Genomic DNA, 72,089 nt, shown 5'->3' with positions numbered 1-72,089 from the left:
AACCTCAAAATGGCGCCCGCATGCTTTGATTTTTCAATGTGCGGGCCTCAGTGGAAAAAGTCTGGACACCCGTGGTATAGACTATTAGACTAAAATAACTTCAAAGTTACATCTTAAAATACTTTAAGGCTCTGGTAAATTGACACAAATGCTAGACTTTGTGGTGTGGTAATAATTAATATACACTTACATTCTTAAGAGGACAACTGCATGTAACAAAAACAAAACTTCAATGGACGCTCCACCAGATTGTCCAGCCTTGATTGTGCGTTTATGAAGACATAAGCGGTCCAGACATTTTCAATAAAGCAAAATAAGGTTGGGACGTGAAGCGAGGAACTGCAAACACTTCAAGGGGTTCCTTCCGGTCTCTTTACTCTTAGAAAGAAGGATTTTTGGGAGGCAATGAAAATCATCTTCCTCCAGGACTTCCAAGTAGAAACCTGTAAGGAAGACAAATTGTTGAGAAGAATACAGAACTGTAATTAGTAGCTCGCAAGAGTAAAACAATTATATTCAAGGGAAGGTTAACTGAGGAATTTTGGAAATATTTACAACTTACACTCTTTACAGGGTGTTTTTCTATAAACTAAAGGACAAACAAGATGACTGATAAATAGATTTAACTGCAATGTGGAATTTGGGTGTGCATGTTCTAATAATTTAGAGATAGGGTGAGAAGCTCTGCCATCCGGAAGGAGCTCAAAGTAAAGCTGCTGCTCCTCCACATGGAGAGGAGCCAGATGAGGTGGTTCGGGCATCTGGTCAGGATGCCACCCGAACGCCTCCCTAGGGAGGTGTTTAGGGCACGTCCGACCGGTAGGAGGCCACGGGGAAGACCCAGGACACGTTGGGAAGACTATGTCTCCCGGCTGGCCTGGGAACGCCTCGGGATCCCCCGGGAAGAGCTGGACGAAGTGGCTGGGGAGAGGGAAGTCTGGGCTTCCCTGCTTAGGCTGCTACCCCCGCGACCCGACCTCGGATGAACGGAAGAAGATGGATGGATGGATGGTAATTCAAATGACTGCCTTGTTTATTCATTATCGTTTACTTTTACAATGTTTCAACAATGTTTCTTCACCATAGTGAGCAACTATAACGCTTGCTGACTGCCTTTGTTGTGGGCCAACAATGGTCAATAAAGAGAGAAGGGGAGTGTTGTTGCAGCTGGAACTAATCAATGTCGTACATCGGTTTCTTTTATCGCAAATGTTGCCCAGAAATCAGAGGAGACAAAGGTGGGTGGTACACCGTCTGAACAATTGGTATACTCACCAAAAAATATTGTAAAAAACTGACCAATTAAAGTCTTTATGGTCTCCACAGCTCCAGGTTGGATTCTTTTGGGAGATGTACATACCCATACCAGGGAGACTTTAGCTTTAGTGCTGGCCTCGTTAGGGATGGGTACATTTCACATTTGAATCTACACAGAGCCAGGAACTGCGAATTGATCAACGGTACCAATGTGCGGTACTTCTGGGTGTGTTCATGTGGTAAAACATGTTAATTGTGTAAAAATAAATATATATAATATTAATAAATAAATAAAAGTTAATTCAACATTAAACACTGAGCTGTGTGGTCTATTTGTAAGCTTGTTTGCTTACACTTCTCTGTCTCATTTGCAAGTACTGTCATCCCTTTTAAAGCACATTTTACCAAAGTTTCTGCCCTAAATTAAGCCTTTTCAAGCATACAAATGGGTAAACAAAATAAAAATATCAATACTACACCACTCGAGGAGACCAAACCAATCAGATCGCGCTGTTCAGTATCGGGGCCACTGATTGGCTCAGCCTCAGAGAGCACTACTATATTGGATTAAAACAGTGTATAGGTGACTAAGTTGTTTTGTTTGTTGTTATTTTGCATTAGTGTCAAAATGATTCCACGATCATGACATTTGAAGTAAAAAGTATCAGTCTGGTTATAGACCATCAGTATCGCCCACCATTCACACTTAGCGGCAAGCTTTGCTGTGTGTGGTGCACTTGAACCCTAAAGTCTGCTTCTTTGGACTAAAGTGTGGGTGCTCTTTCCAGTTTGGACCAATTCAGTTCCATGAATACTTGAATCATTGGGTTGTGTAACCCTGTGTGACACTGTGACGGTTGTAATTGATCATTTGACAAGTGACAGTACAATCTTACCACTCTCCTCGCGCCCGGACCGCCTCTATTCTCACCAGCCTCTTCTTGTCATCCAGAGGTTTGGCTAACGCCCGCAGCACTCGGACCCGAAATGGCAGCACCTACACGTTAAAACCCACCGTTAGAATTTGATGTGCTTGCGGTATCCAAAAAGAATAGTTCTAGTTTGGAGCTTAAAATGGTTTAGGGGCAATGTTCCCTCTAAAGTGCGCACTTCTCACACGTCCTATGTGCACAGCAAATCTATGCTGTGCACAAAATCAAATCCAATCTGAACTCTGAACAAAAAAACAACTATTAGTTCTGTAGGATTTTGCGGTGCAACTATGTGAGTGACAGGTGACAGCAAGCGTCCCGAACAGATAAAATAATGTTCATCAACACTGTTTAATTATTGTAACGCCTGTCAAGACTATTTTAGGTAAGACAGGAATTCCATCAATCACTGAGTAAAACTGTTTATTGTCGGCTGTAACCACACCAAAAACATTAGTAAAAAACTTCTATCCAGCAAAACTGGTTATATTCTGCCGTACAAACCGGGCATCTGTCATATCAACAGCAGCCGCTCTCTCTTTCTCACCTGCACCAACACAGGCACACACTCATGGCACTTAGCCAGTGATGTGTTTATGGCCACACAAAAAGTCAGACAAATCCAACACCACACAAAGTGTAAATGCCAGGTTGTAACACTTGACTCCTCAATCAGATGTGTGCTTATTCTACTGTCATTTATTAAGAATGTTAATGTATGGATGTTTAACATGAAATTATGTTAATAGATTACAGAAGTGCTCATAAAAAGATTTTACAGACAGAAAGTTACAAAAATGTACACTTTAGCCCATGCTTACATTGTGCAACATGAGAATGTTCTAAGCGGAACTAAATGTGATCTCTAAAATGGGTACAAATTATTTCCAAAGTAGGACCCCTACCTAGGCATAAAATACTGGTACATAGCTCATAAAAAACATTTTCTTTGTTATTTTCACTGTAATTGGGCCAAATCACTTATATGAGATAATCTCATGAAAATTACTACTGTCATTTGATTATTATAATAAACCATTTAACTTGTTATTAAGTCATGTTCGGGACAGGTGTGATGCTGGTATGGCCACAGTGTGCACCTGTAATGTTGCTCACATGTGCTCCACTTAATGCTTAGGGAGTTTGTTTGCTCACACACATAAAAAAATTTGATTGTTGTTGTTACATTGTTTAGAGTACATTTTAACTCCTTTGTCACAAAACCTTTACAGCCATTCCCCTAAATTACACTGAGAAAGACATGAACGTTGTAAAGTAGGCGCTAAATTCTCATACTGTCAAAAGCTGGGCACACTTACTTCCTGTTCAGGGAAGTAGGACAGGGCGTGGATGCAGCGCAGTGTTGTGATCCTCACGTTCTGCAAGAGAACAACTCTGACTCTGAGATCTGCTTCATATTACATGTGTAAACATGTCCAGTTAAAAACTTTTTTTTTTAAATGACAGGATTGACACAGAGAGTTGTTTCTGTATAGTTTTGAAACTTGTGTGATGAGATCGATATTTTGTTTTAGTTCTGTTTTTGTTATTGTGTTCTTCACATTGTTATACTGATATTATTGCTATATTAATATTTTATTTACAAAGTCAGCATATACATTATTTTACACAGGAAAGCCAAAACAGAAAACTATTATTTAAAAAAAAAAGCATATTGCTAAAAAGCCCTTGTTGGTTCTCCGCTCAACTTTTATTGATGTCGCTTTATTATTATAATAAAATTAATTGTTCATTATTATCATGAATATTAAAGAAATTGAATAAAAGCCAAAAGTAGTTTTTGCTTTTGTCTTGCATGTATTGAAAAATTGACAATAAAGAATCTTTGAAGTCTTGGAAAACTTGTATGCACTATCCCTTCCATCCATTTTGTACCACTTGTCCCTTTTGGGGTTAAGGGGAATATAGTAAATATATACTATAGTATATAGTAAAATATATAATAAATGTTGTAAACACTTGTTTATTACTGTTATAAATCAAATATTGTTATAGGTAGAGCATTAAAAACCTGTTTATGACCATCTAAATACTGTTTTTAACATTATTAGAGCCCTCTAGACATGAAACAACATCCTTTAATCCCCTTTACACTCTTAATCTCAAATGACGCTGATTGTGAACAGCGTCATCTGACTGGTTTGGTATCATCTACTGTAGTATTGATATCTTTATTTAGCCATTTTATGCTTGAAAATGCTCAATATAGGCCAAAAATGCACAGAATTTGCTGAAAAAAAGAAAATACATTTTCAAAAAACCTCATAACGTGATGTGGCGAGGGACTACTGTAACTGTTTGATATTGTTACAGTGTCTTATATTGTTGTATTCATATTAGGGCTATCAAATGATTTTAAATTAGTTTTTTAAATAAATCAATTCTAATTTAACTGTCTGAAATAATTTTCACTGTAATGTACAAACACAGATCAAATGTCAGGACACGATTCTATATATTTAATATACTAAATGTTTATAAACAGCTCCAAATAAAATTGAAATTCAAATCAAGCTAATTCATAATACACACCATAAAATATAAAAATTTTGAACGTAAAGTCTTGTCTTCTGCTGTTGTATATTATTTCCTACAAGTGGTCAAACCAATTAGTTACCACCCTAATTTACATACAAGTACATTGTTCACTAATGTGTTGTGTTTGCCTGAAATCAAGGTAAAAATTTTTTAAAAAAGAACAACAATCCCATGTATTTACTTGGTATCGAAATCAATATCAAAATTTGCAGTATCGCCCACCCCAAGTAAAAATGTTTGACTAACCATAGCAGGGCTAGACGTAAGGGCCAGCAGCCTGTTGAACAACGCTTCTAGTTGTTGGATGAGCGCTGGGGGTGGGTCGGCGAGGACCGGCTCCAGACAGGACAGTGTGGACAGCTGGACACCCTGGTCAGGAAATGTTAAGGCCTGCAGCAGCAAGGACAGGAGCTGGACCCAAATAAAATATGTTATAATCAGTTTGACTCAGGAAGGATCTAAACATTGATGCTTTGTCTTGACTGACCGCAGGTAGTTCCGTGACTTGAACCTGTTTAGGTAGTTTGTTGACGATGTTAGACAGGGCCTTCAAGTAGTTGGGCTTTTTTTCTGAGGAAGAACAAATATATTAGAGAAAGGCTTACCTTATCAAAAGATGATAGTTAAGGTTTTGATTAACTTTTTTTTCACATTTTAAATTAGTAGGTAATCTTCTGAATAGCAGCCATATTGGATACAGATCACAACAGTTTAAACAACAGCAAACCAGACAAACATTCCTTGAAATATGATAAATAATACAATACAATTCAAAGTAAGAAGCTTAATTTTTACTGTTATTTGCAGATCAGCGTCATTGACTTTTAATGTTATATGACTGACTTAAACAATAATATCAATTAAACACCAAAATATAAACTCTATTGGAATGGAGACTTTTCAGCACAGGATAAATTACTGATCCAACACAAAGAAAAACACAGGGGCAAAATGACAACGGCAAGCGCAAAAATGTTGGATGCAAAAGACATTAACAAACTCCATCTTTACATGAACGAAAATCAATAAAAGTGTACATATTTTTATGCCTAGACTGGAATCTTTTATATCAGTGTTGCCTAAGCAGCAATGACACTTTCCCATCGCCTCCCTCCTCCCTGAGTGGTTTGCTCACACAGCTGTGCAGGGTGCACAGTGCAATGTCAAGTTAGCCAGAACAAAACAGAACAATTATAAAATGTTAAAAATACTTTCAATTACATAAAAGTACCGGTAAATGCCCTATTGATGCACCTTGTAAGAAACATACATTTAAATTAGGGTTTTATGGGGTTTCTACCACAGCTGTGAGGAATGTCTTTTGATTTTAATTCCTGGTTTTAAAGCATCATGACCCACCTTATTTCACCTCTAATTGGACCTAACCATAGCCAATCGTAACTCTTCAGACATAAACCAACCAATCATCGTGGACTTTCTCATACGTAAACCAAACAATCATCATGGATTTGCAGTCTGCGAGTGAAGTTTGTCTTTGCAATGCCAACAAATTACCTCAGTTTTATCTAAAGTTCCATCGGAGTGTTTTGAAGTGAAATTGGCCGCCTCTCATCACTTCCAACGCCCATTGTGCAATAGGCTCTCGTAGAGCCCATGGAGTATTAGGGGCATGTACAAGGTTCACTAGGACTGCCAGTAAGTGGAGTTGGGATAAAATAGGGATGTTGGAACTTTGGGACCGGCTTTTGAAGTTGTGTGCAGTCATAACAAATAGTGTGATTAATTGTTCATTTATGATAACGCGATAACTTTTTTTTATTAATCACATTCGTTAACACGTTAACGTTGACAGCCCTCGTATAAATCAAATATAAAGAGTGTACCTTCAGGAGCTGCGTTAAAACCCTGGACCAATTTGGATGAGTTCTCACTAAAGAAGCGCTGGCGATACATGATCCGCACATCCGCATGGCAACTGCGAGTAAGAACATCTGTCGAGTCGCTCATCAACAGCAAGAACCCGTCTGCCGCCACATGGCCCAAATTGGCATCATCAAGCAGCAAGAAGAGCTGCATAAAAAAACAAAAAACAGGCTTTGACTCCCAAAAGTGTTAATTGCTTTTTTTGCTGCTTTAAAGCATATTTACCTTGTCAGTCAGTGCTGAGAATGTGGGGTGGTAGCGGAGAAGAAGAGCTTTGCCAACCTTGAGACACACAGCTTTACTAAGATGTTGAGTTGGTAATCAATGATGGATTGAATATTGACGAAATAAAAAAGGAGTAACGTACCCACACCATGAGTGTGAACGCCTGTGTGCGCACACGTGATGCTTCAGAGTTCAACTCGCTGAAGACCCTGGCTGTTGTCTTGTGAAGCAGGCTGTCAAGAGAGTCGCCTAAAAAAGGACAACACGCTTTGTAAACTTTTTGTCTTCAGTGTCTTTAGCTTACAAACAGTGACTAACCCAAAGGGATCTTGTTGACCAGGCCAGCAAAGCATTTGGCAGCGGAGGTATAAGACAGGGCGTGGCTGCAGGTACAACTCATCTCCTCCAGTTCTGATAGTAGACGCTCAATCTGGGGCACTGCCACCTAAAAACAAAAAAATATTTTTCAAAAAACATCTATGCAAATTGACGATTGGGGCAGAATGAGTTGAAATGACAAGACATTACAACAAGTAGCCACTGGTACGAGCACTTGCATTGATAGAACTAATCCCCAAAAAGGGTCATCTGAGACTCACAGTGTGAGGTAATGAACACACGCAGCCCATCAGCAGACAAACCATCTGAGACTGTCTCCATGAGTCGTCCTGGTGCTGCTGGGAAGATCACACAAACAGTTACACAAAAAACATACAATGATACCAGGGATGGGTGATAAACATGTATATTCCAAAATATATTCCAGTTCCTGAAATTACAATATAAAGCATCATATATTATTTTGCATGTATAATATAATAAAACCATTTCAAAACAGGTTACAAAGGCTCTTGATTTAGCTGCTGATGTAAGCGGTTGTATTATTTTGTCAAAACTATTATTAATCTGCTTGCTAATATACTGTCAATAGCAGGCTGCTTTTCGTTGTAACATGGTTCTATCCATACTTCTGTTAAAATATAACAAGCACTTATTCTTCTGTCGTTTGGATACTTTACATTAGTTTTGGACAATAATATCGATCCAATACCAAGCAGTTACAGGGACAGTATCGGTCATACAAATTGTGATACTGACATTTTTTGAATGAATAATTTTGATCCCAATTATAATCAGACAAAAACACAGGATGGTGCTGTCACAATAACAATTAAATATTTAAAGGATTCCTACTATTAACAAAAACGGCAAAAGATTTTGTGATAATACAAAATATCGAAATGTAATATCAACCATATACTGATACTACACTTGGTATTGATACTGTCGATATTTGTATCGATTCGCCCAATTCGGTATACATTCAGAAGCTCCAACTTAGCAGTTAGCATACCTTGTGTGTAGTGTAGCATGTTACGCTATTCCTCTTCGTCCAGTTCTTAGTTTATTTGCCGCCCTGGAGGCTAGGATTACTGACTTAATAGTAGCTTTGCACTGTGGAGGGACGTTGGCCGAGAATGTTACATTCCATTGGGGACGCATTCGTTCGCTTGTCGCTTTCACATTTGGTGGACGGAGAATGTGTCAAAAACTAGCATTATCACGATACAACATCAGTATTAAGAGCTCTATCGTATCATTCATAATGTATACCGTCCATATTGCGGAACACTAAATGACACTGTACAGTTCTTCCAAAGTTAGTTAGACATTTAAATACTTTTTGCCATGGAGAAGAGCATCACGAGCCGTGCCCCAAAATGTCCACAAAATCAACAGAAAATAGACGGCTGGATAAATAAAGGCATGTACGTACATTTGCAAGCAGCTTGATGTGTGAAGGGAAGGAGTTGTCAGGCAAAAAGGAGACGTCACCATCCAGGAAGAGAGAGACAAACCTTGTCGCCGTCTGGCCCGCCAGTCTAAAAATAACAGGAAATCACACTAAATGCATGACAGGAAACCAACATCTGACAGTTTACACATCCTTCCAGTTTCACAAAACTATATGACAAACACAATAAGTAACAATTATTGATAAAGCATATTGCAAATGTATACTCACAGGCCATAACATTAGGTACACCAATAAGATGTAATAAGAGACCAAAAAATGTTGATGTAAACCACAATGTACCCCACTGAGCATCCTCAACTTGTTTATGACATTCTATATACAGCATGTACTGTTAAAAAAATCAACAACAATAAAATCAGGGTTTAATAATAAGGTCAGCTCAGATGAACTGTCTTTTGAATTGCAGCAAATGTTGTCAAGTTTGAAAAATAAATAGAGATATATCTTATGTTTACATCTCAAACAACGTGTGCTCATAATCTCCCTGCACTTCATCACAGTGTTTACCTGTATTTGTTGTGGCCCGTCACAAATACATTTGGACCGCCACAAAAACATATGGCGATCTCGCTCAGACACACATTGCCTGTGAATGTAGCTTATTGTTACAACTCCGTACAGTAGATGGCATTGTAACTCTGCTTCTTAACACATCTCATACATGCCTACATACTCAACAGGGCCAAAAAGTTACTTTGGTTGTTTTCCATGCAAAGTATGTTATGTACAAAAACACAAACATTCATTGTAATAAATGGAGGTTCCTTCATTTAGTTGAGACACCATTAGTCATTTCATGGTGAAGAACCCTGGTCTGCCAGAGAATAAGAAGATATAGCAGGAGCGATATATTTTGCAAGTATCCAGACCGTTCTGTATTGTCTCTTCCAAAACAGCGACTTTTGACAAATCTAGCGACTTCTTCTAAACCAGGGGTCCCCAAACTTTTTGACTCGGGGGCCGCATGGGGTTAAAACAATTTGGCCGGGGGCCGGGCTGTGTGTGTGTTTGTATATATATATATATATATATATATATATATATATATATATATATATATATATATATATATATACGTATATATAGCGCACTTTCCGCGCGCGTGTGATGATGTCACGTTATCGATGAGAAAATGCATTTTTAGACAATATGATTTGCCTGAGCGGCTAGGAGACAACGTGAGTAGCAAGCGGTGCAAAGTGGATAAGAAAAGACAGAAATGTTTCTTTTTTTTCTTCTTTTTTAATACTTGGCACTTCCCGCGCGCCTGATTTTGGACGCTGGCGGGCCGAATCCGGCCCGTGGGCCGTAGTTTGGGGACCCCTGTTCTAAACTGTTGAAGACTAACATGAAAGCCTGTATTGATATTTTCGGCAAGCACAAAAATAAGCTATAGAAAACAAGTTTTTTGTTCACTTTCTGTCTCTCCATAAAAACTATATGCACACGCGTCATGGCCTTTAATGAGGTGGCGACTTGTCCAGGGTATACCCCGCCTTACACCCGACTGCAATTGGGATAGGCTTCAGCACCCCCCGCGACCCCGATAGGGACAAGCGGTAGAAGATGGATGGATGTGTCATGGCCAATTTTGCAAATTAAACCACTGTCTTGTGGGAAACAAATATCCACCTATGGGGAAACAATTAGATAAAGCCGAACAAACGTTTTTGATCCAACATTTCATAGGAAGATGCGGGTGTACCTAATGAGGTATCCAGTGAGTACATTTTTGCTTGCATAAAGGTGTTTGTACTAACGTAGGTTGCAGCCTCGAGCAGGCTGTACTAATGACAGAAACCATGGTGGACAGAACCGCCTCGTCCACCAGAGGACTGTGGTGACTTGATGATATTTTGTCTAAAAACACACAATGTAAACATTCAACAGTAATCATCTCACTAAATAACTATAGCATTTTCAGGAAAGGATTATGGGCTCTCTCACCCTGCAGTGCTGCCTGGAGTGCAAGTGACAACAGTTGTGGGATGATGACGTCGTGGAAGCAACGCCCGGAGTCCTCTGTGTCTTCAACCTGCTCAGCTATTCTCTGGAGGCTGCGGCACGTCAACACCGCCTCTTCCGTCGAGAAACTGACTTTGCCTGCAACAGGAGAATTAAGGAGGGGTTAAGCGAGTTTGGTTGCATAGCTAAAACAAAAGCTATAAAAGTTAGGTCCAAACATAAAGCCTTCCCGCTGATATCAACAAAAAGCATGGCTGATCATTTCAACATGGGTTTACACTAAACGTTTTCCACCAACAGTCACATACATGGGTAAATGTATACATGTTTGCAGGTCTGCGTTCAACCCTTGTGCAACTTTAAGTTTGACTATACACCCCTACTCTTAGGATATAAAAGGGAACCGCTCATAAAAGTCAGCAATACATTTATATAGAGTATTTTTCCTATTTTCAAAGGTTGAAATCTTTCAACAACTTCAGATCTACCTATTGTCAAAAATGACATCTGTTTTTTTAATAATGGCAAAATGCACAATATGCATTATTTAAAAAAAAAAAAGTTGCAGAGTGGAATAATTGAGCTTGGGTAATTGCAGGCTTGAACAGGTCAATAATTCATAACAACATTGATTTTGATACAGTAAACAAGTAGACAAAACATTATTTTTACAGTGCTTACTGAGCGAGAATGAGAGAAAGCAGGCAGGACTTGGTTGAGTTTATTGAGCTCAAACAAGTCATATACAGTGGGGCAAAAAAGTATTTAGTCAGCCACCCATTGACAATCAATGGGTGGCTGACTAAATACTTTTTTGCCCCACTGTATATATATATATATATATATATATACACACACACACACACAATATATCTGTCATGTTATATATAATTGCTCAAGATTATTTCTATTGCATTTTAGCGGTTTATGGCAGTTTAAATAATTTACTCTCATCAAAGCTGAGAATTAAGCACTTTGTTTTGGCCGTCATCTGGTGGTAAGGTAACCTGACTCTCGCCAGATCCTTGTAGTTCGCTCAGCTCCACACAAGGATCTGGGCTCAAGGACAATGCAACCTCCTTCAAAATAGCAAAAATTAATGAACCAATCAGGATCGCCGAGCGGAATTTCATAGATGTGACGTAGCGCCGAAGCGACTGTTTGATTCAAACAACAATGGCGGCACGCAGCGAGCAGTCGTGTGCTGACATTGATTCTGCTATTACAACTGTTTTGTCGAATCTATCAAATATTATTTCTTTAAAAGATGAACAGAGAACGGTTTTGAGGGCATTTATTAACTTTTCGCTCTGTTGTTATCCAATATGTCAGCTGTTCTGTTTTGGATTTCCCAGCGTCGCTCTCATAAGCGTCACGGGTTGATTTCGATGTGAGTGGTTGAAGTAGTACATCATTCAAGATAACGGACAAGTGGTTTATCCAATCACATACAATGATTTTTTTACAAGGCCACGCCTTCTGAAATACATCTCCTATTGAGAAGTCCCAGATCCTTGTGTGCAGCTCAGCGAACTACAAGGATCTGGCGACAGTCAGGTTAGTGGTAGGGGGCGCAAATACACAAAAACAATATTTTCTTGTTATTCAATCAGCAGGAATGAGATTCATTCGGTTTTCATGAAAAAAGCATAATAGTATACCAACAATTACAGTCTGTTAAAAAGGAAAATATAGCAAAATATATGACAGTTTTACCAGAATGTGTTGAACGGAGGACATCCAAAAGGACAGGCGTGCTCTCCTTAGCAACACTAGATCTGGTGGACACTGCCGCGAGCATGGACAAACAGCGTTGACGCACTGCAGGATGTAGATGTTGCACAGAATCTCCAACCTGCTCCATTGGCTCTGAAAATAGAAGAGGAAAGATACAGCATGGATAATACATACAGAATGTCAGATTGGGAAAATATCTTACTTGTCTTACCAGAAAACACAATTTGTTTTAGATTTGGGATCATATTGGTGATGAAAACTGTTGGGTGAACTTCTGCCAAGCTCCCAGCACAATCCACCACAGCAAGACTGGTTGGGAAAACAGAGCAAACAACAGTAAAAAAAAGATACTGAAGTAGGAAGAATAAACAGAAAAGGGAGGGGAAAAAGCAAGCCGACCTGACTTTGTCATCCTCGTCTGACAGCAACAGCCGAGTCAGATGGTCGACGGCCTGCTCAATTTGAGAGTTTGACAACAAGCCTTGAAAAGCAAAATGTAATTAATGAGAAAGCGCACCAAAACTACTACATTTAAGAGTTTAGTTTACGGCATCTGACCTTTTTGTCGTGCTAGTGAGGTGAGCACGGACGTGGCTGTGACCTGCAGACTGCTGTTAGTCTCTGACAGCGCTGAGAAGGTCACGCAGCACAAGGACGAACAGACGCCGGATAGCACTCGCTCCTCTAATAAGAGTGGAATGACAAAGACAACTGTATTTTAAAACATTGGTCCCCAATCTTTCTGAGCAGTTAAGCAGATTTTATGGTTGCTAATGCTATTGTTATGTATTAATGGGTAAAACAAAGAAAAATACAACATAAAATGAAAACCTCAAAACAAACATCGGTACAATAATAGTATGGCTTGATGTGTGTGGCAAAAGTCTTCCATTTTATTTTAATCTGGAAAAAAGTTTTACATGTTAGCATGACAGTGACGACACGAGCACGAGTGACGTATACACCATTTGACAGAGTAAGAGTCAAACAAACATATTTATATTTTAATATATTTAAGTATGACTATGTCTCTTCAGAGTTTTAGAGCTACAACGATTAATCGATTAAATGGATCAGAAAAAAGCTTTTAACTTTTAACATATATGCATTTTCAATGGTGATGTGTGTTTATTAGAAAAAACATTGAAGGTTATGGCAAGCAGGAAACATTTTTATTTCGACAATTATTCCTAAATACTCATTGAAGCTATAGTGATTTTTTTTATCCAATAACTCCATTAATCAAAAAAACAAATCGATAAAATACTTGATTACTAATATAATCGATAGCTGCAGCCTGAGACAGTTTTCCCCATCCCGGTTTGGCCCTGCCTATGTACCAGTACCAGGTTGTTTCCCTACGGTGGGGGCCTGGTGCTTTAGGACAGTGTTTCGGTACTTTTGAGTCAAGGCACATATTTTATATAAGCAAATATTCACCAAACAAAAAATGTTGCATGAAGGGCAACGGGTGGCACACAGGTTCCTGCCTTCTAGTCGCTATTACAGCTAGATGAACAAATATACATTATTTTCAGTAAATAATAATATAAACATTTATAATAATTATTGACGTGTAGCGGCACAGTGGTTGGGAATCAGTGTTTTAGAAAGTTTGCCAGTTTGAAAGATTGTCACTCACCGTTTTCTGATGACTCGCTGATTTTTACAGACTGAACAAAGCGCTGCATCACCTCCAGTAATGTGCGTCTATGGGAACACTGCCCAGCGAAAACGTCATGATAATGAGACATACATCGGTAACTGTGCTATCCTCCGCCGTGTTGCAAGGTTTTACCTCGGTTCTGTTGTTGTACTGACTGACGAGCGCTGGCATGACGGCAGTGGTGATGATGTGACTCGCCCTGTTGGAGGCGCTGCAAGCGGCCTGGAGCAGCTTGGCGCTGGGCCACACAAGTTTCAGGTCAGGCTCACAGAGATGATGATTGCAGTCTAGAATCATGTCACAAGCTCATTAGAAAAACAAAAATATATCCTCTCTGTAATTCTCATGCAGGTATATAAAGGTAAATAATTTATTAGAAACACCATTTGGTGCATGAAAAACTGAAATTGTTACACATATTGTGTTGGATGTGTGTAGATTGTGCTTATGTACCAAATGATAATGTACGATACAGATAAGCACCTTTATGGTGGTACCTTAACTTAAGAGTGTCCCAATATAAGACTTTTTTTTTTTTATAGATATGAGTGGTCTCTCAGCTAATTGTTCTGCAAGCCAAAATTTAAGTTACAAGCACCCACGCTATTAGTTGGCGTAGCAAATTTCACAGTGAAACAACTAAGATCCACCCAAAACTGGTCTTACTTGCTAGCATTAGCTTATAGCTAGAAATGGACATGACTTCGTTTTTCCAAACATGGGAAGGAATAAAGTAAGTGTGAAAGACAGTGCTGAGAAGAAGCACTTGATGATATTTATTGAATTAAAGAAAGAAATCATCAAAAATATGACTGAGCGTGTCGCCAACTTGACAAAGCAATTCGAGCGCATCACTGCTAATCTGCTCGATACAATCAGTCTAACACTAGCCAAGCACGTGAAAATAATATCCAAACGGCGTAAATGTATCCATGAAAAAATGGAGAAGCTGCTGATGGTGTGTTTTACAGAGAAGCAGCTTAAAGAATAATGTGTAGAAATCCACTCTCCAAGGTACATGATTATTACATTACTTCATAAAACTACAGTAGTTGTTAGTAATACATTCTATTGTATTGTTTTTATTCAAATATTATCTGGAAGTTTGTTTTTCTTTTTAAAAGGCATGTTACATGCTAAAATTGTGCTGTTTTGGGAAGGTAAGCACCAATTAAATGTATTTAAATTTATTTAAATGGGCAATGTTGATTCGAGATACAAGTGTGACAAGTTAAGAGCTATGTCACAAAACCAATTAAGCTCGTAACTCAAGGTACAGTATACTACTTTGTTTAAAAAGCAAAGGATGCACCTTTGAGGACAACATCAAGGAAGGTGCTGAGGGCGTCTTCTGAGTCTGAGTTGAGAACCGAGCGAGACAGACAAGAAGTGATGGTGGTAAGAGCAGAGAGGCCTGCCAACTCAATCTTCTCACTCGACGTCTGAAACACCTGCCGGGAAAATAAGAGAGAGGAAACATGTTGCATTTGTACCATAAATGGTAACTTGAAATATGTTATCGCAAACGTACCTCTCTGCGCAGTGATGTCCACAGTCCATCGAGGAATTTTTCCAAGTCCTTGTGTTCATACCGTGACACACAAACAGCCTAAATGACATTTAGGGATAAGAGTATGATCACTAATCCTCTGAACGGTTCTCATGATTATGCTCTTGGGAGCATGTCTGATTTCTCACCAGGGTTTGAAGAGAGTCCAGCTTTGCACTCAGAACATCGGAGTCAAGTTTCTCAATAATGAGGGGTAACAAAAACTGGAAATATAAAGACAGAAAGAAAAAAATTCTGCAGTGAGATAAAGCAAAGTAGACGTTTAAGCCCGACATACAAGCCACACCACACCTCAGCAAATTTAGGAGTCCCAGTGAGGACATCCCTCAGTGCCTGGATCAATTCCTCTCTGGTGATACCATGTGGATCATTCGGTGGCTGAGGTAAGTGAAAAGAGACAGATCAGCTGATATTGCTGGGCATCGATAAAATCCTACTGATGATATACATCCCTAGTCGATACTACAGTGATTAGGTCGATATTTTTACTGTTACACATTCGTTTTTGTCATTGTTTACAAACTGAGGGGAAAAAAGACAACAGTAGTTTCTCCTTTTGTTTAGTGATTTTACACTACTGACTTTATTATGAATTTTGTAATAAAATGGAATAAGTAAAACATATAAATATTATTTGATATTGTTAAATATCAAATAATATATGTTTTTGTCGGATTACAGTGATCAAAAATGTTACCATTCAACGATCAGGATCAGCATTGTCATTGCCAATACTGACCCTTTAACTACCGTACTTTGTTGTTAATTTGTAGTATCACCCAAAAAGAATCCAAACAATAGAGAAGATTAAGTGCATATTATATTTAAACATAAGTGTATTTAGAAACATGTTACAACAGAGAGTAACCAGATATTACCAGTAAATAAGCAAGTACTTTAGTAATAGTTTTGAGAAAATAACAACTGGAAATGATGCAATATGTTAATGCATACATCAGCAGCCATATTAGGAGCCTTTTTAGATGGTTCTGTTATCATTTCTATGCCAAATAACATATTGTCATTTATAGGAGGCTGCAATGTATAGTGCATCCGGAAAGTATACACAGCACTTCACTTTTTCCACATTTTGCTATGTTAGAGCATTATTTCAAAATGGAATTAATTCATTTTTATCCTCAAAATTCTACAGGCAATACCCTATAATGGCAATATGAAACGTTTTTGTTTTTTTTAAATGCACATTTATTTTTTAAAAATACTAAAAAAATCACATTTATTCACAGCCTTTTCTCAATATTTTGTTGATGCACCTTTACAGCCTCTAGTCTTTTTGAATACGAAGTCACAAGCTTGGCACACCTATCTTTGGGCAGTTTTGCCCATTCCTCTTTGCAGTACCTCTTACGCTCCATCAGGTTGGAAGGGAAATGTTGGTTTTTCACCCCGGATGTCTCTGTATTTTGCTGCATTCATCTTAGACTAGTCAGGGAGGTGACCAGGAACCCGATGGTCAAACTGTCAGAGCTACAGAATTCCTCTGTGGAGAGAGGAGAACCTTCCAGAAGGACAACCATCTCTGCAGCAAACCACCAATCAGGCCTGTATGGTACAGTGGCCAGATAGAAGCCATTTTTTCGTAAAAACTTACACAAAATGCACCTGAAAGAGTCTCAGACCATTAAAAACAAAATTCTCTGGTTAGATGAGACAAAAGATTGAACTCTTTGGCGTGAATGCCAGCCATCATGTTTGAAAGCAATCAGGCACCGCTCATTACCAGGCCAATACCATCTGTACAGTGAAGCATGGTGGTGGCAACACAATGCTGTGGGGATGTTTTTCAGCGGCAGGAACTGGGAGACCAGACAGGATAGAGGGAAAGATGAATGCAGAAATGTACAGAGACATCCTAGATAAAAACTAAAGCTTCTCATCCAACCTGATGGAGCTTGAGAAGTGCTGCAAAGAAGACTGGGCAAAGTGGAATGGGCAAACTGCCCAAAGATAGGTGTGCCAAGTTTGCGGCATTGTATTAAAAAAGACTTGAGGCTGTAATTGCTGCCAAAGATGCATCAAGCTAAGAGTCAAGCATATGTTGTGAATACTTTGTATGTTTTATTTGCAAAAATTTAATTTAAAACACTTATCACGTTGTCATTATGGGGTATTGTCTGTAGTATTTTGAGAACCAAATGGAATTTACTTCATTTTAGAAGAAGGCTGTAACAAAAAAATTTGGAAAAAGGGAAGCGCTGTGAATACTTTTGGGATGCAATGTATATTGCAATATATACTTTAGGCCATAGGCCTACTGAATATTTAGTAGAAAGAGTGACCTTCACTCTAATATATGTTTTTCCTAGTACCCCAAGCATCTATTTAAGTTACCAATATTACACTGAAGGTGGCTATTACACTCCATGGTGATACTACAAAATGTCTAACTCTAAGAGTGACTGACAAAAGTTTGCAGCCAAGTGTGTTAATACAAATGGTTATGTTTGTTTGTCCTGTGCTTGATTCCGATTATAATCATCATCAACAAATGAAAGACAAAAATCATTTAAATTATAAGTAGAAAGTACCGATATCTTTGATAAAGGCCCTGTATGCACTTGGGGTGAGGTCAATATAAAATGTTGTAGTGTCGCCCATCGTGAGTGCTTGCATTTTACCAAAGCAGCTGAACTTACCGGGCTGAAGTCAATTGGGAAATAGCAGGACGTCACCTCAAACATCTCTTCTGTGAATTTACCTGCAGCATCAAAGGAAATGAACATGAAACTACATACTGTATCTGCCTCTAAATGTCAGCACTTTGACTGAGCGTGAATACTGAGAGAATGTTTAGCATCACTCACCTAGATCGTAACCTCTTTGAATTATGTTCTTGGCAATCTGAAAGGCTAAGAGGAGGTTGCGAGGATCCCTTTCTCCGTCCATTGACTGGACAAAACCAAACACAAAATCTGCTCCTAAACTCTTCAGTTCTGTGGACACAAAAGATGTGATTAATTTCCCACAAACTGAATTTATTTATATTTTTAGCAAAACAAACCACACAAAAACACTTACCAGCTTCTCTGGTCTCCATGATATTGGTGAGCATGTTATAGACACACGCTCTATCAGCCAGAAGCAACGACTGCGGGGAAATACACAAAAAAAACATGAACTGGCCTGGTAGTATTAGTTCCTTTTAATACTCAAACCCATTTGTTTCATGGATTACTAGTACATCCCCTATAATAGTGTATTTTGGATGAATAGTAACATTGTATCCATTTCTTGGGTGTGATGTTCATACAAGAAAAAATTACATTATTTTCAAATCTAGTCAAAAATATAATAAATGTTTTATTAATATTGTATATATGGTGTACAAATCAATACAATTGTAAAAGTATATTTTTACTGTTATATTTTTTTTCTTCAAAAGTATCTAAATAATTAGTGTTTTAGAAGCATTTTGTGAAATCTGAGCTGTTTAAAATACTGAATATAAAAATATTAAACCCAGCAGACAGTATCTTAGTTTGGAATATTTTAGTTAGGTTACACAGTAAGTCACAAAAGCTGGCCAATCAAGTCCTTACTTATGCTTAATTTTCACCTGAGGAAAAACCTAAGAAAGATCATAGATGTTTTATTGTAACGCACCAGTTATGTCACTGATATTTATAATCTGATGTTAAAATACATACATTGGCACAGATTGTCTTTGAAAAAGAGGTGTCCTCATATATTCAGGGTTTTCTTAAACTCAGGTAGAGATATATACTTCATATCATGGTTATTGGGACCAAAATTATCACGGTTATCATTATTATGACGGTATTGTTGAATGTGCTCAAGTACTTATACACACAACGAAATATTTTCTATTCATGTAAGCATTTAAGCTAGCTAGCGATTAGCTCGGTAGCTGCTTCTCTAGGACACAAGCAGTGTCACTGTGAGTCCACGATTTTACATTAATCAAAATTTCAAACATTAATACTAACCATCGGGAATTTTATTGCGGTTTATCATGATACCAGTAATCGTTACATCTCTCAAGTCAATACTGTATATACAGTATATATGTCTAATATAAATATAACCTGTAATTATGCTAACTAAATGAATAAGTACAATTTACAAAAACTAAATAAAAGCGGTCTAATGTAAATATTGCCTGTAATTATACAAAGCAAATGAATATCATGTGTCGTCGAAGACCCATATTGCGAGAAAAACCTTATGTTAAAGTTAAAGTACCAATGATTGTCACACACACACTAGGTGTGGTGAAATTTGTCCTCTGCATTTGACCCATCCCCTTGTTCACCACCTGGGAGGTGAGGGGAGCAGTGGGCAGCAGCAGTGCCGCGCCCGGGAATCATTTTTGGTGATTTAACCCCCAATTTCAACCCTTGATGCTGAGTGCCAAGCAGGGAGGTAATGGGTCCCATTTTTATAGTCTTTGGTATGACTCGGCCGGGGTTTGAACCCACAACCTACCGATCTCAGGGCGGACACTCTAACCACTAGGCCACTGAGTAGGTTATGATAGTAGATATCATTCTCTTATAAAACTTTACAAACTTGCTGAGTACATCCATCCATCCATTTTCTACCGCTTATTCCCTTAGGGGTCGCGGGGGGCGCTGGAGCCTATCTCAGCTACAATCGGGCGGAAGGCGGGGTACACCCTGGACAAGTCGCCACCTCATCGCAGGGCCAACACAGATAGACAGACAACATTCACACTCACATTCACACACTAGGGCCAATTTAGTGTTGCCAATCAACCTATCCCCAGGTGCATATCTTTGGAGGTGGGAGGAAGCCGGAGTACCCGGAGGGAACCCACGCAGTCACGGGGAGGACATGCAAACTCCACACAGAAAGATCCCGAGCCCGGGATTGAACTCACGACCTTCGTATTGTGAGGCAGACGCACTAACCCCTCTTCCACCGTGCACGCTGAGTACAATTTACAAAAAAACAAATAAAAATCACCTGAACATGAACATCCTGAAACAAAGATTTCAGTATGGAAACGGCCGAGCCAGGAGGCAAAGTTGAGCACTTTGTCTGAAAAAAGGACAGAGGACAAAAATATGTGAATAAAAGTAATCAAAATGCTAAATATAAACACCAAATATTTGAGGTACTCTTATATACCCATATTTGATTAATTATTATTGTTTTTATAATCTTATAGACAGATGCAGGGGAATAAAAGGAATGTGACTTCTGACGGACATCCTGACCCTTACCAGTGTTTTTAGTCCCTGTAAGACAGGCGGCGTGATGACGTAATGGTCTTTTAACCGGTTCTCATAGAATGCTATGAGCACTTCCACTGAGGAGCACAAAGACAAAGTGATACCATTATCTTAAACAAAAATAGAATGGAACCGTTTCATTTTCAATACAACCACACTGTAGCCCGCAGGCATCCGATTCAAATTATACAATGTATTTGTATACTTTACAGTATGTACCTTACAAGTTGGTCCATTAAACAATTAGGTTCTAGTGTATTGAGAAAGTGACAATATTTTTTAACCAAACGTAGGGTGTCCAAGCTTTTTCTACTGAGGGCCACATATAAATTCAGTGGTACCTCAACTTATGAGCTTAATTAGTTCTGTGACGTAGCTCTTTAGTCAAAACACTTGAATATCAAATCAACATCTCCCATCGAAATGAACTGAAACCAACCAAGGTGCTTAAACCCTCAAAGGTGAACTGTACTTTTTTGGAATTTTGCCTATCGTTCACAATCATTATAAGAGACAAAAAGACAGATGCTATTTTCTTCTTTTTTTTGCATTATAACATGTAAAATAGGTTTGTTCTTGGTGGATAGCAATGCAGCCAATGGGAGCAATCAATTCTACCTCTAAATCACTTTAAAAATGCATTAAAAAACCATCACCAATACTTCATTTACGTTCCGTAACCTGTATAATAACAAAATTGTAGCGACATTGATAAGAACAAACACATCAGCGTGCTTCGGTATTAGCCGTAAAAGCTAACTACGGAAAGAGATAAGCTAGCTTCTACGACAACACGAAACGCGTTTTGAGTTTGTAATGCACAACACAATGCGATAAGACACCAATCTGTACTGACTGAAAAACATGCCCAAACATATTACAGTATATTTTAAGTATTAGCCCACATTTCATCTTTTGTTTGTACAGAGCTAGTCAGACAGTGTATGTACTGTAGTTGTAATAACACGCATGACGTGCTGAGTGTATCATGATCAATATAAAGTGTGAGTCACTCAATGGACAGTTGTGCGTTTGGTCCAACTGGCTAGGGACTTTTATTGTAATTTATTTGGGGTAAGCAAATGAGCTTCAAATTCTGCATTTGCAGCTTTGAGTCGCTTTCACCTCATTCTATTGGCTATCGTCTGCTCCAACGTTTCACCCTCTTGTTCGTGCTCGCTTCTACAAGCAGCAGTTCATTCAGCTTCAAAAAGATGAAGTTGAGAATCCTCATTTGTCCAAAAATAGTCGTCCTCATTGTTTGTTACCAAGTCTGCCATGATTAGGACACACACAAGCGTTTTGTATCCAGAAGTACGACCACACAATTGTTGCTGGAAGTCAGACGTGCGGTGCTATGGAAACGGAAATCAATGCGCGGAAGAATAAAATCATCAAAATATGGTAAATATTGAACATATTACATATTGTTATGAACTTGTCTGTTATTACATTATATATAGACTTTCAGTGTGTATACAAAATGTTAATGGCGGGTCTTGAAGTTGTCTGAGAGGGCTTTGAAGACTACAACGGTGATTCCCATTAGCTGCATCTTCCAAGCGTTTTTTTAATCATCTTTAAAATCCTAATTTAAAAAAAAAAGATGTGTGTTCTTGTCTCTTCTAATTATTGTGAACGATAGGCAAAATTTAAAAAAAAAGTGCAGTTCCCCTTTAAAACATCACAATTTTAACATGTAACATGCCTTTTAATTTAAAAATCCCTAGCTGCCGTTACACTCATTCTGCTTCAGTATGGTACATATTGGTAGTGATACGCTCCAACTGCTCCACAAAGTAATTTATACACTATGTCATGTTTTTGATGATTTTTTTCTTTAATTCAGTATAAATCATCCACTTCTTCTTAGTGTTGTCCTTTTCTTTCTTCCCGTGCTTGAAAAAACAAAGTTATGTCCATCTTTAGCTATAGGTTAATGCTAGTGAGTAAGACCGGATGTTTTGGTGAGATCTTACGGGGATCACTGTGAGTAGGGCTGGGTATCACGGCCAATTCTCCAAATAAATTTGTTTTCGATTCATAAGATTCTAAATCGATTAATCACAATTTGATTCGATCTACACGTAAATATTGAAAATGCTGAAATAAGACGTAAATATGGAAAATGTCCAAATCAGTTAAAGAAAAAAAAAATGACATTTTTGTTTTCTTACATCATAATAACTTTAAATTAAATTGCAACATTCCAACACTGCAAACTTCACTAGGGTATTGTTTCTTCAAATGCAAAATAACAGTAAATATGTAAGCTATTCGTCTTGGACTCTTATTTTGTTAGCGCAGTTTGACAGGATGTAACACCTAGCAATTTTATTGTGAAGGCCAGAAGTGTATGCTTGGGTTTTTTGGCGCACTTGACACTTCATGTCGGTGTGGGAGATGAAGATGTAAACAAAAGTACCGCTGCTGTCCTTTCTTCAGCGGTGATCTTACACGACTCTCAATCCTAAATTGAATCAATAAAAACTACAATTTCAGTCAAATGTTTACATTTCATGGTCATAACAGTGTGGTTCACTTAGAGGCTGTAAATATTTGCCAACAAAAGTTGCAATGGCTTCTATTACTGTTTGCATCTTCATGGTTCACGGAGAATTGGGTGACAATATAACGTTAGTAAGTCCCTCACTTTCTACAGTTTTACCCCAGACGGCTTGTTGGCAGCTAATGTTAGCATATTCAGCATGACCCTGCGGCTCCACACACAAGGCTAACCTGGGATGTTGGGGGTGAATAATCAATATTATGCCATGTGAATTGATTTTGCTAAAAAATAAAAGATATGGATCCACAATCGATCAAATCGATTATTTTAGCCAGCCCTAACTGTGACATTCACTTTCAACTAATGCCGGGGATATTTGCATGCAATTCAACAATTAGTCCAGACAACTCTTATCTTAAACAGTCTTTACTTGGGGCACTCTTAAGTTGAGGTACCACTGTATATCAAAATTGAAGTGTGTGGGGGGCTAGTATGACATTATTCACAATTTCATTCTGTAAACACACTTTGGTCATTCCTGTTCTAACATTCAGAACAGAATATCTCCTGATATTACCTTCTTTTTCTGTGAGGTCGCCATAGCAGTCCTGTAAAACCTCCGAGAGCAGTTGGACACCTCTGGCTCGAGTGTGAGACTGAGAGCTGGTCAGACTCAGTCTAAGGCAAGGAATGTGCAATGAATAAATTAAAAGTCCACAAAAAAAGCAGCAGTATTTAGTAGGACTGCACGATTAATTGACATCAAATCGACATCAAGGTTTTTATTAGTGGAATAAATAACCGCAAGAGGCTGAGTTTTTTTGTTAGTTTTTTTCCTCTCTGCCGTCACCGCCATTTGAGTTAGACATGTTGGTCGAACAGAAATGTTGAGCCTCGCGTTTGTTCGTCTCTCGCTTCAAACAGGGAGGAAGACGTCTCACTCTGTGCATCGCTCTCAGCACCTTAAGACGTTTTTTTTAATAGTATAACTAAATGAACACAGTGAGCCCTCTTTTCAGTCATTCACAATCTTTGTCTCGGTGGGCGGAGTGCGGGCGCCAGATTTACACACAAAGGAAGCATAGACAGACAGCCTTGCGACTCGCTAGTGAGAAGTTCTGCAAAGTAACAGAAATTAGGAGGAAAGAAAATGATTACGGTACTAAGCCAAATGTCCCGATGTGGTAATAGTTCAGCTTCAAATTGGATGGGCAATACGACCCCACCAACACGGACGAACAAGTAAGAATGCCGTGATTGCAATAAACAAAAAGACAACATCCGACCTCGTTTTTTAACTGGGGGGAAAATATGCACATTAAGATACTAAATATTTATTTAAGTTAATTTTATGCTTACAAAAATGACAGCCCATTTTATACTTTTGTTTGATTATTCATTTAGGATAAAGTTATTCACTTTCTATGAATGTCTCCCGGCTGGCCTGGGAGCGCTTCAGAATCCCCCGGCAGGAGCTGGACGAAGCGGCTAGGGAGAGGGAAGTCTTGGCTTCCCTGCTTACGCTGCTGCCCCCGCGACCCGACCTCGGATAAGCGGAATAAGATGGATGGATGCATATTGTTCTAATGTTTGGCACTTTGAGACAAAAATTACTTTGATTCACAGTCTGAAAGTAACATGTCTTCCTTCACTCGTTATTTTCAGCTTTATGATTAAAATATAAAAATTGCAAATCGAATCGCAACTTTGGAGAGAAAAATCGCAAATGGGTTCTTTCTCAAAATCGTGCAGCCCGAGTATTTGGCAAATTCAAATAAAGTGGCTTGATGTTCACATGACATCTCATAAACGTATTCCAACTACAGTACAATAATTCAAACGCAGAATAATGTGTATAAAAGGCCACTAACTATTGTTTTTATTGTTTATCAGCTCACCCCAAAGCTTCCACAAGCTGCAAAACGGTAAAGTCTCCATTTTTCACCCCTGACAAAAAAAACACACACACAAGAAAACAGGACAATTGGTACAAAAACGTGACAGAACGTACAATATTTACAAATGATCACTGATGGTTACAAAAAGATTGGGTAGAGGTCTGCAGCGCTACAGTTCAGAGTTCATGTGTACATGCTGCTAGCAGGAAACATGCGGTTAAAATAATTTAGCCACGCTACGTAATAACTATATGGTAAAAACATTACTCCATGACAGTAGAAATACACGACTGAGGTATAATGATGTTATATGTGAGTGTGTTTATGTGTAAGGGTAACTAAAGAGTGGTGAGAACATGCTAGCACACAGGATGTTGTAGCGCTAACTAAGTTAGCTAGTTCAACAGCCTGTGGTATGTTTGCTGGCACTTAAAGACACAGTAACCATGAATTATTATAGAAAAGTGTTAAGTCATCAAGACAAAAATGTGTTCACCTGCGGCTGTGTCTTTGGCTTTGCTGTCCTGCAGTCCTGAGACAAATTCCTCCACCAGAGACTTCAGCAGTGCACTTCCATCAGCCATCGTGCCAGTCCCGCAATGACTGCAGCACAACTGCGCATGCGCAGAAAGTTGCATGGCGAGACTACATGTAACATATAAACGAATACATTTATGGTTCCGGTTTTTTAATTTATTTCGAGTTACAATATAATACGTCACATTTTCCCAGTTTCTCATTACAACATGTCCTAAAAGGAGTAGGAAGAAGCAGAGTTCATTTAATTATACCCCTTTTCATTTCAAAACACATTTGCCCACTTGCTGATCTAAATTTATAACACAAATTAAATAAATAAATAATCAATAGAATTCTCATGAATACGGAGTTGTTTATAAGTTGTGATTAATACAATGAGATAAATCAAATTATGAATTTTTTGGGTAAGGTTCAAGATGTTTATCGGGAGTCTTTTTCATTATACTTTGTAAACATTTTCCTAAACACTTTCTTAAACTGCATCATTTTAGAATTTAATTTAATTTCTTAATTTAATCTCACAAACTCATATACTAAAAGTTTTAAGTATTGTACGTGCATACAAAATGTTTTAAGTGAATTTTTTACCTAAGGTTATATGTTTCTTCTTTTGTTGGGAATAGTTGTTGAACTTATGGGGTAGCAGGTTCTAATTCGCTTTGTCATAATTTTGGCTTCTTGTAAATTCACAAATTAATTTCATTTAAATATTTTTGATTCAATACATAAAGGGTTTGAATGTTATCTATAACCAACATTATGAATATTTACTGACTTTTTTTGTAACACGAATTAAGTTTACTTTTGTAATTATTCCCCCATATTTGTACAAAATTATTTAGATATGTTAACACTAGCGAGCAATAGAGAATATGGAATGATTATTGGTCCAGAACATATTTTGCATTGTTCATTATTGAAGTGTTTCTCGCTACCTTATATTGTATATTTTTACATTAGATTTCCAGTTTATGTTTTAATCTATTATTCCACCTACAAATGTGATTTTTTTTCCCTTGTAAATGTCTACTCCACCTTTCTGTATTTGTGTTTGATATTCTCTACTACTGTTACTGAATAACATTATTTTAGTTTTACTGAGATTATAAGATAGTCTGTTTTTGTCAAACCATCTCTTTAATTTGTTAATTTATTTTGTAAATATTTGTATTAGCTTCTATGTGTTCTCTCCTGAAGAAAACATAGTTGCGTGTCTGCTAATAAGAGTAACTTTAAGTCCTTTGTAACTTTGTAACTTTACAGATGTCGTTTATTTAAAAATTGAACAATTTTGGTCACAGGATTGATCTCTGGGGTACGTTGCAGGATATGTTTAGCGTTGTACACGTGTGTTTGCCAAGCTTTGCGTATTGCTCCCTGCTGGTTAAGTAGCTTCTTATCCAGTTCACAACCAACTCTCTGATGCCATACCATTCTATTTTTTTCATTAAGATATTATGATTAATTGTGTCAAATGCTTTAATTAAATCCATAAACACTGCAGCCGAACACTGCTTACCATCTATTTTGTTGGTAAACTCTTCTGTTATTTCGGTTAATGCCATTGATGTTAATGTTGGCTCTCTATCGTATTGGTTGTCCATGAGTGTTCCACTTTTATTCATGAATATGTTCAATCTGTTGTTGAATATTGTTATATATTTTTAAATGTGAAAGTAGGGAAACAGCTCTAGTGTTTTTAAATTGGTGCTTTTCTCCAGTTTATAAATCGGTACAACTTTCCTCACTTTCATTTTGTTTGGGAATTTGCTTGTTTGAAACCTTATACAGTAAATCTTTTGAAATCTGCTTGATAACCTTTTTTTTACCATTCCCATATTAATTCAGTTGAGGTCTTGGATTTACATAAGTCCTTAATTAACATGGTATCTGGAATCTATTCTTCCAAAATTTGGGCAATTATTTACAAAGTACAGTAGCTATTGAAGCGTATTGTTATTTTTTACGTTTCCTTCTGAGAAATGTTGAGGGTAATCCTTCTTAGCACCATTAACAAAACCCAAAACTAGTGAAGTTGGCACGTTGTGTAAATCGTAAATAAAAACAGATTACAACGATTTGCAAATCCTTTTTAACCTATATTCAATTGAATACACAGCAAAGACAAGATACTTAACGTTTGAACTGGTAAAAAAAAATGTTTGCAAATATTAGCTCATTTGTACATCAAGCGAGAATGGGAAAGAATTCCACCTGAAAAGTTTAAAAAATTGGTCTCCTCAGTTCCCAAACTTTTACTGAGTGTTGTTAAAATGAAAGGCCATGTAACACAGTGGTAAAAATGCCCCTGTGCCAACTTTTTTGCAATGTGTTGCTGCCATTAAATTCCAAGTTAATGATTATTTGCAAAAAAAAATTAAGTTTCTCAGTTCTAACATTAAATATATTGTTTTTGCAGTGTATTCAATTTAATATAAGTTGTAAAGGCTTTGCAAATCATTGTATTCTGTTTTTATTTACGATTTACACAACATACCAACTTCACTGGTTTTAGGTTTTGTACAATGACGCTATTTAGGATGCCCCATGTTGCTCTCTTGTTGTTTTTGTTCCTTGTTCCTGTCCAATCATACATAATTTCACTGTACACAATGTCCCAACTTTGTTCTCTCAGCTCATTCTTCAAAGCATTCATACTTTTCTCCGTCAGAAATGTATTTTTGTCTTCCACGTATCTCCTCTGTAATTTTCGTCACAGATTGCGAAAACTGGTGGATGATCACTGATGATCGGTGATTAACACCATTTGTAGTATTGTTGTCAAAATCAGTAATAAATATAATATCAATGAGCGTGGCACAGTGGCATGTAATTCTGCCTGGTCTTGTAATTATACCAAAAGGGACAAGCGGTAGAAAATGGATGGATGGATGGAACTCATTCTATACTTTGTATCTATGAAGTCATCAATGGTCTTCATTTTGTTTATTGGGGTTGAAAAGGTCAATTTCGAGGTCTCCACGTAGGACTTTTTTTAAATTCAGTAAAATATATGTATATATTTTTTAGTGTGTGTATGCGTGAAATAAATTTTAAATAATCAACTCATGACATTATTAGACAATTGCCTATGCATTTGATAATTTTTTAACATACCAAATTAATTTGCTTTGAAATTATAAGTCAGGGTGACTAGCAGATATTAAAACAAAACAAAAAACGTTTGTAATAATGTTAATATAATGTTTTTGGTATGATTAGATCATTTAAAAGACATACAGTTGCATGCAGTGCATGCACATTTTCTGTCAATATTGAAATAAAACGATTGTTTTAGAACAGTGTTTTTCAACCACTGTGCCTCAGTGGTTGAAAGAAGGATAAAAACAACTGAAATATTCTTGATTGCTAAAACAAAGTAGATGCGGGAAATATCGCTCAAAGGGAAACTGCTACAGGAAAATACCAACAAAAGAGGAAAAGCCACCAAAATAGGAGCGCAAAACAAGAACTAAAACACTACCCACAGGAAAACAGCAAAAAACTCAAAATAAGTCACGGAGTGATGTGACAGGTCATGACAGTACACCTACTTTGAGACAAGAGCTAGCGATGCATGGTTGGTTATGGTTTAAAGTCATATCAAACAATTGCGACAACAACTTTTTACTGTCAACTGAGTTTTGTTTTTTTAATGATTTCTGTTGGTGGTGTGCCTCTGGATTTTTTCAACGCGAAAAATGTGCCTTGGCTCAAAAAAGGTTGAAAAACACTGGTTTAGAAGATGGAATTTCTTTATTGACGCACATCATTTCTGGGCTTTCGCAGGCCACATAAAATGGTGTGGAAAGCCAGCTTTGGCCCCCGGGCCTTGAGTTTTAGACAGTTACCCTGTCTAAAACTTTTTCTCTTTCTCAAACATTTCAATAATTTACTTGTGTTCTAGATATACAGTTGACCAGTGGCCAGTAGCCCTAAGTTTTTGCTTTTTTTCACACCATACTTCAATGGTTATACATATCCAAATATTACATAAAACACGTATACATATATAAAACTCTAATTTTATGGCATTTCAACAGGGATTAATCGCCAGACAGGAACAGTGATTGAGTATCTCCTATGTCTGTTCTGAAACGCTGGCATTTTGTGACGCCTTCACGAATAAACGCAATCGACCTGACATCATTAGAAATGTTTCTCCTTCTATTGAAATAGAACATTTACTGTACGGGTTATTGAAAACGAATAACATCCTATGTGTATGGATTACATCGAAATTTAGTTTGGATCCCCATATATTGTCGTCTATTCAAAGTTGGCTTTAATTCCGATTTAAGTGAACTCAACACCTGCTTGTACTCGAATGCGCAGGCGCAAAAAAAAGTTCAGTGGCGTCTATAGAGCTCCTCCGTCAGTAACATTTCACAGACAGAGGGCCGATATGTAAGTGTTTAAATTCGGAATTAACAGGAGAAACCGCTTTGGTGTGTCGTGAGAAAACCCACGTCCGCCTCCAAGCTTGAAAGAAACTCGGGATTGTTTGGACAACACTGGCGCGCCGAAGTTTAGTGTTCCTTGACGCGGAAGCTAACTGGCTAACCTGACTAGCTTGGAAAATTGCTTTGGCGACTTGACATCACAAGCAGGCTAACTTTTACTAAGCAGCCAAAAAGAACCAATGCGGTCAAATATGTCCTGAAACGGAAGAAAACGATTTGCTAGGTGGGCTGTCAAACTCTTTGAAACACAGTTCCTGTGGACCACGAGTTTCGACGCTTGTTTGATCGTGTTTTAACACAACACTTGATCCAGGTAACACGCAGTCGTTCATAACCTGGGGGCTTGCAACATTGGATCCGCCGCCCATTCTCCTCCTTGGGCCAGAGTCTGTGATGGGCGCCCTGCTGAGCTCGTAGGGCGGGTGGAAGCACACTAGATCCCCATTAACCATGGGAGGATGTGTGGGGAGATACTGGCAACGATGGGACGACACACAGAGCAGGGGTTCCTCCAGGAACGGTGGCCGGGGAGGTAAGGAGTGACGCATTAACACACACACTTGATGACAAAATGGTATTTCTTCTTAAACATGATTATTCATCTCATGTGATTGGTTAGCGTCAAGTTACTGAGTCTATTTAGTGTTTGGTGTACGCTAAGGCACCGGTCCCCAACCACCGGTCTGGGGACCGGTACTGGTTCGTGACGCATTTGCTACATGGCCGCAGGGAAACATTAAATAATTTATAAACAACTGTATTTTCTCCGACTTTACTTTCGTCTGTCCCACTAGGCACACCAATAAAACTACTGATGTACAATAAAACTACTGATAGGAAGTTGCTGATAGGAAGTTGCCATTTGTTATAACTGTGACATGATACAATGCACATCAATGAACGTATAAAATCTAAATGTGACCGATTGTAGCCAAAGGCTGATTTCCATCTGCATTTCATTGAAAAGAAACAAGCCCAGGGCTCCCACTAATTCAGTGTTATAGTGAGTTGTATTTTTCATGCACTTATTTTTGCTCTATTTATCTGACACTAGTGGAAAGCCGGTCCCTGAAAACCGGTCCGTGGTGAAAAAAAGGTTGGGGACCACTGCGCTGAGGGATATCCAAACTTTTTTCCACTGCGGGTTCCAATTTGGTACATTTTGTGCATTAAAGATTCAGGTATTTAGGAAGTGCTGGAGCCTACCCCAGCTGACGAGGCAAGGTACACCCTTGACTTGTTCCCAGCCAATCACAGGACAGTGGACACATAGGCATGTATACATACACACCTACATTTAGGGGCGACATGGCGTAGTGGGTAGAGCGGCCGTGCCAGAAACCTGAGTTTTGCAGGTTCGCTCCAAATCGCTGCCGTTGTGTCCTTGGGCAGGACACTTCACCCTTGCCCCCCAGTGCCGCTCACACTGGTGAATGAATGATGAATGATGGTGGTCTGAGGGGCCGTAGGCGCAAACTGGCAGCCACGCTTCCGTCAGTCTACTCCAGGGCTGCTGTGGCTACAAATGTAGCTTACCACCACCAGGTGTGAATGAATGATGGGTTCTCACTTCTCTGTGAAGCGCTTTGAGTGTCTAGAAAAGCGCTGTATAAATCTAACCCATTATTATTATTATTATTACATTCACACCTTTGGACATAGCACAGTGTTATTCAACTGGGGCCAAATCAGACCTGATAAGGACGCCTGAGTTCAGTTCAAAAGATTAGGAGGGACTAACGTCTTTGCAGCAGATTACCTAAAACACTAGGAGTGGTCCACAAACTTGTTTCATCAACTACCACCTCAGAAAACACTTTGCTTTCCAAGTACCACCATAATGACCAACGTTAAGATACAGTAGCATAGTAGGGCTAAGTATTCATCAAAAACAGTCTAACCTAATATTTTTGGCCACTGTAACATAACACACAGTTTGGACAGTAATACTGTGTTTATAGGAAAATAAAACACTGTACTTTAATCAAGTGATTCTTTGGCGTACCATTAGATGGCGCCCACATACCACTAGTTTGAGAATCAGTGCACTGGACCACTGTCACATAGAATATATTTGACAAGTTTTTTTGGATAGGTTGATTGGCAACACTAAATTGGCCCTGTGTGAATGTGAGTGTGAATGTTGTCTGTCTATCTGTGTTGGCCCTACAATGAGGTGGCGACTTGTCCAGGGTGTACCCCGCCTTCCGCCCGAATGCAGCTGAGATAGGCTCCAGCACTCCCCACAAGCCCCAAACGGGACAAGCGGTAGGGTAGAAAATGGATGGATGGAAGGTTTTTTAGCATAACAGTGCTATTTTTGTTTCAGAATTTGTAAGTCAGACAAAGTAATAGACCAAAAACAAATGTCCACTACTACTGGTATTCCAGAATATACGAAATAAGAATAATAGTGAAAGGAGAAGTCCGGCCCTTAGCTTTCTGGTAATGTGGCCCCCAAAACAATTTCGTTGCATATACTTGATTAATAGTCTCTTAACAACCGAACATGGGTTTTTTGGGCGCATGTGGTGAAAAGCCGTAGTACCTAGAGAAAAGTCACCCACATGAAGAACATGCAAACTCCACTCAGACTGAAACATTCTAACCAGTCAACCACCGTGCGTTTATTAATGACAGACTAAATTATTGCCAAAATATGTACCGGGCTATCAAAGAAATGAGTTGCCTGCCAAAAATGGCTGTCTGGCTGTCCTTTTTTTTTTTTTTTATAGGTATTTTCGTAAGTGCTGCACAACTGTGGAACAAATGTGAATCATGATTTCTTACTAATTAGGATCGTGATTCTCTGGCACAGTATACAGGTGCATCTTCTCAATGCATTTGCATGTCTTGTGAAAAAGTCATCGAGTTCACTACAAACCCGGTTTCCATATTAGTTGGGAAATTGTGTTAGATGTAAATATCAATCAATCAATCAATGTTTATTTATATAAACGGAATACAATGATTTGCAAATAATTTTCAACCCATATTCAGTTGAATATGCTACAAAGACAACATACCGTATTTCCTTGAATAGCCGCAGGGGCGTTAATTAATTTAAAACCTCCTGTCACTCCTGCGTTTACCGGAAACCGGCGGGATGGCCGTGCATGCGGTAATTATTTTAAAACCTCTTCTCACTCCGGCGTTTACCAAAAGGAATCCATAAAATTTAGGCGTGCGCTTTGAGTGTGATGTAAGCATACCATCATGAAAAGCACATTTAATTAAATTAATTAATGAATTATTATGGTCTTACCTGTACTTATAAATGGAGTCCATTTGCAGCTCCTTCTGACCAAAAGCATCGATAACTTGTTTATAGAAGTCTTCATTATTTTCTTTTTTCCGTTTTAAAAGTCTCTGTCTCGATGGAGATATTCCTTTAATTATTACCTCCTGCTTCGATTGAAAGTCCAGTTTAGAAAACTGTTTTATTTTAGATACCGGTATGTAATCCTCCATGTTAGAAGGAAGAAAATAAAATCTCTTGCTGCGTGTGTTCACTTCTTCTGCAGTACCGGAAGTCGCAAGAAGGATCACTAGCGTGGCAGCGCCCTCTACCACCAGGAGGCGGGAGTCATTTAATGACTTATACAGTATTTCACACACGCAGCTACGGTATATTAATAAAACATAGATGCTTACTGTTCTCTTTAGCATACTGTACCGGTATTCAATAGCTTGGACCTTAAATCCTACTGAATAGCTCTTTATCTTTTTTCCTTTGTGCGATTGTAAACTACTGAAAGCAGCTTCCTCCATTTTGAAAATGAGGACAGATGCGTCACTCGTGACGTAACGAATTTGACCCGGTGGAAGTTCTAGCCATATGCTAAATATTTTGCGAAACGAGTTTGACTCGGTGAAAATTATAGACATGCGATAATAAAATTAATATTTTGCGAAACGAATTTGATCCGGCTTCAATAATAAACCGGCGATAAGGCCAAGCATGCGTTAATTATTTTGAGAAACGAGTTTGACCCGGCAGTAATTCTAGACGTGCGAATACTATATTCCCTGCGCCAATTCAAGGAAATACGGTATTTGATGTTCAAACTGATAAACTTTTTTTTTTTGCAAATAATCATTCACTTTAGAATTTGATGCCAGCAACACGTGACAAAGAAGTTGGGAAAGGTGGCAATAAATACTGATAAAGTTGAGGAATGCTCATCAAACACTTATTTGGATCATCCCACAGGTGAACAGGCAAATTGGGAACAGGTGGGTGCCATATAAAAGTAGATTCCATGAAATGCTCAGTCATTCACAAACAAGGATGGGGCGAGGGTCACCACTTTGTCAACAAATGCATGAGCAAATTGTTGAACAGTTTAAGAAAAACCTTTCTCAACCAGCTATTGCAAGGAATTTAGGGATTTCACCATCTACGGTCCGTAATATCATCAAAGGATTCAGAGAATCTGGAGAAATCACTGCACGTAAGCAGCTAAGCCCGTGACCTTCGATCCCTCAGGCTGTACTGCATCAACAAGCGACATCAGTGTGTAAAGGATATCACCACAAAGCTCAGGAACACTTCAGAAACCCACTGTCAGTAACTACAGTTGGTCGCTACATCTGTAAGTGCAAGTTAAAACTCTCCTATGCAAGGCGAAAACCGTTTATCAACAACACCCAGAAACACCGTTGGCTTCGCTGGGCCTGAGCTCATCTAAGATGGACTGATACAAAGTGGAAAAGTGTTCTGTGGTCTGACGAGTCCACATTTCAAATTGTTTTTGGAAACTGTGGACGTTGTGTCCTCCGGACCAAAGAGGAAAAGAACTATCCGGATTGTTATAGGCGCAAAGTTGAAAAGCCAGCATCTGTGATGGTATGGGGGTGTATTAGTGCCCAAAACATAGGTAACTTACACATCTGTGAAGGCTCCATTAATGCTGAAAGGTACATACAGGTTTTGGAGCAACATACAGGCATGTGATTTTTCCGTCTAAAGTCGGAATTCCGTCTTTTTTAATCTCGGGGGGAAAAAAAAAATGATCTCCCGTTTTTCCGTTTTTTTTTCCGACCCTAAATCAAGATTCGAGACGTAGTTTATATTACGCCGTAAGTTGATTGGTCGATATGTTCCTTGTGACCAATCAGGACATCTGTTATTAATGATGACGTTAATAACGTCATCATTCATAATGGTTATTAGCGCCATTTTCCATATGTAAATGATGTCGGTTCTCGAGAGAAAGGACGCTTTACGAGTAAAAGAAATTGATAAACATGTCAAAAATAAGTTTCGATGGGACTGGATGGAAAGGGAAATCACTGATACTGTTGGGAAGAAGGAAGTTACGACTTTGTTCTGTGATTTTATTCGGAAAATCGATCGTCCTGGAAAGGTTTTGTGCACGTGGTGTCATGATAATATTGACTATGGATCACGAGGTCTCAAGGCTTTGGAAGTACATGTGAAACGCCAAAAACATATGAAACAACTTGAAGCAAGGAAAACAAACTTTTCACTAGCTGGTACTTTTGGATGTCAACCGGAAGTGAGCAAACCTTACGGACTTCATCTTGTTTACATCTACAACTGCCGTAGACATCGAGAGGAAAGATCCACCCACTTCAGTTGCAGACAGGGTTGTTAATAATGAGGTAAGCTAAAAAATATTTGCTTGCGAAATACGCATGTTTGTTTTAAATATTAACCAAATATTGCTTTGCGAAATATAAATGGGTTTTTCTAAAAATAAAAAGCCACGTGAAAATATATTATGAAATTCAAAGAGTCGCATTATTGATTCTAGTTAACAATTTATTTGAAATACATTTGCATATAATACTATTTTGTAATATTAAGTTCTTATGTAGTCTGTTGAAACTATTGTCAGTGGTGTAACAATCTTGAAGGTAAATATTTTCACACTTGTTTCATGCAATATGTCAGTGTCCTCACATTATTATTATTTCCTATTTTCAAATATGAGTAAACAATACTAAACATGTTTAATTATTTTCATAAATGTATATCCTATTTTGGCGAAAAGAATGAAATGTTTACATTACATTACATGAACTGAAGCAATGTGGTAATACTGTAAATAAACTGTAGATAATAACACTGATCAATGTGACACCTGTGGATGTGAAATGAACACAAGATGTAAATATTAGTGACTAAATACTGTTGGGACTGAACCATATACAGTGATTCATTAGGATAATTGGGTTATGCATGTTCTATTAATGATGTTTTCATGTCTTTAAACACTAAAATATTTTCTTCAAATGGTGCTGTCTTTGTTAATTTTAGCATGTTAAATTGGTGAAAAACCAGGAGCTGGCTGGGGGCCTTCGTCCCCCAGACCTCCGGAAATGTTTTCAGTCTTTTTCATTGTGGTCAAATCACATGCCTGAACATATGTTGCCATCCAAGCAACGTTACCATGGACGCCCCTGCTTATTTCAGCAAGACAATGCCAAGCCACGTTTTACATCAACGTGGCTTCATAGTAAAAGAGTGCGGGTACTAGACTGGCCTGCCTGTAGTCCAGACCTGTCTCCCATTAAAAATGTGTGGTGCATTATGAAGCCTAAAATACCACAACGTAGACCCCCGGACTGTTGAACAACTTAAGCTGTACATCAAGCAAGAATGGGAAAGAATTCCACCCGAGAAGCTTAAAAAATGTGTCTCCTCAGTTCCCAAATGTTTACTGAGTGTTGTTAAAAGGACAGGCCATGTAACACAGTGGCGAACATGCCCTTTCCCAACTACTTTTGGCATGTGTTGCAGCCATGAAATTCTAAGTTAATTATTATTTGCAAAAAAAAAATAAAGTTTATGAGTTTGAACATCAAATATCTTGTCTTTTTAGTGCATTCAATTGAATATGGGTTGAAAAGGATTTTGCAAATCATTGTATTCCGTTTATATTTACATCTAACACAATTTCCCGACTCATATGGAGACGGGGTTTGTAGTTCCAAGTCATAAAAATGAAAGTATCGAGCGCTTCATAAAGCAACAACAGCTGTACGAGGTGCGGTATACCAGGGCAGCTAGACAACTAAAAACTTGACAAACAGGCAGCATTATGCTAAAACATGAATAGGATTAACAAAATAAATAGAAACATTCATTAAAAACAATACAAGCAAAATAAAATATTTAGTCTAATAAAACCAGACACAAATCCAGAAGTAATTTTCTTATGTGAAGACTTCATTTTTGAACTCTAATAAGTAAAATACCCATAGGTATATTGTATAGCTTGAGATTATATCCTACAATTACAAGACCAAGCAGAAGTACACGGCCACTGTGCCATGCTCATTGATATTATATTTACTAATCATTTTGATGATAATACTGTAAGTGGTTTGCTAATAACCAACATCAGTGATCATCTACCAGTTTTCACAATCTATGGGGGAAACTACAGGAGGAGAGACAAATGACAAAAAGACATTTCGAAGACTGCATTGAGAAAATTATGAATACTTTGAAGAATGATCTGAGAGAACAAAGTTGGAACAATGTGTACAGTGTAAATAATGTGGATAAAGCATGATTTAAAAAAAAAAACACTTTCATGATGCTCTATGACAAACATTGTCCATGGAAACATCTTAGTAAGAAGCAAAATAAGAACAATGGATGACAAGGGATTAAAAATGCTTGTAACAGTAAAATACATTACATAGAACATTTATAACACAAAAATCAATGGACGCAAAAACCATGTAGGAAAGAATATTATATGTACCTATTGGACAGGAACAAAAACAACCTAAGGGCTACGTGGGGCATCCCAAATAACATAATTAAAAAGACGCTGAAAAGGCTTACACTCAATACTTCCCAGATGTAAACGTTAAAAATGTAGTAATTAAGTAGTTGAAAGCTTCAATAACAACTTTGTATATAGTGGACCAAATCTGAAAGAAAATGTTCTAGCTCCTGTGTCAATTGAGGACTTGAATGATAACATACACCGAAATCGATGTTCCTCACAGACTTGACAGAACAAAAGCTCATCACATTTTTAATAAATGTAAATTCAAGACATCAACTGACTGTAATGGAACTGATATGGAACCAATAACAAAGTTCCAAACTAAATTTCAGACAGGTGAATTCCCACACAAAATTAAAATACCAAAAGTTGTATACATTTAAAGGACTAGAGACAAACACCAGTTCACAAAATATAGACCGGTTGCCTTACTTTTACAATTTTCTAAAACCATTGAAAATTATTTACCAACAGATTGGACAAATTCATAAATAAAAATGGAAGGCTCACAGACAACATCGATGGCATTGGTCAAAATAACGGAAAAGATTACTAATGCAATATATGGTAAACAGTGTGCAGCTGCAGTGTTTGTGTACTTAACAAAAGCATTTTGACACAATTAATCATATTAACAATTTAGAATGACATAGCATCAGAGGGAAAAAAACTGGGTAAGAAGTTACTTATCCAGAAAGCAAAACGTGAAGCTAGGCGAACACAGGGATCATTTCTGGGACCAAAGTTGTTTAATCTCTGTACAAACAACATTTGTAAAGCTATAACAGACTGAAAGCTAGTACTATTAGCTGATGACACGACTGTGTTTTGTTCAGGAGAGAACAAGCAAAACCTAATGTAATAATAACAGAATAAATGAACACATTAAATAAATGGTTTGTCAAAAATGTAATCATCTAATAAAAAATAAAAAAAGCCTGAAAAATACTTTTGGTTTGTGGACCCATATCAAAATTCAGTTATTGGTGACATCAGCGAGAATGCCTTTGATACCGTAAGTATTGGGCCGTTTATTATGTCTATTATAACATTCTGGATTGAAGCGCTGCCATGTTTGGGTCTTGTTTGAGGAATTTGGATGGCTGCACCAGCACTTAACAAGAGTAAATATTATATTAGCAACCAGACTAAACAGTGGCACCACAGAAATAGCAGCATTCTGAATGGCTGCACAGTTTCTGCCCCAGACGACAATGCCCCTGAAATTTGGCTCAGTATGAGACAGAGGAGACATTCCTTTTGATTATTTAGTGACTTGGAGGACTTTGAAGACTTGGTGCTGTTTGCTGTTCAACCAAAACACAACAGTGCTTGGTATTTTTAGCCCTTATGTTTTACAAGAAAATCTTCTCAATGACTATTATTTTGTGCATTTAGAACAACAAATCTCTGTTTGATAAACAGGGCTAAACAAACATTTTTAAAACAAATTACAATTCAACATTATAATGGTGTGCGATATTACAATATACAGTATATTGTAGTGCAACATAGAATAGAATAGAATGGACTTTATTGTCATTATATTTGCATATAACGAGATTAAGGACTCCAACTTAAGGTGCGGTAGTGGGAACAAATATGGGGTAAAAATAAATTACACAAGAGGTAATAAATAAAAAACTAACAATTGAAATAAACAGACTACTATCCAATAACAAATAATAAGCAATCCTGTACAATATACAAAACACTATAGAAATACAAAATACTGTACAATATACAGAACAAGACAAGAGTACCGGAGTAATAAATAACAATCAGTGTCGGACGTATTGCACTCGAAGGGTAATATTGCACAGTAGGGTAATAGGGTAGGATATTGTATAGGGGTGAATTATTATTATAAGTTACAGTTCAAGATGGTGACAGCTCTGGGAAAGAAGCTGTCTCTGAGTTAAAGTTAAGTTAAAGTACCAATGATTGTCACACACACACTAGGTGTGGTGAAATTTGTCCTCTGCATTTGACCCATCCCCTTGTTCACCCCCTGGGAGGTGAGGGGAGCAGTGGGCAGCAGCGGTGCCGCGCCCGGGAATCATTTTTGGTGATTTAACCCCCAAGTCCAACCCTTGATGCTGAGTGCCAAGCAGGGAGGTAATGGGTCCCATTTTTATAGTCTTTGGTATGACTCGGCCGGGGTTTGAACTCACAACCTACCGATCTCAGGGCTTTGAGCCTGTTTGTTCTGGCTCTAATGCACCTGTAGCGCCTGCCCGATGTTAGCAGGTCGAACAGGTGGAAGCCAGGGTGTGTGCTGTCCTTGGTGATGCTTTTTGCTCTGTTGAGGCAACGGGAGTTGTGTAAATCCGATGATTTTTTGTGCAGACTTAATGACCCTCTGAATCGCCTGTTTGTCTGCTTTAGTGCAGCTGGCGTACCACCGTTATGCAGTACGTCAGCAGGCTCTCGACAGCCGAGCGATAGAAGGTCACATCAGCTGCCTCTCCAGTCTGTTCTTCCTCAGCACCCTCAGGAAATGGAGTCTCCGCTGGGCCTTCCGGATGACCGCAGTTGTATTTTGGGTCCAGGAGAGGTCAGCAGATATGAGGGTGCCGAGGAACTTGAAGGAGCTGACACTCTCCACCTCCTTGCCGTTGATGTAGAGGGGGGCGGGGTCTGCAGTGTTTTTCCTGAAGTCAAAGATGAGTTCCTTGGTTTTTGTGGTGTTCAGTGCCAGGTTATTCACTGAACACCACGCTGATAGTTTCAGGACCTCATCTCTGTATGCAGATTCCTCCCCCCCTGTAATGGGACCCACCACCGTTGTGTCATCAGCAAATTTGATTATGGTGTTCTCCGGGTGGGCTGGACTACAGTCATGGGTGTAGAGGGAATACAGCAAAGGGCTCAGCACACAGCCCTGTGGAGAGCCAATGCTGAGTGTGCGGAAGGAGGAGAGATGGGGGCTGAGTTTCACTGTCTGATGTCGGTTGGTCAGGAAGTCCTTAATCCAAAGACAGGTGGGTGTGGGGAGGCCTAAGTCCAGCAGTTTGGTGACCAGGATGTCTGGAATGATGGTATTGAAGGCGGAGCTATAGTCGATGAAAAGCATCCTGACATAGCTCCCCCGGTGTTCCAGGTGGCTCAGTGCAGAGTGGAGAGCCATGGTTATGGCGTCGTCAGTGGATCTGTTTGCCCGGTAGGCAAACTGCTGTGGTTTTAGGGTGGAGGGGAGGCAGGCTTGGATGTGGTGTAGGACTAGCCTCTCGAAGCACTTCATGATGATATAAAAATGTCCCGTGCGATATAATTCTCTATTGTTCATGTCGTAATTTCAATGTCTCGGCTGAGGTTCATGTAACTGCAGCAAAGCAGGATTGCGGTAGCGTTTTAAGTCACATGAAAGATCTTTACAGCACTAATACATCCATGTGTTCTTCAGTACACTATGGGTCAACTCCACGCATGCGCTAAGTTAAAGTACCAATGATTGTCACACACACACTAGGTGTGGCGAAATTAGTCTCTGCTTTTGACCCATCACCCTTGATCACCCCCTGGGAGGTGAGGGGAGCACTGGGGAGCAGTGTGCAGCAGCGGTGGCCGCGCCCGGGAATCGACTACGTCACTTCCTATCTACTTATTTCATGGCAGTCTTATGGTAGTTACTTTCATGCACGCTGTCAGCGTTACACATGGTTTTTATTTGTTTTTATCATCTTTATTTCAATCCCAGTATAATATGAAAAATTACATACAAAACAACCATATCAAGGATATAGTCTTTCAAAACAATTTAAAAAATTGATTGTCACTACCTACCCAATCTTTCGGGAAACTGGAAGGCATCTACATATGCTCGGCAGCCTTAAGTTCAACAAATGACAAAGTGATCGATCTTTTAAAACTTTATTTTTATTGAATTTTTGTGTTAAAGGGGAACTGAACTTTTTTAAATTTTTGCCTATCGTTCACAATCATTATGAAAGACATGACGACGGATGTTTTTTTATTTTAATGCATTCTGACTTGTAAATAAAGTCAATGGGAGGTCTTCTATTCTGCCCATGAGATCCAATAAATAACCATTCAAAAACCGCCAACAATACTCCATTTACATTTTGTGATTTGAATATTAACCAAGTATTAGTGATGTTAGTATAAGCGCCAACGCAGATTATTTGTAGCGGCGCTGTGATCACAAGCTTGTGTACTATTTCGACATAATCGACTGGCGATATATTTCCTCGCTTCATTGCTCCCTGGAAGTTTATTGTAGGTCATAAATCATGCTTCTCACCTAGACAGAAGAAGTCTGAGCACTTATTTCGACAAATTGCTACACTTTGATAGCCATTTAGGACCGGAAAATGGCGAGAACGACACTAAAAGACGCTTGGTCCCCCGCGCCCCAACCCATTTATTTGTGAGGATCCATCCATCCATCCATTTTCTACCGCTTGTCCCTTATGGTCATTATTCGTCTAAATAGGAATATACGAACATCTTAGCAGTCGGCATCCTAATGACAGCTGCCATTGCACAGTAATTGATGTTTTATTATGATTGTTGGCTCTCATCATAGTAAAAGACGAAAAGCACAATAGAAGCTAAACCAACAAAGTCTAAAGAGGAATAAATGCTAAAAAGAGGGAAGAGGAACACCTTTGTTTGGCTTTGGTTTGTATTGAAAAAGTCAGACACTGACTTATCAGCGGTAGGCTATTCTGTAAAACATGCCGACAACATGTGTCATCTTTTCTATCACCGCATGAAGGACAGTACAGAGACAGTGTTAAAATGCGACAAAGTACTTGAAACCACAAAATATAGAAAATTAAAAAAAACATAACATGAGCTTGACATAGATGTTGTCCTAAAGCACAGTCTATGATAAGCAGACATTCCTAAATTCATGTGTTGTCCTTAGTATACACGGTTTAAAAGAAAGCCTGGCAATGAAAATACTTTTTTGTTTTTTAATAATCTTGTCCTTTTATGTATAAAATGTGTTATAAATGAAAACAGAAAATATAAGCGACATTGACATTCTTTTCATGTGTGTAAATATAATATTAACAAATATACTGGAGCGTGATATACAAAACCCAAAACCAGGGAAGTTGGCACGTTGTGTAAATTGCAAATAAAAACAAAATACAATGATTTCAACCCATATTCAATTGAATACACTGCAAAGACAAGATACTTAACGTTTGAACTGGTAAACTTTGTTATTTTTAGCAAATATTAGCTCATTTGGAATTTGATGCCTGCAACATGTTTAAAAAAACCTGGCACAAGTGGCAAAAAAGATTGAGAAAGTTGATGAATGCTCATCAAACACTTATTTGGAACATCCCGCAGGTGAACAGGCTAATTGGGAACAGGTGAGTGCCATGATTGGGTATAAAAACAGCTTCCATGAAATGCTCAGTCATTCACAAACAAGGATGGGGCGAGGGTCACCACTTTGTGAACAAATGCGTGAGCAAATTGTCCAACAGTTTAAGAACAACATTTTTACTGCAAGGAATTTAGGGATTTCACCATATATGGTCCGTAATATCATCAAAAGGTTCAGAGAATCTGGATAAATCACTGCATGTTAGCAGCAAAGCTGAAAACCAACATTGAATGCCCGTGACCTTCGATCCCTCAGGCGGTACTGCATCAAAAAGCGACATCAGTGTGTAAAGGATATCACCACATGGGCTCAGGAACACTTCAGACTGTCACTGTCAGTAACTACAGTTTGTCACTACATCTGTAGGTGCAAGTTAAAACTCTACTATGCAAAGCGAAAGCCATTTATCAACAACACCCAGAAACGCGGCCAGCTTCACTGGGCCCCGAGTTCATATCAGATGGACTGATGCAATGTGAAAAAGTGTTCTGTGGTCTGACGAGTCCACATTTCAAATTTGTTTTTGGAAACTGTGGACGTTGTGTCCTACGGACCAAAGAGGAAAAGAACCAGCCAGAATGTTATAGGCGCAAAGTTTAAAAGCCAGCATCTGTGATGGTATGGGGATGTATTAGTGCCCAAGGCATGGGTAACTTACACATCTGTGAAGGCACCATTAATGCTGAAAGGTACATACATGTTTTGGAGCAACATATGTTGCCATCCAAGCAATGTATTTTTCATGGACGCCCCTGCTTATTTCAGCAAGACAATGCCAAGCCACATCCTGCACGTGTTACAACAGCGTGGCTTCGTAGTAAAAGAGTGTGGATACTAGTCTGGCCTGCCTGTAGTCCAGACCTGTCTCCCATTGAAAATGTGTGGTGCATTATGAAGCGTAAAACACGACAACGGAGACCCCGGACTGTTGAACAACTTAAGCTGTACATCGAGCAAGAATGGGAATTAATTCCACCTGAAAAGCTTCAAAAATTGGTATCCTCAGTTCCCAAACGTTTACTGAGTGTTGTTAAAAGGAAAGGAAATGTAACACAGTGGTAAAACTGCCCCTGTGCCAACTTTTTTGCAATGTGTTGCTGCCATTAAATTCTAAGAATCAGAATCAGAAGTACTTTATTAATCCCTGAGGGCAAATTAAGAATTTCAGCACAATCCCATTCAAGAGCAGACAAACATTTCATGGAGACAGAACAGGATCGCTAATGGGTCTTGCCAACTTTCGGCGCCCCTTACAAAAATGGTGAGAAACAGGTAAACGCTAACTTAATGATTATTTGCAAAACAAATTAAGTTTCTCAGTTCGAACATTAAATATTTTGTCTTTGCAGTCTATTCAATTGAATATAGGTTGAAAAGGATTTGCAAATCATCGTATTCTGTTTTTATTTACGGTTTACACAACGTGCCAACTTGACTGGTTTTGGGTTTTGTATATCGTAATCAAGACCTAAAATTACCGACAGTCTGTGTATTGGGATATATATTTTTGTCCATATTGCACAGCAGTACACAAGAATAGAAAAATACAAGAATGAAAACAAAATAATAAATTTATGCGCCATATTCCAATCAATGTATTGCGTACAATTGGTTAAGCAAGATAAAGTAAACAGTGCAAAATAGGTTTAAAAAAAAAAAAAAGCAAAAACTATTTGCTTTCATTTAAATCCTTTCGGCTTTTTGACCCCAAAATTCCTCTTGTGTTCAAAGACTGCTTCCATGAGTTTGTAAACAATATATACAATTTATTTCAACAACACAACAAAAAACGCAAATATTTGTTTACTTAAACATAGACAGAATTGAAAAATATCGATATCATGCTAGTCTCAAACTATTGATTTTTGGCTCAATCTGCCCTCTTGTTAATTAAAACATACTTTTTGTCCTAACTATTTGCACGTGTTTCACTGAAGGCCTGCATCAGACTATATATATTATATATGAAGAATGATCATTGAGTGTTTGCAAGGAAGCTATGTCCACTAATCTTACACCGTGACACTACCCACCTTAAGCTGCCTGCCCCATAAATAATTAGTTTAAAAGAAAGGTGACCTTTTCAATGCAACTTTTTTTCACTCCTCATTTTCCATGGCCTCACCTCTGAGTCACCGGGCACCTGATTATTAGCTCGGCCAGGAGGTATATACAATCGTTCGTTGTCAGTTAGTTGATTAGCATAGCAACATACAGCAACTGAAAAAGTTATGGGTGGATTTTGATGACACTTTCAGGAAATGTAAGAAATGGGATATAGAACAAGTGATTCTATTTTGGGGCTATTTTGGATTATTTCTACTTCAATACCTTATGTTTACTTTAGAAGGCTGAACCACTGCATGTGTGTACGCCTCCACCCACAGAGACAAAGAGAGTGGTTGACTGACAAGAGGGTTTACGCCGTTTAATTAATTCCGCTACAAAACTAAAGCATCCAAATGCTGAGACCGCAAAAAGTGAACCATCTTGCATGCTGTTTGGAAGCAACACATGAATACAACAATTGTGCACTGACTTTTTTACTATTGGGAGATAGTTTAGCGGAGGTCTGTGCTCTCCGAGTGCTTTTTTGGTTTTAGTATATAATTGTAAAATGCTAAGGAGATTGCCATTGGTTGATTGTAAGCAAAAATGTGTGTCTGCGAGCGTGTGCCACATTTCCCCCAACGTTGATAAGTGTTCTTGAGTTAATATTCAAAGATGGGAAACGCAAGTAAAGTTTCATAGATAACACGTGCTTGCACGCATGTTGCACACTCTGAATGATGTCCTGCATTGTTTTGTTTGACTTCTGCCGGGTGTTCTCTCTGCCAACGACAGTTTTGTGTGTCAGAGTTGACAAAGCAAATGCTGGTGTGTACTTAGAGAGAATGACAATATGGCGGCGCATTGCTATGCAGAAGCTTGAAGACGCTCTTGGGAGTGTAGAGCGATTTGGCAAAAAACACCCGTCATTTCTGTCAATTTCATGGCTGGCTCAAAGCGTGAACACTCTGTGATCACATACGACAGACAGACAATTCTGGATGTGGATGGATCGGGTCGTTATAGACTGAAAGATGCATGTACGGTGGACCTCCTCGCTAGCATGGGAATACTTCGCGGGCTACATCGAGCAGCCTTTGTAGCAGCGGAGTCAAGTGCTAGCGGTGACCGCCAATGGAGACGACGTAAGCGGTGTGAGCGGAAGCAGAAGCGGGGATGCCGAGCGGGGCTAACAACAAAGGGAAAAGCTTACCAAAGAAGCGTGGAGTGTCTGGGTAAGAAGCCATTTAAACTAGAACTAGCCGGCGCCAGGCTGGATAATCCCTGCACACATAGCAATTCTCTTAGAATAAAACACAACTCACATAATGTTTTTTCTTTTGTGACCGTGTCAGAGGCAGTCATGCAATCTACTGAGGTGGCTAACTATGATGCGTTCAGTTTATCGCAACATCTAGCAAACAATCGGACAATTTCCGTCGTATCAATTCCTAGATATGGTCGAAACTATTTAAAGTGCACTACGCATAATAAACGCAACATTATTAATATTGCTACTTCGGATAATTTCAACAAACAATCCTCAAAACAGCCCACTACCTATAATATGGGCTTTTTAAACATAAGATCATTATCTTCCAAAACGTTATTAGTTAATGAGGTCATTAGAGACAACAAACTTGACGTCGTTGGTCTCGCCGAGACCTGGCTCAAACCAGACGATTTTTTTGCGCTAAATGAGGCATCTCCTCTTAACTATACCAATGCACATGTTGCCCGACCTCTTAAAAGGGGAGGGGGTGTCGCACTAATATACAATGAAAACTATAATTTTACACCTAACCTAAATAATAAATATAACTCGTTTGAGGTGCTCAGTATGAGGTTTGTCACACCGCTGCCTCTCCACCTGGCTGTTATCTACCGCCCCCCTGGGCCCTATTCGGACTTCATCAGTGAATTCTCAGAGTTTGTTGCTGATCTAGTGACGCACGCTGACAATATAATCATAATGGGGGACTTTAATATCCATATGAATACCCCATCGGACCCTCCATGCGTGGCGCTCCAGACTATAATTGATAGCTGTGGTCTTACACAAATAATAAATGAACCCACGCATCGCAACGGTAATACGATAGATCTAGTGCTTGTCTAAAGTTACGATACTCCCGTACACTAAAGTAATGTCCGATCATTACCTTATAAAATTCGAAGTTCTGACTCATTGTCAACAAACTAATAATAATAATAATAACTACTATAGCAGCCGCAACATTAATGCTGCCACAACGACGACTCTTACTGACCTACTGCCTTCGGTAATGGCACCATTCCCAAATTATGTGGGCTCTATTGATAACCTCACTAACAACTTTAACGACGCCCTGCGCGACACCATTGATAGTGTAGCACCGCTAAAGCTAAAAAGGGCCCCTAAAAGGCGTACCCCATGGTTTACAGAAGAAACTAAAGCCCAGAAATTATCATGTAGAAAGCTGCAACGCAAATGGCGTGCGACTAAACTTGAGGTTTTCCATCAAGCATGGTGTGATCGTTTAATAACTTATAAGCGCATGCTTACCTCAGCTAAAGCTAAATATTACTCAAATCTCATCCACCTCAACAAAAAATGATCCTACATTTTTGTTTAGTACAGTAGCATCGCTAACCCAACAAGGGACTCCTCCCAGTAGCTCCACCCACTCAGCAGATGACTTTATGAATTTCTTTAATAAGAAAATTGAAGTCATTAGAAAAGAGATTAAAGACAATGCATCTCAGCTACAACTGGGTTCTATTAACACAAATACGACTGTATATACGACGGATACCGCCCTCCAAAATAGTTTCTCTCTCTTTGATGAAATAACATTGGAGGAATTGTCAAAATGTGTAAATGGGACAAAACAAACAACATGTTTACTTGACCCAATTCCTGGGAAACTTATCAAGGAGCTTTTTGTATTATTAGGTCCATCAGTGTTAAATATTATAAACTTATCACTTTCCTCTGGCACTGTTCCCCTAGCATTCAAAAAAGCGGTTATTCATCCTCTACTCAAAAGACCTAACCTCGATCCTGATCTCTTGGTAAACTACCGGCCGGTGTCCCACCTTCCGTTTATCTCGAAAATCCTCGAAAAAATTGTCGCACAGCAGCTAAATGAACACTTAGCGTCTAACAATCTCTGTGAACCTTTTCAATCCGGTTTCAGGGCAAATCACTCTACGGAGACAGCCCTCGCAAAAATGACTAATGATCTATTGCTAACGATGGATTCTGATGCTTCATCTATGTTGCTGCTTCTTGATCTTAGCGCCGCTTTCGATACTGTTGATCATAATATTTTATTAGAGCGTATCAAAACGCGTATTGGGATGACAGACTTAGCCTTGTCTTGGTTTAACTCTTATCTTACTGACAGGATGCAGTGTGTCTCCCATAACAATGTGACCTCGGACTATGTTAAGGTAACGTGCGGAGTTCCCCAGGGTTACGCCGGATTGTAGTCAGCTGGAGGCGTGTCTTAATGAAATTAAACAATGGATGTCCGCTAACTTTTTGCAACTCAACGCTAAGAAAACGGAAATGCTGATTATCGGTCCTGCTCAACACCGACATCTATTTAATAATACCACCTTAACATTTGACAAACAAACAATTAAACAAGGCGACTCTGTAAAGAATCTGGGTATTATCTTCGACCCAACTCTCTCGTTTGAGTCACACATTAAGAGTGTTACTAAAACGGCCTTCTTTCATCTCCGTAATATTGCTAAAATTTGTTCCATATTGTCCACAAGCGATGCTGAGATCATTATCCATGCGTTCGTTACATCTCGTCTCGATCACTGTAACGTTTTATTTTCGGGCCTCCCTATGTCTAGCATTAAAAGATTACAGATGGTACAAAATGCGGCTGCTAGACTTTTGACAAAAACAAGAAAGTTTGATCATATTATGCCTATAATGGCTCACCTGCACTGACTTCCTGTGCACCTAAGATGCGACTTTAAGGTTTTACTACTTACGTATAAAATACTACACGGTCAAGCTCCTGCCTATCTTGCCGATTGTATTGTACCATATGTCCCGGCAAGAAATCTGCGTTCAAAGAACTCCGGCTTATTAGTGATTCCCAGAGTCCAAAAAAAGTCTGCGGGCTATAGAGTGTTTTCTATTCGGGCTCCAATACTATGGAATGCCCTCCCGGTAAAAGTTAGAGATGCTACCTCAGTAGAAGCATTTAAGTCTCATCTTAAAACTCATTTGTATACTCTAGCCTTTAAATAGACTCCCTTTTTAGACCAGTTGATCTGCCGTTTCTTTTCTTTTCTTTTCTACTCTGCTCCCAACCCGGGGTGGACCGCTAGCCTGTCCATCGGATGGGGACATCTCTACGCTGCTGACCCGTCTCCGCTCGGGATGGTTCCTGCTGGCCCCACTATGGACTGGACTTTCGCTGATGTGTTGGACTTTCACAATATTATGTCAGACCCACTCAACATCCATTGCTTTCGGTCTCCCCTAGAGAGGGGGGGGGGGGGGGGGTTACCCACATATGCGGTCCTCTCCAAGGTTTCTCATAGTCATTCACATTGACGTCCCACTGGGGTGAGTTTTCCTTGCCCGTATGTGGGCTCTGTACCGAGGATGTCGTTGTGGCTTGTACAGCCCTTTGAGACACTTGTGATTTAGGGCTATATAAATAAACATTGATTGATTGATTGATCTTATTCGTAAATAACCTTCACCCTGTTTACAAGGACGTCACATTATGTTAATTAGGGTCAGGCTTATTTCCTAAAAGTTTGCAACTATTACCTACAGTATATGCTTTCCTCCATGCAAAACACTCAATTCAACAAGTTTGCTTTTCAATGTAATTTTCAACCTGGAGGAGGGGTCCCTACATCAGCAGTCCCTTTTCAAGGTTTCTTCTTTTTCGGCAGTTTTCTCTCGTTGGCCTTTTAATCAATTAGGGTTGACTCATTTTGAGTGCAAATGTAGCATCAAATAGTGCTAAATTTACTTAAAATTATTGTATGAACACATGCAACATATTTTTTAAAATTACCTATAATTCATAATACTTTATATACATATGTATATTTATTATTACACTTTCGTGCAGCTGGGATAGGTTCCAGCACCCCCGCGACCTCGTAAGGGACAGGCGGTAGAAAATGGATGGATGGATGGACTATTAGTACAGTCCAAAATACGGTGAAACCTAAACGTTAGAATTTAATTGGTTCTTGAACATGGTTCGTAAACCGAAAAGTTGGTATAGTGAAGCAGAGGTACCCGTAAGAATAATTGTGTGAATGCTCCAAAGCATTCACACACATGGTTTTTAATAATTGTTTTTTTCCTTGACGAATGACCCCATTTTAGTAAAAAAGTGCACACTTTGAAGGTGTGTGTGTTTATACATATTTATATAATATATTAATATCTATATATTAATATCTATAATATTTAATCATATTTAATAATTATAATTAAATATGATGTATATATATGTGTATGCGTGTGTATATATCAGTGGCGTGCAGTGAGGTTCATGTCAGGTGAGGCACTGACTTCATCACAGTCAGATTTACAAACATATGAACCCTAAAGAGTATCTTATTCACCATTTGATTGGCAGCAGTTAACGGGTTATGTTTAAAAGGTCATACCAGCATTCTTCCCTGCTTGGCACTCAGCATCAAGGGTTGGAATTGGGGGTTAAATCACCAAAAATTATTCCCAGGCACGGCGCCGCTGCTGCCCACTGCTCCCCTCGCCTCCCAGGGGGTGAACAAGGGTTTGGGTCAAATGCAGAGGACAAATTTCACCACACCTACACTGTAAAAAAAAAAGACATTTGAGAAAACGCAAATTTTCAAGGCAACATGATGCAACAAGATTTTTGCGTTTTCTCAACTTTTGACTACTGCTAACCAGACACTGTTTTGGTACACTGTAAAAAATTATTATAGTTTTTAAGTTAGTCAGACTCCGAAATAAGGTTTCACTATGTTTAACTACCAAAACAGTTTCTGGCCAGCAGTAGTCAAAAGTTGAGAAAACGCAAAAATCTTGTTGCATCATGTTGCCTTGAAAATTTGCGTTTTCTCAACTTTTTTTTTTTTACAGTGTAGTGTGTGTGTGACAATCATTGGTACTTTAACTTTACACTTACAAACTGTAGCACACAAAAAAGCACATTTAATTAAAAAAAACGTTATTATGGTCTTACCTTTACTTATAAGTGCGGGAGCAGTGGTGTTCGTGTTGGAAGAGTCGTGAATGAATGAAATATGAAATCCGCGCAGCAGTCTGCAGGTGTACCTAATGTTGTGTCCCTGTTCACGGCTCCTCCGGCGCGCTGCGCGAGCATTGTTGTTTTTGCACTTTTTGGCTTCTTGTTAAGTGACTTTTTTTGGGTGGATTCGGTCTTGCACGTGGAGGGTTTGGGTGTGGGCTTTGGTTGGTGTGGCGCTCCCGTCGGGAGGAGCATTCTGCGGCGGAGGTGCTTGGCACCAGGAGGCGGGGTTATGAGACGAGCCTCCAGTTTTATGATCGCTCAGCACAAGAAATACGTTACACACATACAGTTGTTGACAAAATACACTGTACATTATATACCTCAGCTAACTAAACTATGGAAATGTATAATATAATTCATATAGCAATACAGTCTCACTGCACAGCAGGCCAGCAGTTAGCCGAGTCATTGTGCACAATCCATGTTGAGGCACAAATCAGTGACGTGCCTCAACTGGCTGCTGATCACCGCACCGTCTCTTCTCAGTATTTGAACGGCAAATGTGAAAATAAAAATAAAAATAATCTAAAACTGGTGAAGTTAAATGGAAAATAACTTTAGTATAATCACTGGATACATATAACAATTTAATTAATTTTTTTTCTTTTAACTTTTTTTTTCTTTCCATGATGGCAGGTGAGGCCGTGCCTCCCCTGCCTCTAGTGACTGCACGCCACTGGTATATATGCTGTATGTGTATACGTGTGTATATATGCTGTGTGTACATACATGTGTATATTTGTATTTATACATACAGTATATATGTGTATATATATATGTGTGTGTGTGTATGTATGTATGTATATATATATATATATATATATATATATATATATATATATATATATATATATATATATATATATATATATATACTGTATATACTAGGGGTGTAACGGTACACAAAAATTTCGGTTCGGTACATACCTCGGTTTAGAGGTCACGGTTCGGTTAATTTTCGGTACAGTAAGAAAACAACAAAATATACATTTTTGGGTTATTTATTTACCAAATTTGTAAACAATGGCTTTATCCTTTTAACATTGGGAACACTATAATAATTCTGCCCACATTAATCAACATTAAACTGCCTCAAGTTGAGGCTCAGATTAAATAAAATGACAAAACTTTTCTTCTACATATAAAAAGTGCAACATTAAACAGTTTCAAGTCAATTCATCATGCTTAATTTATTACAGCATTTGGGAAGCCTGTATTTGATTTTTATTATATAAATGTTATATTTTTATCAACATGTGATAGCGGGGACCCTGCCATTCAAAACTAGGCTGCTGCATTACTAACGATTAATGTAACTATAGCTGAAAAAATAGTACAATAGCAATAGGAGAGACTATTCATCCCTGAACACCATGGAGTTCATGTAGGCACACACACACGCACACACCGCAAAATGAGCTAACCTTACGCTAAAAGCTAATTAGCCTTCACCTCAAGCCAGGACTGCGAGCGAGCTGAGCTGCAGTTTAAGTTTCTAGAAGGTCGACGGGCTCATAGTGATGTTACTAGTAGTTGACTGGGAGGTGGTTATTATCATTTGGGGACGGCGTGGCGAAGTTGGTAGAGTGGCCGTGTCAGCAATCGGAGGGTTGCTGGTTACTGGGGTTCAATCCCCACCTTCTACCATCCTAGTCATGTCCGTTGTGTCCTTGGGCAAGACACTTCACCCTTGCTCCTGATGGCTGCTGGTTAGCGCCTTGCATGGCAGCTCCCGCCATCAGTGTGTGAATGTGTGTGTGAATGGGTGAATGTGGAAATACTGTCAAAGCGCTTTGAGTACCTTGAAGGTAGAAAAGCGCTATACAAGTATAACCCATTTATCATTATCATTATCATATTTGGGAAGAGTCCGCTGCCTTATGCTCACCTGCTAAACATCTATCTGCTCGACGCTGAAGCACTGACGACATGCGCTCTGAATACGCACTGCTGATTGGCTGTTAGCGCTCCGAATACGCACTGCTGATTGGCTGTTACCGCTCTGTTGTAACCAATCAGATGGTTGTGTGGGTGGGACAATGCTGGGTGCTGAGACAGAGGCAGAAGGAGCAAAGCAGCTTGTTATGCTTGTTTAGCTTAGAAACTCGTTCGGTTCACCTGCGAACCGAACCGAAACCCCCAGTACCGAAACGGTTCAATACAAATACATGTACCGTTACACCCCTAATATATACACATGTACTAGGGGTGTAACGGTACACAAAAATTTCGGTTCGGTACATACCTCGGTTTAGAGGTCACGGTTCGGTTCATTTTCGGTACAGTAAGAAAACAACAATATATACATTTTTTGGTTATTTATTTACCAAATTTGTAAACAATGGCATAACATACATATACACACAGGGTCCATTGCCAGGGTTAATGTGGTCAACATATATAAAATAAAAACTAAATAAGATAAGGCTCAGAATGGTTTCTTAACATAACTTTTCTACATATAAAGTGCTTTTTTTGATTGATTGATTGGGACTTTTATTAGTAGATTGCACAGTACAGTACATATTCCGTACAATTGACCACTAAATGGTAACACCCCAATAAGTTTTTCAACTTGTTTAAGTCGGGGTCCACGTTAATTAACATTAAACTGCTTCAAGTTGTTGCTCAGATTAAATAAAATGACAAAACTTTTCTTCTACATATAAAAAGTGCAACGTTAAACCGCTAACTTGGCAGTAAGAGGTGGGAGCTGTTTGCTCGTTTTTATCTTTGTTGAAGCGATGTTCACTTGGGGGTGGTGCCGCTTCAAATGGGTTAGCATGTTTGACGTGTTGGCAGAAGCATGCCTTACCACTGCTGAACAATGTCGGCAAACCTCCGTCCTCCATTGTTGTATCACACCGCGCAGCCGAAGTGTTCCCAAACGGGAGATCTTAACGAGGCAGGAGGGTCTTCCAGCTCTGGCTTTTATATGTTGTTGTAGCCCAGTCGCTGCTAGCATGCCGTGTGTTGGGCCTCAGTGTGCATTGGTTACACAACGTGCGCTACGCTACTTAATATGTCCATGTGGAAACTCGTTCGGTACACCTTCGAACCGAACCGGAACCCCCGTACCGAAATGGTTCGATACAAATACACGTACCGTTACACCCCTAACATGTACATACAGTTAGGTCCATAAATATTTGGATATTGACACAATTTTTAGTATTCCAGCTCTGTACAACACCACAATTGATTTGAAATGAAACAATCCAATATGTGCAGACTTTGAGCTTTAATTTGAGGGTATTTACATCCAAATCAGGTGAACAGTGTAGGAATTACAACACATTTTATATGTGCTTTCCACTTTTTAAGGGACCAAATCCTTTGCAGTCAATGACAGCCTGAAGTGTGGAACCCATAGACATCACCAGACGCTGGGTTTGGTCCCTGGTTATGCTCTGCTGGGCCTCTGCTGCAGCTGTCTTCACTTCCTGCTTGTTCTTTGGGCATTTTCCCTTCAGTTTTGTTTTCAGCAAGTGAAATGCATGCTCAATCGGCTTCAGGTCAGGTGATTGACTTGGCCATTGCAGAACATTCCACTTCTTGCCTTAAAAAACTCTTTGGTTGCTTTCGCAGTATGCTTCGGGTCATTGTCCATCTGCATTGTGAAGCGCCGTCCAATGAGTTTTGAAGCATTTGGCTGAATATGAGCAGATAATATTGCCCGAAACACTTCAGAATTCATTCTGCTGCTTTTGTCAGCTGCCACATCATCAATTAATATAAGAGATCCAGTTCCACTGGCAGCCACGCATGCCACTACCACCACCATGCTTCACTGATGAGCTAGTATGCTTTGGATCTTGAGCAGTTCATTGCCTTTTCCATACTCTTCTCTAAGGCTGCAGCTAACGATTATTTTTCTATCGATTAATCTATAGATTATTTTTTCGATTAATCGGTTAATCTATAGATTATTTTTTCGATTAATCTATAGATTATTTTTTCCTTTTGCCGATTATTTTTTTATTCAAAATGAAGATGAAAAAATAAATGTAGGCCCGTTTTTTCAAAAGGCATGGCTTTTATTTACAAAAAAAAAGAAGTATGGCCACTCAGTCAACATTGACAACAACATGACTAAATATTCTGTAACAATGTAAACATTTAAAACTTTTAACATTTAACAAAATTAAAAGTAGCTTATTTGCTTTTTAATGTGCAAATATAAAAGTCAACATCCAGTGCAAATCTTAATATTCTGCAATAGTATAAGCATTTCAAAAGTAAAAGTATTGCTTATTTTGCTTTAAAATGTGCAAAAATAAAGATAAACATCCAATACAAAAAAGTGCAAAACGAAATATTCTGTAACAACAGTGTAAACATTTCAACAAAAGTGAAAGTATTGCTTATTTGCTAAAATGTGCAAAAATAAAGATACACATCCAATACAAAAAAGTGCCAATCTAAATATTCTGGAGCACTGTAAACATTAAATATTGCTTTTAAAATGTGCAAAATAAACATCCAGTCCAACACAGTACACAATAACCAATTCTACTCATTCCAGTGAGTGTCTAACAGTTGTAATGAAGAAATGTTAGCATGTCTACATGCTTTGGTTCTTTTCTTGTTTACAATATTCCCAGCAGCTGAAAATAGGCGCTCAGAAGGGGTCGATGTGGCTGGAACTGAGAGCTAATTAGCCTTCACCTCAAGCCAGGATTGCGAGCGAGCTGAGCTGCAGTTTAAGTTTCTAGAAGGTCAACGGGCTCATAGTGATGTTACTAGTAGTTGACTGGGAGGTGTTTATTATCATTTGGGGAGAGTCTGCTGCCTGATGCTCACCTGCTAAACACCTATCTGCTCCACGCTGAAGCGCTGACTACATGCGCTCTGAATACGCACTGCTGATTGGCTGATGATGCTTCGTGTGTACCAATCAGATGGTTGTGTGGGTGGGACAATGCTGCGTGTGTACCAATCAGATGGTTGTGTGGGTGGGACAATGCTGCGTGTGTACCAATCAGATGGTTGTGTGGGTGGGACAATGCTGCGTGCTGAGACAGAGGCAGACGGAGCAAAGCAGCTTGTTAAGACTTTAGCTTAGAAACTCGTTCGGTACACCCCCGTACCGAACCGAAAGCCCCGTACCGAAACGGTTCAATACAAAACACGTACCGTTACACCCCTAGCAGATACAAATGACACATTCATGTTTTTGTGTAATGATGACAACGTATGCTCGCGCGGACGATTGACTAGTTGATGGTTTTCTTTTCAAATGTTCGTTCATAGCCGTTGTGCTGCTATGATAGGCCATTTCCGCTCGACACAGTGTGCATACAACAACATTATTAGGCCGTTTATTAAAATACTCCCACACTTTTGGCATGCTTTTCCCCCCTCGCTCGCACCGCTCGCATCGTCTTCTTTGATCGTCTGCTTTGCGCTTCGCCATGACGGTAGTGTGACGTCATTATGCGACGCGTCGACGCACAAAAACGGCGTCGACGTATTTACGTAACCGATGACGTCGACTACGTCGACGCGTCGTTTCAGCCTTACTCTTCTCTTTCCACCATTTTGCTACAAGTTGATCTTTGTCTCATCTGTCCATAAGATGTTGTTCCAGAACTGCACAAGCTCTTTTACATGTTTCTTGGAAAACTCTAATCTGGCCTTCCTGTTTTTGAGGCTCACCAATGGTTTACACCTGGTGATGAAACCTCTGTATTTCCTCTGGTGAAGTATTCTCTTAATTTATGACTTTGACACAGATACACCTACCTCCTGGAGAGTTTTCTTCATCTGGCTAACTGTTGTGTAAGGGCTTTTTCTTGACAAGAGAGAGGATTTGTCTGTCATCCACCACACTTGTTTTTCCTGGTCTTCCAGGTCTTTTGGTGTTGCTAAGCTCAGCAGTGCATTATCTCTTTTTAAGAATGTACCAAACAGTTGATTTGGCCACATCTCATGTTATTGCTATCTCTCTGATGGCTTTGTTTAGATTTTCAGCCTAATGATGGCTTGCTTCACTGATAGTGACAGCTCTTTGGACTTCATATTGAGAGATGACCTCCCCAGATTCCAAATGAATATACCACACTTGAAATTACATCCAGGCTTTTTATCTGCTCTTTGTAAATGAAATAAATGAAAAAAACAAGGGAATAACACACACCTGGCCATGGAACAGCTGAGGAGCCAATTGTCCAATTACTTTTGGTCCCTTAAAAGGTGGAAAGCACATATAAAATGTGTTGTAATTCCTACACCGTTCACCTGATTTGGATGTAAATACCCTCAAATTAAAGCTCAAAGTCTACACTTAAAGCACATATTGTTTCATTTCAAATCCATTGTGGTGTTGTACAGAGCTGGAATACTGAAAATTGTGTCAATGTCCAAATATTTATGGACCTAAATGTATATATACATATACATACACACATATACACACACACACACACATATATATATATATATATATATATATATATATATATATATATATATATATATATATATATATATATATATATATATATATATAAATACATATATACGCATGTATATACACATACACATATATACTTTTTGATGCAGTACCGCCTGAGGGATCGAAGGTCCGTAATATCATCGCTTACGTGCAGTGATTTCTCCAGATTCTCTGAACCTTTTGATGATATTACGCACCGTAGATGGGGAAATCCCTAAATTCCTTGCGATAGCTCCTTGAAAAATGTTGTTCTTAAACAATTTGCTCATGCATTTGTTCACAAAGTGGTGACCCTCGCCCCATCTTTGTTTGTGAATGACTGAGCATTTCATGGAAGCTGCTTTTACACCCAAACATGGCACCCACCTGTTCCCAATGAGCCTGTTTACCTGTGGGATGTTCCAAAATAAGTGTTTGATGAGCATTCCTCAACTTTCTCAGTCTTTTTTGCCACATGCGCCAGCTTTTTTGAAACATGTTGCAGGCATCAAATTCCAAAAGAGCTAATATTTGCAAAAAATAACAAAAGCTTTCCAGTTCGATTGTTAAGTATCGTGTCTTTGCATCGGCTTGTGTCCCGGTAGTAGCTTCTCCTTCGCTGTAATATAGGTCCGTTGTGGCATCATTTTTTATCTCATCACAATTAAAGACTTGCTGCAGAACCAAGTCCCCTTCGCTGTTAAAATCCTCAAACTGAAGGACCATAAGCCGTAGGCTAACTAGCTAAAACGCTAGCTCAAAGCCCAAACCCAAAGCTATACATCGACACTGTGAGAGTTTGGACACATTTAAAGCATTTCTGATTGCACAAAGTGATCACTAAGACAGGCTGATACTGTTCTGACCGGCGCAAGGTACGACAGATGTGAAAATAAACATGTCAGAAGGGGCAATCACCTTGAAGCTCTTTGTAATGGCTGCGCCCGTGTGTACAGGATGTAAAAAGGATGTGACATAGGGGGCCCCACCTCTTCAAATTGGGTGTGCCCGAGTGTACAGGAAGCGATGTCATCAAAATGGCAGCACCCGATGATTTCAGGAAAAATGAATGAATGAAGCATTCGTACGCCGAGATGTGTGTGTGTGTGTATATTTTTTATTTTTTTGTTTAATTATGTATTTATTTGTTGTTGGCAGGACGTAATGAGCCGCTAAAGAAAGATCGACCCAAGTGGAAGTGCGACTATCCCATGACCGAGGGCCAGCTGCGGAGCAAGCGGGATGAATTTTGGGACACGGCGCCCGCTTTTGATGGCCGCAGAGAGATCTGGGATGCCTTGAAAGCCGCCGCTGTGGCTCTGGAGTGTAACGACCATGAGCTGGCCCAAGCGATAGTAGATGGTGCCAGTATCACCCTACCACACGGTGGGCACCAAAGAGCATAATGCACTGAAAACCTGTCAATGCAGTTGAAACAATCTGACAACTCATTTTTCTAGGTACTCTGAGGGAGTGTTATGACGAACTTGGCAACCGCTACCAGCTGCCCGTCTACTGCCTCGCTCCGCCGGTCAACCTGATCTCAGAGCGCAGCGACGAGGACAACAGCGACAGTCCCCAGCTTCCTGCAGCACATAAGAAAGAATTTCAGCTGAAGGTACAGAAGCAAACTCCTAAATGACAGACTACTCCCAATGTATTATTTTCATTTCAATAAAAGTTATTACCTCTATTAAGGAGAAGCAGGCTGCTTGTAGTGTCCTGTCTTGCAAGGGCCGCACCTCTCCCTGCATGTTCCCTTGTTTATTGTGGCAGTTTAGAACATTCATTCAGCATGACAGCTGACACAGCTGTTGAAAGAGTTGCATAAAAACTTGTTCAGACTATCTCCCATGTGTAATTTTAAATGTAAGTAACGCTGAAAGTCTTTTTTTTTTTTTTTAATTTTCAGGTTATTTTGAAATCCACTGGTACAGCCTGATTTAAAACATGACTTCCACCTCCATTTTGTATTTTACGGTTTTCTGTTATGCAAAATTTACTTTTTTAATGAAGTTCTAACAAATATATTAGGGCTGCAACTAACGATTAATTTGATAATCGATTAATCTGTCGATTAATAATCGATTAATAATCGGATAAAGGAGACAAACTACATTTCTATCCTTTCCAGTATTTTATTGGAAAAAAACCAGCATACTGGCACCATGTTCTGGACATTGGGGGTGCAGCATACACCAATAATAACACAGAAATGTAACTCAGCAGAACTGAATCAGATATTGTACACGTTTCTGTTGTGAATAATAAAGGATTCATTTTAGGCTGCCTCTAAATAATAGCATGAAATATTCCAGCACCTTCATAACGTTTAGTTATACTAAAGCGTCACTCAAATCTAAATATATTTATATAGCTTTATTGGCCCGGCTACATTGATCCATTATGAAACCAACCTGAGATATTTCTGTCCGTTACGTTTATTTCGAAATTGGTAACCGTGCGTTTTCTCTCTCAAAACGGAGTCAAATGTGCCGGAGACACATTAACAGCCCCGCGTTGCAACAAAGGCATAACTTTAACGTTACTCACAAAAAAGCTGAACTCATGAATGCCTGTTGCCACTATGGACTTAAAAAGTTACGTACTGTGAGTTCCCTTCATCCATGGCTCCAACATGTTTCCTTTTCAGGTGCTCCTGAAGCAATGTTGTACTTCTGTGCCATTTTGCAGGAAACGGTCTTCTTTGAAGTCTTTAAAGTAAAGTGTCCCCACAATTTTGACGACTTAGGTCGTACACTTTTCTCCATTGAAGCAATAACCTCAAGATGTTTTTCTGCTGAACTATCCGTACGGTTTACCTGCGCCATTTTTCGAATGTTTCCAGACGGCGTAGTCACGTGAGCTGCACATGACACATCATTGGCTAGCTTACGCCACCTCATGAGACAAAGCCTCAGTGCCGCCCTGGCGCTGTTTTGTACTGTTTTTGTACTTACTTTGATTATTGTTTCTCAGCTGTTTGTAAATGTTGCAGTTTATAATAAAGGTTTATAAAAAAAAAAAAAAAATTTTTTAAATAAAATAAAAAAAGCCTCTGCGCATGCGCATAGCATAGTTCCAACGAATCGATGACTAAATTAATCGCCAACTATTTTTATAATCGATTTAATCGATTAGTTGTTGCAGCCCTACTATATATATATATATATATATATATATATATATATATATATATATATATATACAGGTGTATATATAGCCATAATTTTGCCATTGTCTTGGTACCTTCATGATTCAAGCAACAAGGCTAGCTCTTAGGCAACATACTTCTAATACACTCCTGTGGAACATCTTAAGTAGAGGGGTGCAACGCTTAGACAGATATCGCCGATAAAATTTGTTGGTGACGTAATTTCTCGTGTTCTTCTGCAAAGGAGCTAGTCAGCGCGGCCACTCGCAACAACATCGCAAGTGAAAACATATAATGTGTGAAAACGTTTCTTGCTCATTTTGCAAAGTGGATCTTGTTTTTTTATGGCAGTATATCTGTGATACGGGAGCATTTAAAGCAGAGGCATGCTGTCGGACATCTCGAGCACCGCTTCTCAAACTTTTTTCACCAAGCACCACCTCAGAAAACACTTGGCTCTCCAAGTACCACCATAATGACCAACATTAAAATACAGTAGCGTAGTAGGTCTAAATATAAAATAAAAACAGGTCAGAGGTTTTACTTAACAAGGATATTTCATATTTTTGGCCACCATGACATTGCACAGAGTTTGAACAGTAGATGGAGCCCACGTTACACTACAGTCAGAGTCGTGTATAAAAAGTATGGTCAACCCGGGATCAGGCAATCTCCTCAATGATTGGTCAAAAGGCACTCACATGACTACAAGGCGCCATGACTACTACCAACTTGGAGCTGGTGCTGTGTGTTTGCGGCGCTTCCACGTTAGTTTTTCGACGTGTATAAATGCCCTGTTGTGCAGCATGGGGCTACTCCATTCCCGAGAATTGTGGAAATCTTTTACATCGCTTTCTCCACAACCCGGATAGAAGACAAGTATGAGAAGTGAAGGTTTGCGAACAACACTGGAGAGCCACCGATTACAGCGTCTTGTGTGAGGAAAACCACTCGACACAACGTCTGTTTGGTTAAGGAGAGAACACACAGAAGTTAATACAAATAATAACAGAGGAAATTAATACATTTAAGAGTTGTTTTGAAAATCTCAATAAAACTAAAATAATGCACTATGGTAACAATAAAAGAGAAAGTCAAACACAAATACAAATTGAAAGAGTAAAATAAAATCTCATTAAAAATATAGAACATAAACCAGCAAGAAACACGTCAATAATGAATAAAGCTAAATATTTACTGGACAAAAAATCGCTCCATATTCTATACTGCTCACTATTGTTCCCATATCTGAGTTGTGCAGAAATATGGGGAAATAATTACAAAAGTACACCTATTCACTTAGCATATTACAAAAAAGAAAGATCTGTTGGAATAATACATAATGAGTGATACATACAGTGATGCCAGCCACCACAGTTGACATACTTCACACAAAAGTCACAATTTCTCTGTGATTGTTGGTCCAAAGCAAATGAAGATTTGGGCAAAATGAGGCTAACAAGTACATTTTTGGTTCTGTGTATTTTTTTATGCTTACTGCATCGTCGGGTGCGTGTTTAAAGCCTGCTGGTCATAAAACATTGCAGGAATGCAGCAGCAGAGTGTGTCAAATACGACCGGAAAATTATACTTTCACGAAATAAAAACATGTTTTATTGTAACTTTATGAGCTGGAGTATGTTTAGAACTATACATAGTTGTTTTATTTTGGTTTATTTCGTCTGAAAATATAACGTCAAAACAGAAATTGCATGCATCCAAACACAGCCGCACATGTCCTTGGTAGCAGTCATGGCGCCTGTTGTTTAGTTGGCCATACTCTTTGTACACGCCTCGGATTACTGTTTAAGAATCACTGATCTAGGGGATGCGATCTCAATTCTCTAAGATAGTTAGCTTGTTACGTTGCTAACTAGCTAAGTGAGATGAAGTTATGTGAAAAATATATTCAACTGTCATTTTACTCAAAGTTTGCCAGCTAAACTTTTTCTATATCAATTTAAATACTTTTTTTATTTGTCAGAAACTTCAGTTGTGAAGCACCGTCAATATGCAGTGCAAAGAAGAATGGTCAATAAACGTAGATAAAACACTCACACGTGCACGCACGGATATTTAAATCTATAAAATCTATTTAGATAGCTAAACTGTTCAGAGTTAATCATGTCTATTAGATTGCTAAACATGCCAGGACCTAATCAATAATCAATATTATATCTGTGTGCAGATTTTCAAACACATCACCACAAAATGCTGGTTCCTTTTTGAGCAAGTTTTAGCTTTGGTGTTTTTTATTGCTGCTATTTTTACTGTCCTTTGTTTTCATAAAAAAGGATACTTTGTTTTTGTCAGCATGGAGACTGTCTTTGCTTTTCTATAGACAAGGTTAATAGTTATTTTGTTTTTGAAACACCCGAATGAGCAGCACAGTTACAGTCTAAATAAATATTTTTGAATTACCGGTAGTCATTTTTCTCAGGTAGCACATGGCAAGAATATATTTTAAAATGTAAAAGCAGATGGGTAAATTAGAGCCACTAAATGAGTTTATGCTTCATAATCCGATTAGTCGACTAATCATTAAGATAATCGATGACTAGTCAACTATCAAAATAGTCGTTAGTTCCGAGGCTGGAAAATACAGTCATAAAAATGTTTTAAAATGCCATCATCACGTTTCTGCCATAACTAAATTTGCCATTGCGTATGTATTTTCGCCCCAAAGTATGTTGGTACAATTTGAAGCGAGTGTGAACAATGTTATTAGCGTATTGTACATATTTTGCAAGCTAACTCTGCTAATTTAAGTTTTAAGTTTTTAATTTAAGTATCGACGCCGCAATGTATGAGTGCACAATATTCCCATTGCAAGGTCCTGCAATATTGGAGACAAATTAACTCCACATGTGCACCTTTTAACACACTTGGGCAGATAATAAAAACTTTTGTCTTCTGAATTCCATTTCAAGATAAAGTACACGTCACTGTATATGGAATAACTCACTAGTATTTGCTGCAGCGATCCGGCGGAGATGTACTGTTTCGCTGTTCCCTGTATCTGCATGGTGTCTTTTGCAAGTGACCACACGTGCTCTGTGTGACCTGCAATGTGACTCCACGCACCTCATTGCGGATTCCGGCAGGCGATAGCAATCGGGGTAATCAATCGCAGCTACTGGCAGACAAAGACTGTTTAAAAGCAGCGCAACAGTTATTTTGGCTGGTGAGCAATGAAACTGGATGAAGAGGACATATCCTCTAAAGCCACGAAACAAAAAGTTATAATTAACGTTCGACTGCCTCTTCACCATTCTTTTAAGGGCCGGGCAATAACAACAGTATTTTATATGAACTTTAAATATCGTTACATCCCTACCGTGTATCAAAAATAATGCTCGACTGTCCAGTTTGTCGAGTCAGGACTCGACCGAACACATAAACACGTCAAACAGCGTCTGCAACATCTCAATGTTTTTATGGACATTCTGAGGGTTTGAGGATTAGCTTGTGTCAATCTCTGAGCGGCGCTTAAACATGTACTTCAACTTTCTAATCAAAACTTATGTTTGTTTCTTATGTAGAAGCAGGAACAACAACGTATAACAATATATCAACTCTTTATTGCTCAAATGGCACAACCCTATTACAAATATTACTTCAACCGGCAGTGAAAAGGCTTGTAATTCAAGGTATGCTTGCAAATAAAAGTATAACAAAAAGCTGAGAGACAGCTCGTATATAAAAATTGCTCCTTAGTTGGGGTACTCACAAATTGAGGTACCACTGTATAATTTTTTTCCAATATCGTGCAGCTCGACCGTGTGTCTCAGAGCAGTCCTTGTGGTTTTCCATAGTGCTTCATAAGACTTTGGCAACAAAGCACGCTCTCGTGCCATTGTGGAGAAGTTTTAGTATATGGGCTCTGTACCGAGGATGTCGTAGTGGCTTGTGCAGCCCTTTGAGACACTTGTGATTTAGGGCTATATAAATAAACATTGATTGATTGATATAGTAACTCATTCACTGCTCCCTCTTTGCTGCAGGTTCGCCTTTCCACGGGTAAAGACCTTCGCCTCAGCGCCAGCATGACGGACACTATTGGTCAGCTAAAGAAGCAGTTGCAGGCCCAGGAGGACATAGACACCGTCCACCAGCGCTGGTTCTTCTCAGGCAAACTTCTCACGGACAAGACGCGGCTGCAAGACACAAAGATCCAGAAGGACTTTGTGATTCAGGTCATTGTCAATCCTCAGGCTCTCCCCAAGATGTCTTCCGCCAGCAGCAGTCAGCAGCAGCCCTGCATCGGAATAGCTGAGGTCAGAGAGGAGGTAGAAGCTGACTGTGGAGGTACGACGCCACATTAGGGAAACATTTGATTCTATCATGGATCCAGACCACCATACTACACATGCATCTGCCTTTTTATCTGCTCTAAAGCTTACCAGGTGCCAATGGAAAACACAAGGAAGTGTTTTTGTGGACATATTGACACCACAATCTTCCTTTGCAAGGGAACAGCAACAATATCTTTATCCTTTTCTTTCATTGTCGTGGAAAAAATGTTAATGGCGCATTTTTTTTTTTTTTTTTTGCACATTTGAAAATGTTTTACTAGTTGACGTCGCTGCTTCTACGGGGCAAGACAACAAAATATAGTCCCTCCAGGAATTTGCGATGTCGCATTTGCACCAATTCACGCAAATTATGTGCGGCTTTACAACTTTGTCCAATCCTTGCGAATTACACGCATATTTTAGTCAGTCATCGGCATTTTTGTCGATTTCAGTAGCGCCACATCATTTTATGCATCTCGCTAAAACCTAGAAATGTGTGTCAATAGGGCGTTTTGTCATTTTTGCTAAATGTATTTCAGTTATGTCCGAAAAAATTGTTGCATTCAACCGCAGTTTTTTGTAGCCCAATATTATTTGATGCAAAAACTTATTCTACATTTTTTTTTTGTCATTGAAACCAATTTTCTAAACCTGCTTGTCACCTTGACTTATGATTGCAAAGCAATTTTTCCATTAGTTTGTTGGCATACAATACGACAATAATCGAATGAAAGGGGCAATTGCATAATAATATAATGATTATATATTTATATGGGGGCCTTTTGAGGTCAGCCCACGATGAAAATGAGTTGACACCCCTTGTCTAACCTATCACATGTGACCCAGCGTCCATTGTCTTCTTGTGTTGTCTAGACCAGGAGCAGCCACGTGTAATATCTCAACTCTTTATTTTCGTTACTCACAGCTCAGACTCACTGCGCTAAGCTTTTTGGGTAATGTAATATATAAACATTTAGCATAATCAATAACGTCCTCATTTCTGTGTTTGCATTGACAGAAATATTGACATGTGATGATTGCTAATTGCCCTTTATTTACCAATAAACATCTCAGCAGTAAATTGTTTGCCAATGTTCTCAATGAAAGCATTGTGTCGGAACATAAATGAAAGCACTTTGGACTTTAAAATATACGCGGACGACAGAGCAGACAGCAGACAATAAAGCAACCTTTAGTGGTGGTTGTTTTTATAACCGTTATTTGACAATGGGTTTTCGAGATATGTGCTTTACTGCCGTCTATTGTCTAACGTCAGTATTTGTTTTCCAAACGGTGCTCACATTTGTGAGCTTAAGGTTACAAACTTACAAGAACTCAGAAAACTTTGATAACAAATTCATAAAATCACAAGCTGATGCTATGTTATTGGAAAGTGTAAGCCTCAAACTAGCAACTTTACCTGCTAAATATGGCATTATAGGCCGCAACAGACGGGAAAAAAAAAAAAAATCCCGCAAAATCCAGGAGGGACTGAAAAAGATTTGAGAAAGATGGGTTGATTTCTCGGCCTTAGATCAGTCTAAGCTATGCTGCCTTTGTCATGATTTCTTGCTATGAAATCATTGTATGTGTGGAGGAATTTATAATATTGCATATCTTATTCAGGAACTGTAGTAGCTTATTCAGCAAATCAACTATACCTATCTATATAATGTTAACAGCTGCTGAGTCAGATGCTGATGCTACCAAAGGTCATTAAAAAAAATATTTTAATTTTTCCTCTCAACAAGTCCAGTAATTAATCCCTTTAATCCATCTCCATCTCCAGTGTAGAAAGTCTTTCCATTATTCATTACACAGAAGCCTTACAAGAACGTTTTATATAAGATAGGATTCAGAATTTGACTACATTTTCTAGATCAGTTAATCCGTTTTATTCTTAATGGGTATGAAGAATCTCTCAATGTTCTGAACTTCTATTTTGATTGGTGCAATTTACTGTCAAGCTGTCATGCTAGCAATATGTTAGAAGCACGCATGGCCTAATTATAGGGACTCCAGACAAATGCGGACAGCTACAAATAAATTTGGATGGCCACAAATAGATTGTGTGCTTCCAATTCACCCAAGCTCACATTCTAACACATCTGGTCTGCCAGAGAATAAAGACAGAACCGTAGGGGTAATACTCATTTAAAAGCACTCATACAGTAGGTGGCTGCGTCTTGTTTAGCGACCTGAGAAAAATATATTTGTATTCCTAAATGTATTTTTTTTGTCTTATTTTTTACTCCCTTTTTGGCAAATGCATCAAAGTCGATTATGCAAATGTGACGATGGCGTCGCCGCGTCACCCAAATAGATTGCAGTCCTGTGGGAAACCCTGAGATGAAATGGAGGCTTTAGTTCTGCTTCCTGTTAGCAGATGACAGTGGAACATTCTTAGAGTGACTTTAACTGGAAGGCAACATTTTTTTACCACCTCTCCCCTGTTTGCTACAGTAGCTGTAGCAACATCAAAGAGAATGAAAGAAGGAGCTTTATTGCTATCAAATAGCTATCAGGTCAATTCTTCAAGCTGGAAAAAAAGCCCTCATGTGACCACACTTGAACTTCAGAGTCAGTGCAATGCAAGTGTCGGACTCAATTTTCTACTTTTTTGCTGTGCAACATATAATGTAATGAATAATCTACCATTAACATGTCAGTACAATCTTGGCCACATCATGACTGTTTGTTTCTATTTGTGTCCTATTCAGCAATGCAGTGTTTCTGGGTATGTGTCTAGTTCTTACTCTGCTAACTTGAACACACATGTTCTCTCTATGTGCAATACATTATAGACATAGGCCACATATTTTGGTTTTTGATCCTGATTGTAGATTATATAGAACACTGTCTGTTAATGTGATTTATCCTTAATGCAGGAACAACAACTCTTCTATATGTTAATCATCCTGCCTGTTTGACATTTTGTATATTGTGCCCCAGGCCTCTTGTCCTTGCTCTTTTATCTTTTACAAATTAAATATCAGAAATACTAACATGTCTAACTTTGTTTTGTTTTGAGTTTTTGTGTACCAACACTTAATGTTTTTTTTTTTTTAAAGCCCTTTTGATATAATTTAAATACTGGTAATTAATTACTCATCTGCAAAAAATAGGACTTTAACCCGCTTTTCCACCTTACTTTGGATTAAATTTCACCAAAATTAACAATATCCGTATAACGTGACAAAAGTATTTAAAATCTTTTTTAGCTAATATAATTCAAAATACTGGCAGTTTATTCAAATCATATGAAAAAATTGTAATTTAAATGTATATTCAAACAAGAAAGGTTTTTTTTTCCTTTACATTATTGTCATTTTTTGTTTGTATTTTTTTAAACTTGTATTTATTTATTTTTTTTTGGGGGGGGGGTAAGTTTCTGTTTCTCAGTACCTGTATTATTTTTTCCCAATCAAATGAATAAAGAAATAAAAAAAAATGTATATTCAAACATTTTGTTTGACCTTTTTTGTTACCTTGATCACCAAAAAAAATTAAGCCTTTTAATCAAATAGATTAATTGTTTGTGTGTGTGTATTGTTGCGTCGACAGCTCTTCCTCCCAAGGAAGTCAAAGTCTGCTGTCCACTCCCAAGTTCTTTTAATGGCAAATAAGCTGATGTTAAATTGACCACCAAAAGCAGTAGTTGGTATTTCGTTGTTTATTGTCAAAGCTTTGGCAATAATGAGACCAATCCAGCACCCAAGCGTTCCCTAGCCCGGTCCAGATCGGTCTAGCTCGGTCTCCCGGAGGTCCCGTGATCTTCCGTCCGTCCCTCGCCCTCACTCGCTTTGTTTAGACTACTCCGAGTTATCTCTACTCTGACACATTCCAATCTAGAAGGCCAACACCTTACTATGAGACTCAAAAGAGGAAGAATACTAGCTATTATTTATATGACTATAGGAGTTTACAAAGAAGTAACACTTAAATATGGATATATGGAAAATATCTCGTTCCATCACTCCCCCTTTAAGATCTTCTTATAAGATCTTTTACTACTAGTTAAACACTTCTAACGCACGCCCCACATTAAAGTAGGTGCTGTTTTTTTTTCTTTAAGCAAGCTAGCGATAAAACAACAGCTTATTTACATGGGAGATAGATGGATATATATATATATATATATATATATATATATATATATATATATATATATATATATATATATATATATATATATACATATATATATATATATATATATATGATTCTAAAGACTGGTAATGTATTCAAATTATATGCAAAAATAGGCTTTTAACCATTTTTGCCTCCTTGATTTGAACTACTTTTCACCATATCGTCGGCATCCTTCCGTCTCGGGAGACGATGGGGTAGGTCCAAAAGGGAGGGTGGGTCTCACTGCGAGATGGCCCCTGGCACCCGTTTCTTTCGCCAATCGGATGGGCTTAGAACCGGTATCTGTTGGAGTGACCTCTCGAGTGGACCTCTCCAGTGGATCTACACGGCCTGGGCATGGAACTATGGAGGGCAAGATGTTGTCCAGGGAGCAAACCCCCCCTCTCCGCATGGCTGGTGGAGCCATGTGGATGTAAACCTAATATCAGTATAATTTGAGTTAAAAATAATACTAAACTGTTGAATTTTTTCCTAACATTTTCATTTCTGGTAAGTTTAACTTCTCAATATAATTTGAACTGGTAATTATTATTATTAGCCTTTATTTAACCAGGTAAAATCCCATTGAGATCAAAGATCTCTTTCAAGGGAGACCTGGCCAAGAGGGCAGCAGCAAGGTTACATTAAAAACAGTAAACAAATACATAAAACATCACATTTACGACATTAAAACTTGCTCACATAACACGTGCATACAGACAAGGTAGACTGCAGTCCTTTCAGAGAAGCTTTAAACTCATTCAACGTAACAAGGGTTTGAAGTTTAATATTCGATTGTAGGTTATTCCAAGCCTTCGCTCCTTAAAACCTAAATGCTTTCTTGCCCAGTTCAGTTCTTACTTTGGGGACGACAAATTGCAGAACATTCATTGAACGAAGATTGTGACTTCCTTGTTTCTTTGTTAAAAGACAAGACAGATAAGATGGAGTGATACCCAGAATGGTTTTGTAGATGAAAACATACCAATGATTGAGGCGTCGAGCACATAAAGATGTCCAGTTAACCATTGAGTATAATACGCAATGGTGAGTAAGGGGAGCACAGTTGGTGATAAATCTCAGTGCACTGTGGTACACACTATCCAGCTTGTGGAGACAACCAGCAGTAGCATTCATGTACAACACATCTCCATAGTCAATAACAGGTAAGAAGGTTGTTTCCACCAATTTCTGTTTCACATTTTACAGTATTATATATTAATTAATATTAGTGAAATGGTTTCAACAATAATGTTGATTTAAAGTAGTACAGACATTTTTTTTAATTTTTTTTTTATAATGTCCTACCCAGCTTCTCAGGCAAATCATATAGTTGATGTAGATGCCCATATCGGCTGTTCAGATTTACTTTACAAAAGAGAAGTGTAGGATATTTCTCTTGTTGCCTTATTTGTATTTGACTTTATTAAATGTATTTATATTATCATTTGGTGCAGCCGGGCCGGAGAAGGAGGGGATAGAAAGAGAAAAAAAGGAAGACAGACATTTAACATTATTATATATTAATTAATATTAGTGAAATGGTTTCAACAATAATGTTGATTTAAAGTACAGACATTTAACAGTATTATATATTAATTAATATTTTTTGCACGTTACCACGAAGACAGAAGTTCCCAGCAGCGGCCCTAACACTCCGCTTGAAATGTTTCGAAGCCTGCTGGTGTTTGACATAAGTCCCCTGGGAAAGATAAAGACGAATATCATTCAGTGACACCACCATTTTCAGGAGATTTGGATTCTATCGATTCTATGGATCGCTGTCAATGACGTAAGAGGAAATGACTATATTATAAAAATAAATTTAAAAAACCCAGCGACGGGCAGTAAGAGGAAATGACGTACATAAGAGGAAATGACGTAAGCGGAAATGACCCCGGAAGTAAATGGGGGCTAGGAAGGTTTTTGTAATGGGAAGAAAATTGGCGTGACAGTGCCTCTACAGCAGGGGTGGGCAATTAATTTTTACCGGGGGCCGCATGAGCAACCCGAGCACTGCTGGAGGGCCACACCGACAATATTTCAATTAAATTTTGCTTAAATTATTTTTGATATACCGTAAGATAAAAAATAATAATATTTTCATTTAACCTAACTTATCTTTATACAAAAGCAGATGGCTTTTGATGGTTTTATTTTCAACACTTTCTTACACAACACTTCCTGATGTATAATACCATGCAAAAATTCAATTTCTGTCACTTAATCCTGCATCCTCTTTGTTGTGAACGTAGCACGCCTGTAAGGTGATTGGCGAAGAAGGAGGAAGCGTTGCTGTTGTGGAAATGAGGAGTGAGGATAGCTGTGCGTGTGGAAAG

At 38.7% G+C, this 72,089-nt stretch overlaps 2 protein-coding genes across 4 annotated transcripts in view; one reads left to right on the top strand and one right to left on the bottom strand.

Moving 5' to 3' along the window:
- Nucleotides 1-25,886, bottom strand: part of mms19 (MMS19 homolog, cytosolic iron-sulfur assembly component) — a 27,079-nt gene extending 1,193 nt beyond the window's left edge. Inside the window, exons 1-31 of one of the 2 annotated variants that reach the window (XM_062056141.1) lie at nt 25,755-25,886; nt 25,259-25,307; nt 23,938-24,038; nt 20,843-20,928; nt 20,583-20,657; nt 18,654-18,723; nt 18,440-18,568; nt 18,272-18,333; nt 15,906-15,992; nt 15,743-15,817; nt 15,576-15,653; nt 15,357-15,495; nt 14,177-14,331; nt 14,021-14,099; nt 12,937-13,062; nt 12,778-12,859; nt 12,590-12,687; nt 12,358-12,510; nt 10,624-10,779; nt 10,437-10,536; nt 8,635-8,740; nt 7,457-7,534; nt 7,176-7,302; nt 7,000-7,106; nt 6,858-6,914; nt 6,593-6,779; nt 5,236-5,318; nt 4,995-5,159; nt 3,509-3,568; nt 2,154-2,254; nt 1-443 (exon numbers count right to left, since the gene is read on the bottom strand). The exon at nt 1-443 is cut by the window's left edge and continues 1,193 nt beyond it. In XM_062056141.1, the coding sequence (XP_061912125.1) occupies nt 413-443; nt 2,154-2,254; nt 3,509-3,568; nt 4,995-5,159; nt 5,236-5,318; nt 6,593-6,779; nt 6,858-6,914; nt 7,000-7,106; nt 7,176-7,302; nt 7,457-7,534; nt 8,635-8,740; nt 10,437-10,536; nt 10,624-10,779; nt 12,358-12,510; nt 12,590-12,687; nt 12,778-12,859; nt 12,937-13,062; nt 14,021-14,099; nt 14,177-14,331; nt 15,357-15,495; nt 15,576-15,653; nt 15,743-15,817; nt 15,906-15,992; nt 18,272-18,333; nt 18,440-18,568; nt 18,654-18,723; nt 20,583-20,657; nt 20,843-20,928; nt 23,938-24,038; nt 25,259-25,307; nt 25,755-25,842 (3,090 nt within the window). In that variant the 5' untranslated portion in view covers nt 25,843-25,886 and the 3' untranslated portion in view covers nt 1-412. The remainder of the gene's footprint in view (nt 444-2,153; nt 2,255-3,508; nt 3,569-4,994; nt 5,160-5,235; nt 5,319-6,592; nt 6,780-6,857; nt 6,915-6,999; nt 7,107-7,175; nt 7,303-7,456; nt 7,535-8,634; nt 8,741-10,436; nt 10,537-10,623; nt 10,780-12,357; nt 12,511-12,589; nt 12,688-12,777; nt 12,860-12,936; nt 13,063-14,020; nt 14,100-14,176; nt 14,332-15,356; nt 15,496-15,575; nt 15,654-15,742; nt 15,818-15,905; nt 15,993-18,271; nt 18,334-18,439; nt 18,569-18,653; nt 18,724-20,582; nt 20,658-20,842; nt 20,929-23,937; nt 24,039-25,258; nt 25,308-25,754) is intronic. The other variant, XM_062056142.1, reaches the window with a different exon arrangement.
- Nucleotides 25,887-30,138: 4,252 nt separating this feature from the next.
- Nucleotides 30,139-69,022, top strand: ubtd1b (ubiquitin domain containing 1b). 2 transcript variants are annotated; one of them, XM_062056140.1, is made up of 5 exons: nt 30,139-30,484; nt 30,575-30,793; nt 59,329-59,556; nt 59,631-59,788; nt 65,329-69,022. In XM_062056140.1, the coding sequence occupies exons 2-5, from the start codon at nt 30,712-30,714 to the stop codon at nt 65,647-65,649; spliced, it is 789 nt and encodes a 262-aa protein (XP_061912124.1). In that variant the 5' UTR covers nt 30,139-30,484; nt 30,575-30,711; the 3' UTR covers nt 65,650-69,022. The 2 variants fall into 2 exon arrangements, with proteins under 2 accessions (XP_061912124.1, XP_061912123.1); XM_062056139.1 differs by having other exon boundaries at nt 30,139-30,793.
- Nucleotides 69,023-72,089: the final 3,067 nt, after the last annotated feature.

This window comes from Entelurus aequoreus, linkage group LG08 (genome assembly GCF_033978785.1).
Source record: "Entelurus aequoreus isolate RoL-2023_Sb linkage group LG08, RoL_Eaeq_v1.1, whole genome shotgun sequence".
NCBI classification, from domain to species: Eukaryota; Metazoa; Chordata; class Actinopteri; order Syngnathiformes; family Syngnathidae; genus Entelurus; species Entelurus aequoreus.
Note: the sequence above shows the minus strand (reverse complement) of the source record. Positions and strands in the feature narration are given on the sequence as shown.

Excerpts from the sequence above, each read along its gene's own strand:
- ubtd1b (XM_062056140.1), top strand. The coding sequence starts at position 30,712 with ATGGGAGGATGTGTGGGGAGATACTGGCAACGATGGGACGACACACAG. Across the intron at positions 30,794-59,328 it reads CAGGAACGGTGGCCGGGGAG|GACGTAATGAGCCGCTAAAG; the intron begins GTAAGGAGTGAC and ends TGTTGTTGGCAG. Across the intron at positions 59,789-65,328 it reads AGAAAGAATTTCAGCTGAAG|GTTCGCCTTTCCACGGGTAA; the intron begins GTACAGAAGCAA and ends TCTTTGCTGCAG.